Below are 72,089 nucleotides of genomic sequence, written 5' to 3' on the forward strand. Positions count from 1 at the left end.
AGGCTCATTTAAAATGGACTGTGGCAAAGTGGAAAACTGTTCTGTGGTCAGACGAATCAAAATTTGAAGTTATTTTTGGAAAACTGGGACGCCATGTCATCCGGATTAAAGAGGACAAGGACAACCCAAGTTGTTATTAGCGCTCGGTTCAGAAGCCTGCATCTCTGATGGTATGGGGTTGCATGAGTGCGTATGGCATGGGCAGCTTACACATCTGGAAAGGCACCATCAATGCTGAAAGGTATATCCAAGTTCTAGAACAACATATGCTCCCATACAGACGTCGTCTCTTTCAGGGAAGACCTTGCATTTTCCAACATGAAAATGCCAGACCACATACTGCATAATTTACAACATCATGGCTGCGTAGAAGAAGGATCCGGCTACTGAAATGGCCAGCCTGCAGTCCAGATCTTTCACCCATAGAAAACATTTGCTGCATCATAAAGAGGAAGTTGTGACAAAGAAGACCTAAGGCAGTTGAGCAACTAGAAGCCTGTATTAGACAAGAATGGGACAACATTCCTATTCCTAAACTTGAGCAGCTTGTCTCCTCAGTCCCCAGACATTTGCAGACTGTTATAAAAAGAAGAGGGGATTCCACACAGTGGTAAACATGGCCTTGTCACAACTTTTTTGAAATGTGTTGATGCCATGAAATTTAAAATCAACTAATTTTTCCCTTAAAATGATACATTTTCTCAGTTTAAACATTTGATATGTCATCTATGTTTTTATTTACAGTTTGTACAGTGTCCCAACTTTTTTGGAATCGGGTTTGTACAAGAAAAGATAACTGTCTTTACACCTTTCATTTTTAAGATTAAAATGAATGCTTGAAATGGATTCATTATTATTATTATATTAATGGATTCATTATTATTCTTAAAGGGGTCATCGGATGCCCATTTTCCACAAGTTCATATAATTCTTTAGGGTCTTAATGAAAAGTCTCTAATATACTTTCGGACTGTTTCAGCTCGGTGAGGGCGGGTCTAAGTTAAGACGCTTATGTCAATCAAATGTATCACAACGACAAGAAGCTAAGAATGAACTGATTTTAAAAAGGGGATATTACTTTTAAAGATTTAAAAAAATACCACTGGGTGGATTTTTATCATTGTAGCGTGGTCGTGTACACAAACTACCAACACACATTAATGTTCAAACAACTTGGAAAAGTTAGTTTTGCACCGATGACCCCTTTAATGAAAAGCACACAACAATAAAACAGTACAATGAAAAACTAGCTTATAAAACGTTCATCAACAAAAACGAGGTATGGCTTGCACCACATGAAGTATTATTTAGAAAGTTCAGCAAACACTGTGGAATCAAATAAAAAAGGCCTTGTAGCGTGACATAATGTGAATGCAAAGACAACAGGCTTTTCAAAATGAAAAAAAAAGAATAAAGTTACCACTAAACTAGCTGTCAGTGACAGTGCTTACATGTTTTTTGCTAAAGAAAACCAACATGTTCACCATGTCTGGTTTAAGAAGAGGGTTTTTACTTTACTTTTACGTTTCGCTTGAAAACCAAATCCTCTGTCTGCTATCATTTTCTCATCATTTTTGCTGCACGCTCCTTCGCACTTTTATAGACCCTAACCATTCACACTGAAAAAGCCCCTCTTACTTTCCCTCTCTCTTCACGTGATCAGTGAAATCTGACTCCTGCCGCACTGTGTTGTAGCTCTGCAGTGCACGCTGGATGGAGCAGAGCAGACGCCTTTAGTTTACAGTTGTAGTGTTTAATGTTCAACTGAACTAATTGGTCTTTATTTCTATAAAAAGCAAAATGACAGTGAGGGCAGTACCTCTGTGGGCCAAACAACTAAGAACGAGGGTTTAAACCAGGGGTGTCAAACTCAGTTTAGTTGTAGAATTTAGTTCCATCCATGCTTCAAACACACATACCTGTAGTTTTCAAATAGACCTGAAGGACTTGATTAGCTGAATCAGGTGTGTTTAATAAGGGTTGAAGCTAAACTCTGCAAGGGCTGTGACCCTCCAGGAACTGAGTTTGACACCTGTGGTTTATTTATTTTGAAGTTGCGATGAACAGTTTAGCATATTTAGAAAGACAATGATTTATTCTCCTGTGTTGGCATAGGTTTATAAATGATTTACCTTATAAATCTGAGAATGGTGCACATTGTTCCCAGATGATCATTACAAGCAACTCAGACTCACAGCATATGCAAAGATTGAATTTGAGATGGTCTGTGCATGTAAATGATAACTGTTTGTGTGAAGCAGCATGAGATGCACGTAGCCTACACACATAAATAAAGTGCATATTAAACCCGTAGCGCATCAGCACTATGCTTTATTATGATTTTTAAATATTTCGTGCAGCCTTAGAAAACAATATGTTGGTATATAGTTGTTTTATTGGGCACAAATTATATTATTCTGTGATTTTAAATCAGTATATGTAGTGTATTCAAACTTTATTTAAGCAACAATGGCATAGTTTTAATTGAAAGAGCTTGGTATGTAGCTGTTTTTTTTTATTAGATTGATTTATTTTGGAAATAAAAAAAAAAACTACTACTTACTACTCATGTAGTAGTGCTCATTTACTACTCGTTTATGAAAAAAAAAATGAGGTCTAGAAACTATAACTATTGTCTTTATTTTTTCCACTGTCAAAATCTTTTTTAAACACAAACAGATAAAAATAGATTACATAGTCTGGGTTCCATTAGCTGATAATAACGGGGTTTTAACTGGTATTATCAGCTAACTTTTTTCCCCAAAGTTCAACAGACAATGTCAGGTTATATTACCAAAAGATGACAATTCTATTTTTTGTGTATTTTATACAGGTGAAATCCCTAGTTATGTTTGTTGATAAACTGACATTCTAATGGCTAAAGACAGGCCTAATATCATTAAATGTTTTTTTTTTTTTTTCTATGATCATTGAAAATGTTTCTAATAGCAATAATTAAATCATATAAAATCTAAATAAACACAATAAATTGGCATTAATCTTATATCCACAGTCAAATGAAACTAAACACGACGGATACAAAGAGTCAAACAGATAACTCTGTCAGAGTGACGCATATTTTAATAATTATCTATTTACAGTGCAACTTCTCTCTCTCGCTCTCTCTCTCTCTCTCTCTCTCTCTCTCTCTCTCTCTCTCTCTCTCTCTCTCTCTCTCTCTCTCTCTATATGGCTATATATATATACAGAGAAAACCATATGGCTACTCTTGTATTCATTCAGGCATTTAAGTTTTACACTGTAATGTAATGCAAGTCACCATGCATTCATGAATCATGATGAGAGCTTTAATTATTATAATGTATTTTATAATTCACATTCAACTTCACGATACTCACCCAGGATCAAAAGTCACAGCAGGTCCATCAATCAGATAAGCGGGCAGATACATAGAGTTGTTACTTTTCATAGACGCACAGCTAAATCCTGGAGATGCTGCTTTCTGAGTGTAAACAGGAGCCTCCTCGTCTCTTTCCTCATACACGCTCATTTCACAGGGTGTTCTTCCACCTAGATGAAAGACACGATTTCAAGCCTGTGTGTGCAAAAACAACATAGACTTAATTTTGACACATTTAAATTTCAGTACTGGTGAGCAGAAGTGATGAGGCACAGTGACCAAAGTGGCCAGGCAACTCAAGCCACTTTTGGCGCAGTTAGACTGTAATTTTATATGGTGTCAAACTTACAGCCAAAAATTAGTGGTGTAAATCCGATGTTTCATTACAATATGATCTAATGTAAATTGTCTGGGTCAGTGATATGATATTTGCAGATATCTCGAAACACGCAGCAATGATAATAATAAATATTTCAAGTGATAATTATTTAAATGTTTATAGAGAATACAAACTGCCAGTTAATTTCTGTTAACAGAGTCATCAGCAATTTCAGGAGAGCAGCGCCAGGACCCCTAGTGAAAAAACCAGCTAAAACCAGCCTAGGCTGGTTGGCTGGTATTAGCTGGTCAACCAGCCTGGTTTTAGCTGGTCATAGCTGGGAGGCAGGCTGGTTTTAGAGGGGTCTTGGCCATTTTTCCAGCCTGGCCAGCCTGGTCAGGCTGGTCTTAGCTGGTCAGGCTGGGAAACCACCAGCTAAAACCAGCCTGACCAGCCTGGCCAGGCTGGGAGACCAGCTAAAACCAGCCATTTCCAGCTTAAACCAGCTAAGACCAGCCAACCAGCCTAGGCTGGTTTTAGCTGGTTTTTTCAGCAGGGACGGAAGACAGAGATACAGACAACAGAAGCATGACGGAGAATACATCGAGCCTGATATATTTGTACCATGATGTGTTGAACACATTTATTAATTGTGTATCTGTAAAAATGACTGAATCTGTTTCTTTTGCGTTTTATTATTAAAGCTTGATTTTTAATTTTTTTTTTTTTTTTTTTTTTTTTTTTTTTGCTCGGTGGTCAGTTCAATGAAGAATATGTTGTCAGTTCATTCTCTTTAACCTTTATTAGTACAAAGTGTGTTAACAATGTGCCACATCAATGACATTTCACGGAACGTCCTAACTTTTCTGGGTTGTATAAAGGTTATATCACAAACAAACAAACTTCCGCCCTGCGATGGTGGATTCACAATGTGGGTTTGCAGTTTGCAAAGTATCAGAGCTGACAAATGTCTTTGGCAAAGTGTGTTTTACCCCTTAACCCTAAATTTCAAAGTCTCTATGGTCATTATTTATGTTAATTTTTGCCTATGGCGGCCGGTGTGTCGGTTTGCCTATTGCGGCAGGACAATGAATTTGTCCTGCCGCTTCTCATCCTCATAATAGTAGTGCCATCAGAGCAGCGAACAACTTTGACGTGTCTACGTTCAACACCCAATACTGCTGATAGCCTATTACAGCAATAAAACGTTTTAACAAACTTACCGTGGCAAGTGAAGACATTTGTTCCATTTCGAATCCTCCGAAATGGCGTCTCTGAGACGATCACTTTTGGTTTCACTTTATGAGACACATAGCATAGGTGAAAACAGCCCTCCCCAGACTGAACGTGATGACGTTGGGCTACGTGCTAAACTCTTTTGTTCTGCACAATTAACCATTACACAGACAGTTGTATAATTAAATTGTAAGTGTAGACATCACAAGAAAATACAGTAATATTATATCGGGTTTGTATCACGATAAATTAAGCTCTCTTTGACAAGAACAATAAGTTCTCTTACGAGAGGGAACGAGTACTGCGTAAGAAGTATCTTACGCTAGGGGAAAATCCTTTTCTGCGAGATATTGAAGCCAAAAATTATCCTTAATTTTGAAATAATGTAAAGCGCGTTGCAGCAGCATACAGACATAGGCGAAACAGCTTGCGCGCCTATTGGCTGCTCTGCGGCAACTGCAGCAGCCTATTAGAGCGAGGCCTGACGCGACGCCAGATCCAATGGGGGCATTTCGCGCCCTTTGCGTCGCTTCGCGCCCTTTTCGTAGCTTCCCGCCTAAAAGGGCGTGGTCTAGACCTATAAATATCGCTCATAGGCAGCTATTATCTGATTTTTCATCCTTCAAGCGAAGCACACGCATCGCTGGAGCCGGATAAGAAGCCGCCGTTTGACTGCAAGCATCTCAGCGGGACGAGCCACTGAAGCTGCTGGCCACGCCGCCTTCCGTGCCTACCTGCTGCGCTTTCCGGCGCCTATATCCTTTATAATCTACAGTGTGTTTCGCCGCTGCGATACACACTGTTTCTCTAAAAAGAGCAAAGCGTCTTTTTAAAGATGCCTCCATACGGCTCGTGCAGATGCCAATGGTGACTCTGAGGACTTGCCTTGCCTTCTTCACTGAGACTGCTCCCCCGCCCGCCGCGGTGTAGCGCCGTAAAAAGCGCCGTGCCCAGCGGGCCCCGGACACTTCCCCCAGCCGACAAAGCTCGCCGGTTCGCCCGCCTGCTTCATCGACCTCGTCAGCCTCTGTTCCGGACGTAAAGCGGCCGCTGTCTGCCACCGCTTCCATCGACGCCGCTGACGAGGGGGGCCATGAAGGAGGAAGAGGATTTCCGTTTCCCGCCAAAGCGGGAACGCGCATGCTGCTCAGAAGAGGCGATAGCAGCCCACTTATGTCTGCCCTCCGCTGGACGGCGTGCTAAGTCGGCCCTCCCCTCTAAAGCTTGCCGTCAGACGTCAAACCTGCTTCGCCGCGCTTTCGCCGCCGCCTAGCCGCGTCAGCGCTGCGTAACATGGTCTCTCACCGTTGCTGAGAGGCACCCGTGGTTAACGCTTTCTGACGTTTTTCTCGTCCAGGATTGAGTTGAAACCTGAGCCTCCGAAATCGTCCTAGCACAACTGGGAAAACGACGGTGTACGAGTCCCGCTGTTGCCGGACCCCCACCAAAGTTATTCGCTCGTCCAGTTCCAGGAAATGTGACTGTTCCAGTGTTTTCTGCAGCCAACAAACCGGCTCCGTCGCCCGTTTGCCTGCACACAAAAGTCGTTCCCACGGCTACACAGATAAACCCCCAATAAAGTGTATTGTCTGGTGTCCCGGCCACGGCCGATGGTGTTTCACGTGTAAGAATGCCCACTAGCAGTGCTCATCTCTACACACAAGCACAGCGCACATAAAATCGACACAGATCGATTGCGCTTCACAACCGGCCACGGCCGATGGTGTTTCACGTGTAAGAATGCCCACTAGCAGTGCTCATCTCTACACACAAGCACAGCGCACATAAAATCGACTCAGATCGATTGCGCTTCACACGTGGTAAATATGCCCGCTTCACAGTGGCCACAGACACCACATTATGCACGTCAAACGGTTTCTGTGAAAACGAAACCAAAAGTGCATTCGCTCTACGCAGGCGAACGTTGTTTGGAGTGTGTTAAATGTGCCCGCTGCCCCACAGCCACATCCACACACAGACATAATAGTTCCCGCTATCAGCGTGCCCCATGCCTCAAATATCACGAGCACGTTTTGCATGAAATCAGCGTGCATTCGCTCCATGCAAGCGAACGATGTTTGGAGTGTGTTAAATGTGACTGTTCCAGTGTTTGCTGCAGCCAACAAGCCGGTTCTGTCGCCCGCTTGCCTGCACACAAAGGTTGTTTTCACGGCTACCCAGATAAATCCCCAATAGAGTGTATTTTCTGGAGTCCCGGCCACGGCCGATGGTGTTTCACGTGTAGACAAAATGCCCACTCCTCCAGTGCCCATTTCTACACACAAGCACAACCTGTCATACACCCTGCGCGCATAAAATCGGCTCAGATCGATTGCGCTTCACATGTGGTAAACGTGTCCACTTAACAGTGCCCACAGACATCACATTATGCACGTCAAAAGGTTTCTGTACAAACGAAACTAACGTGTATGCAGGCGAACGGTGTTTGCAGTGTGTTAAATGTGCCTGTTGCCACACAACCACATACACACACAGACATAATAGTTCCCGCTATCAGCGTGCCCCACGCCCCGAATGTCACGAGCACGTCTCTGGTGCCACAGCATACCGAAACCACTCCGTTAATGAAAGAACGGAGCGCGCTTCGTATTCAGCCTCTAGCTATTCATGCAAACGCATTGGAAAAGCTTCCAGGGGTCTCGAAATGGGTGCTGGACATTATAAAAGGAGGCTATTCGCTACAGTTTCACCGACGCCCGCGCCGCTATACAGCGCGCGTCGAGACCACAATGCAGACAGAAGCAGCACACCTGCTTCGAGCCGAAGTGGCGAAACTATTGAGCAAAGAGGTCATAGAGCCCCTTTCTCAAGCTCAAAGGGAAGGGGGGCTGTACAGCAGATATTTCCTGGTACCGAAAAAAGACGGGGGTCACAGACCCATATTAGATCTAAGGCAACTGAACAAAGCGCTGGTGAAGCGTCGGTTCAGGATGCTCACGACCAGAAAAATCCTCGCGCAAGTTCGCCAAGGAGACTGGTTCGTGTCAGTGGATCTGAAAGACGCGTATTTTCAAATACAGATAGCGTCACGTCACAGGCGATTTTTGAGATTCGCCTTCGAGGGCCAGGCATATCAGTACACAGTCCTGCCGTTCGGTTTGTCCCAGGCACCCCGTACATTACGAAGTGCATGGACGCAGCGCTCGTTCCTCTCAGACTGAAAGGCGTGCGCATACTGAACTATTTGGACGATTGGCTGATTCTAGCGCAGTCTCGCTCAGTGCTTGTACAGCATACGACCATGTTACTCGATCACCTCGAGAATTTGGGTCTCAGAGTCAATTGGGCGAAGAGCTCACTGTCCCCCAGTCAGAAAACTTCCTTCCTGGGCACAGAATTGGACTCGCTGTCAATGATAGCGCGGCTGTCACCACAGCGCGCAGCAGACATTCAGCGCACAGCGGGCTCGTTCCGCTGCGGCGCGTCTGTCCCGCTCAAAAAAAAAAAAAAAAAAAAAATCAGAAAATGCTGGGTCTCATGGCCTCAGCGTCATCAGTTCTGCAGCTGGGTCTGCTATGTATGCGCCCACTGCAGCTCTGGCTGAAAGCGCGCGTCCCGCGTCAAGCGTGGGCGCCCGGTCGGCTTCGTATCACGGTCAATCAGTAATGTGTCACAGCCCTGAATCCGTGGAGAGCAATCGACTGGTACCAGTTAGGTGTAAGCCTGGGGACTTCCTCGAGAATAAAAGTGGTGTCTACGGACGCGTCCACCTCGGGATGGGGGGCTCTGCTCGAGGGCAGACCGTTTTTTGGCCAGTGGTCAGAACGGGAAAAGCTCCTGCATATCAACTGCCTCGAAATGTTGGCAGTACAGAACGCGCTGATGCGCTTCTGTCCCCAAATAAAAGGAAACCATGTATTAGTCCGCTCGGACAACATGTCAGTGGTTTCCTATATAAATCGCCAGGGCGGTCTCAGGTCCAAAAACCTATACAGACTTGCAGAACGCCTCCTGGTATGGGCTCAGCGCAACCTGCGCTCGCTGAAAGCAGCGCATGTGCCGGGGCTTCTAAACATAAGGCCAGACAGACTGTCCAGGAACAATGTTCCAGCAGGCGAATGGTCTCTACACCCACAGACAGTACAACTACTGTGGAAGAAATTCGGCAGAGCGGAAGTAGACCTGTTTGCGTCTCCGAACAACGCTCACTGTCTGGAATTTTACCCAAAAAGCAGAGACGCGCTGGCCCACGAATGGCCCCGCCGTCATCTCTATGCTTTTCCCCCCGTCTCTCTCCTACCTCAGGTGATAGAGGGGGTCAGGGAAAAAGGATGTTCAATACTGCTGATAGCGCCGTTTTGGGAAAACCAGCCCTGGTTCCCAGCGCTGATGCAGCTGACGAGCACTGTCCCGTGGCCGATACCAGTGAGGAGAGTCCTTCTCTCTCAGGCCAGCGGCTCGATTTGGCATCCTCACCCAGAGCTGTGGTCCCTTCATGTCTGGGCCACCAGCGAATATATGATGAACTCCCTAAAGGAGTATTAAACACGATCACGCAGGCTAGAGCCCCGTCTACGAGACGGCTCTATTCCTCAAAATGGTCAGTGTTTTCGGGCTGGTGCGCAGCTCGCGGCTCGTCACCCACTAACTGTGGTGTGATGGAGGTGCTTTCCTTTCTACAAGAGCTGCTGGACAAGGGCAGAACCCCGTCCACGCTCAAAGTCTATGTGGCGACCATAACAGCGTTCTCGAGCACAACGCTAGGTCAGTCAATAGGAAGGAACGATTTAGTTATTCGCTTCCTGAAGGGAGCTAGAAGACTAAATCCCCCCATACCTCCCACAGTCCCCGTATGGGACCTTTCTGTGGTACTAGAGGCCATGAAAGGTGGACCATTCGAGCCTCTGCAGACGATTGATTTGAAATACCTGTCTCTTAAGACCGTGTTTCTGCTGGCTCTCGCTTCAGTGAAGCGCATAGGGGATTTGCACGCACTCTCTGTGAGCGCGACGTGCATGGAATTTGGACCTAATGACTCTAAAGTCATACTCAAACACAAACATGGTTACGTTCCAAAATCACTCAACACACCGTTTAGGGCACAGGTCATCGCGCTGTCAGCCCTACCGGTCAATGATGAGGAAACGGACGCGAGCCTCCTATGCCCAGTCAGGGCATTACGAGCTTACGTGTCTCGCTCGTCTGCTTTTAGGCAGACAGAACAGCTTTTTGTTTCGTTTTACGGGCGTCCCAAGGGACTGGCCGCGTCGAAACAGAGCTTATCCAGATGGATAGTTGATGCTATTGCGTTGGCATATGCTTCCAAGGGCATGCAGTGTCAGGTGTCAGAGCACATTCCACGAGGGGCGTGGCCTCATCGTGGGCGTGGTCGAGTGGGATTGCCTTGCAAGATATTTGTACGGCGGCGGGCTGGGCCTCTCCGTCTACATTTATAAGGTTTTACAACCTGGAGGTTCCCGCCTTACAGGCCAGATTGCTGTCAGTCTAGATGTTCAGTGTTGTCTGACCTGATGTTATCAGCTCGGAATGCTGCGTCTACTGAGCACAGCTCTAGGGTAGACAGTGAAAGTGATAGCACAAGATGTGTCTGAGCAAACTGTGTGATGACCCTTATTCTTACGTCAGCTCAGGCCGTAACCCCGCCCTGTATGTACGTTTACTTAGCGTCTGAGTGACGCTGCACTATGTGGAAGAGTGCGGCGTTGCCCCTCCCTCTTCCCCGGACTCCCTGTGAGTTCTATAGGTGATTATGAACTGTATGAACCCCGGGCTTTCGCCCTTGGGTCTTTGGTGTCAGATCTCAGCATGCACGGCGTTTTACACTGGGTCCCCTAGCGTAAGATACTTCTTACGCAGTACTCGTTCCCTCTCGTAAGAGAACGTACTCGGTTACTAACGTAACCTCGGTTCTCTCTAGAGAGGGAACGAGTACTGCGTATCTTGCCGTGCATGCGCACGCTCTGGTTGCTTTGATGATGAAAAACCAGATAATAGCTGCCTATGAGCGATATTTATAGGTCTAGACCACGCCCTTTTAGGCGGGAAGCTACGAAAAGGGCGCGAAGCGACGCAAAGGGCGCGAAATGCCCCCATTGGATCTGGCGTCGCGTCAGGCCTCGCTCTAATAGGCTGCTGCAGTTGCCGCAGAGCAGCCAATAGGCGCGCAAGCTGTTTCGCCTATGTCTGTATGCTGCTGCAACGCGCTTTACATTATTTCAAAATTAAGGATAATTTTTGGCTTCAATATCTCGCAGAAAAGGATTTTCCCCTAGCGTAAGATACTTCTTACGCAGTACTCGTTCCCTCTCTAGAGAGAACCGAGGTTACGTTAGTAACCGAGTACGTTTTCTTTTAACTTCGGCAGGGTACAACAGTTCGTAAAAAAAAACAGAAATATATAAACATTGTCATAAACAACAAATTGAACAGAAAAGAAACACAATAAGATGCAAAAAAAAAAAAAAAAAAAAAAAAAAAAAAGTTCTCCTTTAATACCCCGAAAATTTATTGACTGACTCATACATACTATACTTTAATTTGAAATTTATTGGAGTTAATTTTAAGGCTCAATTTACCTGAACATAAATAAATAAATAAATGAATAAAATATTATTGTCTGACTGGCAACATTTAGCTTTGCGAAGTCACATGACTGCACAGTATGATTAATCTACAGTCTAAATTACATGATTACATGGTGTATCATCTTGCTATATGTATTTTATATACTTTTTTTAACAGGATCAAATCTGTTATTCCTCTAACTTTTGTGACGCTTATCCTGATTTATTTATTGCAGCAGAATCACACATGCTCCATTAAAGTATGAGTCACACTTTTCACAATTTCCATCTTTCCAAAGACTTTTCAGAGCATTTCTATTTTTGTTCTTTTTTACAACATTCAACTTCACTCATTTCACAACTTTCACATTATAACTTATACATGTGGCGATATTCACATTGCTGCAAAATATGGTTGTCTGTTCTTTTATAAAGAGACAAATACATTAATGTTCACAAGCTGTTCAGTACAAGTGACAAAAGCATTCAGTAACCAAACTCTGTTTGTCCACACTGAATATCGGAATATTTTAGATCTAGTCACTGTCTTTCACTAGCGTCTCCCATCAGTTTATCTGTGCTTGGGTAAAACTGTAAAAAAGCATTCAGAGACCATGACCATTAATTGAGGTTTGACAGATGAACTTGCTCCTCCTCATCATGTGAACTTGTTTTTGTGGGTTCATGCTCATATAGGAGTGTAGGGTAATGATCTTTGTTTGATAAGTGAGCTAAGCAAGCTGTGAAGCACACAGAGATAGATGTACAAATGTGGAACTGTAAAAGAAAGGGCAGACGTCTGTATAGCATGCAGCAACAAACAGGCAATGGGATACAAGTTCTTTTTTTTTTAAACAGGAAGGAAGATTTAATTACTTGCAGGGCATTCTAGACTAAACCATTCATTGTATAAAAATATGATAACCTGAAACACATGCAATTATGTGATCAAGCGAAAACAATAGCGCATGTACCAATAAAATGAAAAAATAAATAAATATTTAAATAAATAAATAAGAATATAATTTAAGTAATTAAAAGACAATTGGTGATGTTTTTTATTTGCAACAAAAATATAGTGCAATATATCTTAAAATATTAGGATTATAAGAGAGAATAAAAAATATTTATTTTTGTTTATTGTCACCTGCCTATTAATGCTTCACACTTCAGTCCAGTTGGTGGCGGTACTGCACCAGAAGTTAGCTGCAGGCTGCCATAACAAAATAAATTATTTAAAAAAAAAACGGAAAAGAAGGAGGAGGAGGAATGGGAAGACAAAGAAGAAGAAACAATGAGTGAATTTATTCATTTATTTATTTATTGGTAGTTATGGTATACACCACTGTTCAAAAGTGCATTTTGCACAAAAGTTTTTTCCCCCTCAAATGAAATGGATTCTTTTATTCGGCATTAGTGCATTAAATCGATCAAAGGTGACAGTCAATACTTTTACAAAAAAGTTATATTTCCAATAAACGATGTTCTTGTGAATTTTCTGTTCATCAAAGAATACTGAAATATATAAGACTGGATTAGTGATACATTACATTTTAAAATATAGTACAATATAAACAAGTATTTTAAATAGTAATATTTTACTATATTAGTCATATCACTGTTTTTTTTTTTTTTTTTTCAAAAATGCAGTCTTGGTGAGCATAATTTTTTTTTTTTTTCAAAAACATTAGAAATATAAACAAAATATTTCTTTCATTTCACATTGATTTTGAGTTTTTTTTGTGACAATGTTGCAATAATTTGGCTTGACTTTAGCTACATACAGTATTTATGTATTATAAATAAATCCATGTTTTTATGTATGTAAAGAGAACACAGAGATAGCTTTTCATTTACACAGATATAAAACGCAGTAAAGCGCAGGAGCAGCAGGTGCATCCTGTGTGTGGAAGAAAATCTCCACGGCTCACTGCAGCTCTACAAGAGAAACTTCAGCACCTCATGAACTTCAGAACCTCTTTAGGAGTTTTACCTGTAACCTGCACAGAGCTGAAACATTTATACACACCGAATCAAATAAACTCTAGTCAAACTAGAAATATGGCCTAAAACTCACATTAGCATTTGCAGAGGAGATTATGTTCATCTCAGAATATAATCTTGCATGTGCTGCATGTTCAAACCACAAAGGGGTTTGTTTACAAGAAATAAAGATTCACAACTGAAACCACAGAAACTGTTTTAAGCTTTATCAAACATTTCATCCTTAGAAATATTGCTTGCATCTGTCTGCTAAGAATAAGGCACTGAAAGATGTTCTTGACAAAAATGATCTTCAGCTTGATCTCAAATCAGTGCTATAATGAGCGCTTTTGTTTAATACATCTTTACGTGTCGTGTTTCTATTGTGGCCTATTTAGACGTTTTTACTCTTTTACTATGAGTTACTAACATATTGTACGCTGAGGTAAACCAGTGTGTCATGATCTGGGCTGTGGGGCTCCCCTCAGCCACCTGAGGTCGCTGTTTTCCCTTCCCTGCACACACATCCCTAATTGTACACTCCTGTCTAGTCGTTATCACTGATTACACGCACACCTGTTCACAATCACATCTGGTCTATAAGAACACTCATTTCCCACTACTCATCCTGGCTGCATTGTCTTTTGTCTTGCATGTTATTTTGTGTGTTCTTGATCTTGGCCCTTGACCGTGTTTCCTGTTTTAGTTTATTTAGTATTCAGTTTATGTCGTGTTGTGCCGTGTTGGCCTTTTTGTTTGTTTAGTTTGTTTTCATTTCATTAAAAATACTCGCCTGCATTTGGACCCAGATCTCTTCCATCTTCTATCGTGACAGAATGCAGCCAGCATCGATGGGTCCAGCGGGGAGTAATTTTTTTTTTTCTTTCTGAGGAGGCGGCGTCTTTTGAGGCAGCGTCGGCCGCTCGGTTCGAGGAGGTTATCTGCCGCCAACTGGCCGAGATGGAGGCCTGTAGGGCCGAGTCGGCGCGACGGCGTTCCCGCTTTGCGGTGGGGGTGGAGTGGCTCTTCCGTGGGAAGGCGGAAGTGTCCGTGGTCTCTGTTCCTGACGCGCAGGTGACCACGCTCTCTGTTTCGGACGCGGCGGTGACCGCTCTCTCTGCTCCTGACGCGGCGGTGACCGCACTCTCTGTTCCGGGACGCGGCGGTGACCGCTCTCTCTGCTCCTGACGCGGCGGTGACCGCTCTCTCTGCTCCGGACGCGGCGGTGACCGCTCTCTCTGCTCCGGACGCGGCGGTGACCGCTCTCTCTGCTCCTGACGCGGCGTTGACCGCTCTCTCTTTTCCGGATGCGGCGGTGACCGCTCTCTCTGTTCCGGACGCGGCGGTGACCGCTCTCTCTGTTCCGGACGCGGCGGTGACCGCTCTCTCTGTTCCGGACGCGGCGGTGACCGCTCTCTCTGTTCCGGACGCGGCGGTGACCGCTCTCTCTGTTCCGGACGCGGCGGTGACCGATCTCTCTGTTCCGGACGCGGCGGTGACCGCTCTCTCTGCTCCGGACGCGGCGGTGACCGCTCTCTCTGCTCCTGACGCGGCGGTGACCGCACTCTCTGTTCCGGACGCGGCGGTGACCGCTCTCTCTGCTCCTGACGCGGCGGTGACCGCTCTCTCTGCTCCTGACGCGGCGGTGACCGCTCTCTCTGCTCCGGACGCGGCGGTGACCGCTCTCTCTGCTCCGGACGCGGCGGTGACCGCTCTCTCTGCTCCGGACGCGGCGGTGACCGCTCTATCTGCTCCGGACGCGGCGGTGACCGCTCTCTCTCCTCCGGACGCGGCGTTGACCGCTCTCTCTGCTCCTGACGCGGCGTTGACCGCTCTCTCTGCTCCGGACGCGGCGGTGACCGCTCTCTCTCCTCCGGACGCGGCGTTGACCGCTCTCTCTGCTCCTGACGCGGCGTTGACCGCTCTCTCTGCTCCGGACGCGGCGGTGACCGCTCTCTCTGCTCCGGACGCGGCGGTGACCGCTCTCTCTGCTCCGGACGCGGCGGTGACCGCTCTCTCTGCTCCGGACGCGGCGTTGACCGCTCTCTCTGCTCCTGACGCGGCGTTGACCGCTCTCTCTCCTCCGGACGCGGCGTTGACCGCTCTCTCTGTTCCGGACGCGGCGGTGACCGCTCTCTCTGCTCCGGACGCGGCGGTGACCGCTCTCTCTGCTCCGGACGCGGCGGTGACCGCTCTCTCTGCTCCGGACGCGGCGTTGACCGCTCTCTCTGTTCTGGACGCGGTGGTGACCGCTCTATCTGCTCCGGACGCTGTGGGGCTCCCCTCAGCCACCTGAGGTCGCTGTTTTCCCTTCCCTGCACACACATCCCTAATTGTACACTCCTGTCTAGTCGTTATCACTGATTACACGCACACCTGTTCACAATCACATCTGGTCTATAAGAACACTCATTTCCCACTACTCATCCTGGCTGCATTGTCTTTTGTCTTGCATGTTATTTTGTGTGTTCTTGATCTTGGCCCTTGACCGTGTTTCCTGTTTTAGTTTATTTAGTATTCAGTTTATGTCGTGTTGTGCCGTGTTGGCCTTTTTGTTTGTTTAGTTTGTTTTCATTTCATTAAAAATACTCACCTGCATTTGGACCCAGATCTCTTCCATCTTCTATCGTGACACAGTGCCTCTACTGCTGTAATGGAAATACAACTAGGTTTTTTGAAGCATTTTAAACCTAATCTATTGGAGCAAAATGTCGGTTTTCAGCAGTTTTAAACCATCCTTTATGCAAAAAGGAAATACTTGTGTGTCTTTCTAACATCAACAGATGACTATACAACTGTAACATGAAACAACATGTGGATCTGGAAAGGTCGATTTGACCAAAATCAGGTTCTCCCAGGCACTTAAGCAACCTGAGTGATGACGCACTGTCGAGTCCACAAGATGGAGGGAAGGCCATAAATATGTCAACTGGAATGCAGTTTTTCTGCTCTAATTACCCTGAACATTTACATATACAGCAGCACTTTGCATTGGCAGTTCATGCTTCAGTGCTTTGAAAGAGTTTATAGGTCTGAGTTTAACACAGAACACAATTGCCATCATCAGTGTCACAGAACAACAATGACTTCCATCGCCATTTTTATCTTGATGCTTGCAGTATTTTATCAGGGTTCGTATAATTAGCCTAGATCTTTATTGCATAAACTAACTTGTGTCATACTTGATATTTCATGGCATATGTGACTCTTTTAGAGTGCCGAGGACAGGTCATCATCACTCACACACCTTTAATAACAGCAGCCCAACCAGGACAAGAAGTACGATTAAACTGCAAAGCCAACAGGCCGGTGCATCTTAATGACCACATGGCTTGGTACTTCAGGGAACCTGGAGGAGCTACTAAGCTACTCATATACCGTGCCACAAATCGATTCACTGGAACTCCATCTAGATTCACAGGAAGTGGGCATGGAGCTGACTTCACGCTGACCATCAGTGGAGTCCGGCCTGAAGATGCAGGACATTATTTCTGTCAGAGTGACCACACTGGTGCAATATTCACACAGTGATAAAGAGCCGTACAAAAACCTCTGTCACACTACACTGATACAGCTTTGATTTGAATACTGAAAGCCATTTGAACACTGAAACTGTTTTTTTTTTTTTTTGTTAACAACAGCAACGCTGATTACTCAATTTGTAATCGACTGCAGGTGTTGTCATGCTTCACTGAGAGAAGCTTATTTGAGTATCTGACATGAAATACTTTAAGGAAGTTAATGTTTCGCACAAGGTCACAGAACTCATTCTAGAACATTTTTAAGCATTTCAAATTCTTTTGTAACTATTGAATTATAATTCATTTAGACTTCAAGACCACCCTGTGTTATTTGAGAGGCCACCTGATATTAGTAGAATATTTATTGTAATATTTGTACTTTAAACATTTATTTGTTAAAGCAGAACTAAGAAGAGAATCAAAGATATCAAGGCTTTTATTTCAGACAAAAGAGAAAAATCATTGCATGCTCTTGAATTAAATCAGAGAAGCAGAAGTGAGACATGAGCAGGAAGGCAGCAGCAGATCTACTGTGAGCACTGATCTCTGGTCAGTTGTTGAGTGACGGCAGGCTGGCCGCTGCGTGTGGCCTCACAGCTCACTGAGACGCTCTCCATCCACTGCTGCTCAGAGAGAGTCAGGCTGCTGCTCCAGCTGTACAGACCGTCCTTCTGCAGGAGCCCAGCGCTGCTGTCCTGAGATTCACTGCTGCTGCTGCTGTCGTCCACCTTCCAGCTCAGACTCCAGTCTGACGGGAAACCCTCCACACACACAAGTGTCGCTGTGCTCTTAGATGAAATGTCTGTGCTGGACGGGGGCAGGATGCTCACTTTAGGAGGAGTGACACCTGAGAAGAGATCAGAGCAGCAGGACAACTCACTTAAGAGACATCTGAACACATTTTATTACAGATGAATGTGACAGACAACATTCCTACCATCTGTTTAAGTAAAGTAGTATATGATGAAAGTTTTTCAAGACTGACTGGCAGGCACTCTGTGAACCCCACGGTCAGGACATTGATGGGATCACAGAGTGCATTACTGGATACATAAACTTTTGTGTGGACACTATTGTACCAGCTAGGACAGTAAATTGTTACCCTAATAACAAGCCATGGGTGACTAAGGACATTAAAGCCATTCTAAATAGGAAAAAGAAGGCATTCAGAGAGGGTAACAAGGAGGAGGTGCATGTTATACAGAAGGACCTGAGAATAAAAATAAGGGAAGCTAAGGACAGGTACAGAAGGAAGCTGGAGTGGAAATTTCAGCAGAATAACATGAGAGAGGTGTGGAGTGGTATGAGGACTATCACTGGTTACAGGTCAAGCAGCAGCGGTGGAGTAAATACCAGCGTGGAACGGGCCAATGAGCTGAACCAGTTTTTTAATAGATTTGATACAGTTACCCCGATTCTCCCTGGTAGTGACTCAGCAGCTGAGCAACAACGACTAGCCACTTCACCTGCCCTCTCTTCCCTCACAGCTCACATGGATGGCCCTGCTTGTACTTCATCCTCTGACCCCTCGGCTGATAGTCATCACCTGAGAAGTACTGGTTCTCAACCTCCAGTGATTATATTTACTATTGAGCAGGTGAGAAGACAGCTGCAGAGACTTCACATAGGCAAAGCTGCAGGCCCTGATGGTGTTAGTCCCAGGGTCCTGAAAGTCTGTGCCCCCCAGCTGAGTGGAGTACTTCATCATGTCTTCAACATGAGCCTGAGTCTTCAGAGAGTCCCCGTCATGTGGAAGACATCGTGCCTCGTTCCTGTTCCAAAGATACCACGTCCCAGCTACTTGAAGGATTATAGGCCCGTGGCTTTGACGTCACACATTATGAAGACTCTGGAAAGACTCATTCTGGAACAGCTCCGGCCCATGGTCAAACCACTTCTGGATCCCCTCCAGTTCGCCTACCAACCCCGTTTAGGAGTGGAGGACGCTGTCATCTTCTTGCTGAACAGAGTCTACACCCATCTGGACAAGCCGGTAAGCACTGTGAGAATCATGTTTTTTGATTTTTCAAGTGCTTTTGGGACCATCAGGCCGGCCTTGTTGGCAGAGAAGCTGACAGCGATGCAGGTGGACGCCCCATTGGTGTCCTGGATGGTGGACTACCTGACTGGCAGACCACAGTATGTATGCCTACAGAGCTGTATGTCAGGCAGACTGATCAGTAACACTGGGGCGCCACAGGGGACCGTCCTCTCTCCCTTCCTCTTCTCTCTCTACACCACACATTTTAACTACCGCACAGAGTCCTGCCACCTCCAGAAATTTTCTGATGACTCTGCAGTGGTTGGATGTATTACTGGTGGCGATGAGAGGGAGTACAGGGCTGTGGTGGATAACTTTGTCACTTGGAGCGAGAGCAACCACTTACTGCTTAATGTGACAAAGACAAAGGAACTGGTGGTGGATCTGAGGAGGACAAAGGCTTTAGTGACCCCTATAAGCATCAAAGGGGTCAGAGTGGAGGTGGTGGAGGAGTACAAATATCTAGGAGTGTACTTGGACCACAAACTGGATTGGTGCAAGAACGTGGACACTGTGTACCGGAAGGGTCAGAGTCGCCTCTACTTTTTGAGGCAGCTGAGGTCCTTCAACATCTGCAGGACGATGCTGAGTCTGTGGTGGCCAGCGCCTTCATGTATGCTGTTGTCTGCTGGGGCAGCAGTCTGAGAGTGAGGGATATCAACAGACTTAATAGAATCATTAGGAAGGCCAGCCATGTCGTGGGAGAGGAATTAGACTCTCTGACAGTGGTGTCTGAGAGGAGGATGTTGTCCAAAATAAAGACTATACTGGACTTTCCCTCTCACCCACTCCACACTGTGCTGACCAGCTATAGGAGCTCGTTCAGCAACAGATTCCGACTCCTACGATGCACCACTGAGAGTCACAGGAAGTCATTCCTGCCTGTCTCGATTAAACTACTGAACTCTGAATTATAATAATCACTTTGTTACTGCATATTCACTTTGGTACATTGATGTCATTCTCTTTACTATGTAAAGGTTTTTATACAAATAGAAAATATGTTTTCTTTTAGATACTCTTTAGATATAACTCAGGGATTTAAATGCAACCTTGGTATTTGATATTTATTATAATTTTAATTTTATTGAGACTTTTTATCGTCTGTAACGAAACAAGAATTTCCCCTTGGGGATTAATAAAGGAATTTCTGATTCTGATTCTGATTAAATGTAATCATATTTACAGATGTTTTATAACAAGTTAGTAACTATAAGCTTTTGCACTGCTTAGATGTTTTCACCTAGTTGGGTAACAAGTGAACTCAATATTACCACATCAACATACATCCAGAAAAGACTCAATAATTAAGGTAGGTGTTATTAAAAATGTTCTCAAACTTTGTGAAAAAGAAGTACACTTATTTGACTACACATCAAAGCTGAAATACACAGAAGTTTCAATAGAAATTGCAATACACTTCAGACTTTAGTATATTATTTTGTAGTTTATTTTTCCATAATAAGTGCTATAGATCTATATGCTGAACTGTACTCCTTCCAGCAAGGAGTAAAATATATTTCATAAATGTCAAGTTGGCAAATTTAAATAATAGATTTGTATGCAAAACCATTCAATATATTAGTATTTTTGCCTTTGATATTGTTGCTATATCTCACATATTATGACAAAATTATCTAATAGCATGTCAGTTGTAAAGATGTTTATAATAAGCAAATTTTATAGTAACTTTTTGTTAAAAGTTTGTAATTTGACTCTCAAATATAAACTTTTACTTAGAAATATTTAGCATATCAATTAGAAAATGTTTTCCCCAATACAAATTAAAACATTCAAATTATAATGTCATACATTTTAGTAAAACAACTGCTTTACCTCTACTTGCTATTGTGATCAAATCTATTTCAATAATAAAACTTGTGAATTGCTTTATTAAAAAAAGGAAAATTACAATCTAAACTCCAGCTGATTCACTGATGATAAACTACTAAATGTTCGTGAAATATCATCAGAATATCCTAGTAAACTCTTGAGAAATATCAGCTGATATCTGAGTCTTTGTATTTGTGGAAAAGGCACATTTAATAACACTTTAAAATTAATTTAGTTTAAAATTCAATATCTGACACATATGGGACACATTTTCACCTGAAAGGAAGTAGTTTTGAATAAGTGCACCACCCCTCTGTTTAAAACTGACTGTCATTGATCAGGACTGAAAACAGCAGCTCTGGTCTGTTCTCACTCAATCTTAGCAAAGATGACTGCAAACACTCTGATGATCTGCTCTCTACTGCTTTCTATTGCTGGTAAGATTAAAGCTAAATATTTAATGATTAATGAATGCTTTTTATCATTTTTCTAATGTGTCATCTGTTTGACTGTAACAATGATGGCAGGTTGTTTTGCTGAGATCATTCTGACTCAGAGTCCATCAGTGGATTCGGTGTCTGTGGGAAGCAGCGTCACTCAGGTCCAGCAGTACTTGTTTTACACAGAGTTTAGCCTGGTATCATCAGAAACCCGGACAAACACCCAAACTCCTGTTCTCCAGTGTTGGTAGCAAAGTGTCTGGAGTTTCTGAGAGATTCACTGATGGGAGATCAGGAACAAACTCCATGCTCAAAATCAGAAATGTCCAGATAGAAGATGCAGGAGATTGTTACTGTCAACAGCATTATGAAACACCACGAACACAGTGATACAGAGTTGTACAAAAACCCCTCCAGTGAAAGAGGAACTACTGATTTAGACAAACACTGCACACATATTACACTGTGACTGGACTCTGTTTTTTAAAAATCTAAATAGTTCATATCCCATTGCAAAGAACCTAATCTACTGCATTTCACTGATAGTTAAGGTTTAGATTTGGCTATGTGATACTGATCATACACCAAAACTAACAAGTACTGCTCTTAGAAAACATCTGACCAACTCAAAACAAGCATTCAGACTTTAAAGACAACAGAAGTACAGTAATTATGAAATGACATATACATTTCCAAACCTGTATGAGATTCTTTCTACTGTTGAGCACAAAAGAAGATACTTTGAAGAATGAACAAAACAGTTTCTGGTCTCTTCTGACTTCATTTCATACTATGGAAGTCAGTTGTTCTTCAAAATATCCTTTTGTGTTTAGCAGAAGAAAAGAGACTCATACAGGTTTGCCTGCATCTGTTCAAATATTATATATTTTTTTCTTTGTAAACTTTTATTGCAATCCAGTTGTGTGACTCCTTCCTGTGGCCACCTTGTGACGTCTCATCAGTACATGCTCTCTTAAGTTTTAGCAAATTTTAGTATGTGCCTGTATTTATTGATTTATTTATTTGTGAACTTTATTTTATTTCAGTTTTAGTTTAATTATTTTAATACTTTTTAAATGTTTATGTTGTTTTAAGTTGAGTATTTTTATGTAATATTTATATTTTAAGTTTTGTATTTGTTTTTAAATCTGATTTTTATAGTTACTTTAATCCAGCTTTGTTTCAAATACTGAAAACCATTTGAAAACTGAAAATTACTAGTTCCGGTTTTGTCAACATTAGCAACACTGATGCAAATGCTGTTTGGAGATGACTCAATTTGTAATCGACTGCAGGTGTTGTCATGCTTCACTGAGAGAAGCTAATTTGAGTATCTGACATGAAATACTTTAAGGAAGTTGATGTTTCTTACAAGGTGACATTCTCTCAACTCGTTCTAAAACATTTTTTTTTTCAGCATTTCAAATGTGTTTGACCACCCCATGTTATTTGAGAGGCCACATGATATTAGTAGAATATTTAATGGAATATATGTTCTTTAAACATTTATTTGTCAAAGCAGAACCAAGAAGAAAATAGCTTTCAAGGCTTTTATTTCAGATAAAATAGAAAAATCATTGCATGCACTTGTTTGAATTAAATCAGAGAAGCAGAAGTGAGACATGAGCAGGAAGGCAGCAGCAGATCTACTGTGAGCACTGATCTCTGGTCAGTTGTTGAGTGACGGCAGGCTGGCCGCTGCGTGTGGCCTCACAGCTCACTGAGACGCTCTCCATCCACTGCTGCTCAGAGAGAGTCAGGCTGCTGCTCCAGCTGTACAGACCGTCCTTCTGCAGGAGCCCAGCGCTGCTGTCCTGAGACTCACTGCTGCTGCTGCTGTCGTCCACCTTCAAGCTCAGGCTCCAGTCTGATGGGAAACCCTCGCTGGCCACACACACCAGTGTCGCTGTGCTCTTTGATGAAATCTCTACGCTGGACGGGGGCAGGATGCTCACTTTAGGAGGAGTGACACCTGAGAAACGAGCAGAACAGTGGGGCAACAGAGAACTCTCTTAACAGACACTTGAACACATTTTATTACAGATGAATGTAACACACAACATTACTACTATCTTTTTAGATAAAGCAATATATGATGAAAATCAAATGACTAATTAAATGTAATCATATTGACGGATGTTTAATAACAATTTTGGGAAGCCGAAAAGTTAGTAACTATACGCTTTTGCACTGTATATATTTTTTAAATATTTTTTAACCTAGTTGGGTAACAAGTAAACACTTAAAAATGTTAAAAGGATATTAAGAACAACAACTATACTTGCAGATAATGTTATATTAATTAAATAAAAGACTACTTTAAGTGTACTTAAAGAGGGAGTACATTTTCATGACTGTTTTTTAACAATATCACATTAAATGTTTTACTTGAAATACAATCTAAATCATTACATTTTAATAATCTGTTGTACTTCAGAGAAGTACATTTCTTTTGATGTATTGACATTAACATATTAAAGCACATAGATATTTGATAATCATTTTAACTATAGTGCGTTATTTGATGAATTTAAAGTTTTAAACTTACTAAATCGCAATGCATTTCATCATTACAAATGTGAAATTGCATCTATATTAAAATACATACGTTTCAATAGAAATTACAGTATATTTCAGTTTACTATAATATAATTGTGAAATTACATATACAGATGTACTTTTGTTATACCTAAGTGGGTCAGCAGTCTACTTTTCAACTAACTGCATTTAATATACATTTAAACCTTAGGAGATTTTTTAATAGCATGCAATTAAATGTGCAAAAACATTACAGTCACTTCACACTCTAGTATATTATTTTAAATTGCATTATTTCCATAATAAGTACTATAACTCTATATGCTGAACTGTATTCCTTCCAGCAAGAAGTAAAATGCATTTCATAAATGGTCAAGTTGGCAAGTTTAAATGATAAAATATCTTCTGGCCGAAATAACAGTTTGATATATTAGTATGTCGCCTTTGATATTGTTGCTATAACCCACATGTTATATCAAAAAGATCTAATAGCATTGCAGTAGTAAATACTTATATAGTAATAACTTTTATAGTAACTTTCAAGTTTGTAGTTTGATTCTTAAATATAAACCTATACTGATTAAAAAAAAATCCCCAATACAAATTAAAAGATTCAAATTATAATGTCATAAATTTTAGTAATATGACTCTAATGTATTGTTTTAAAATAATTTGAACATTTACTTACTGCCAACATCCAGTCTGGTGCCGCCGCCGAAAGTCCATCACAGTGATACAAACTAATAGAGCAGCTGTACAAAAACCTCTTATTCAGTGAAAGAGGAACTTAGACGCACACTGCACACATATTACACATTAAAACTCTGAACAGCTCATTAGTATCTGGATGTTGATATTCAACAGTGTTTTTTTTTATTATTATTATTTTTTTTTTTTTACAGAATTAAATTTTGCAGTGGGGGAGCCTCATGAATCCTTTGTTAGGATGTAAGCAGTAATGTACTACACACTGTGAATGGGACTCAATAAATACATGGACATAAAATACTGATTCATGATGTCTAGCATCCAGCTGAAGAAAGTTACAACGTCGTTACACTACCTTAAAAAGTCAAAAAATACATTTCTTAAATAAATAGATTTAGAACAAGCAAGAGGCCTGATCTAGTGTCTGCTTATCCCATTTCACTAATAGTTATAATTTAGATTTGGCTTTGGGATACTGATCATAGACCAGCACTAACAAGTGTAGCTTTAGCTGGAGTTTAAAATGAAACCAGGCACAAATTAAAATATTTTTGATGAATTCCGAGAGCTTTCTGATGTTCAAGGCCCAAAAGGTAGTAAGGACATTGTTAAAATAGTCAGTGATTCAAACATAATTTTATGAAGCTACGAGAATAATTTTTGTTGCATGAAAAAAAACAAAAAACAAAAACAAAAACAAAAAAAAACAGCAAGATGCCTGATCTAGTTTAGATGACTACTTTAGATGAGCTCACAATAATCATTAACTGACAACTACTAAATAATTTACTACCTGAATTAATAATGAATTATATAGGAAAACTTTGTAATAAAACATTTATTAACAAACTAATACTATATGTCTGAATATGTATAAATGCTTTTAAATAGTTTATTAATCATTTACTTACACTGTCTAAATGATCTTATGAACCACTGACAATGCCTAAATAAGTGGTCTGAGAAATGATGGATTGATCCTTAATTAATTATGAAAATACAAACATTCAAACATCAAACACATAATCGATATGCTCATAAATCAAGAACCGAGCAAGGTAACATTTAATTTCAAGATCCAATTCTCACTATTAACTATTAGAATGTCTACATTAGCTGTTTATTAGTAGATATAAAGCACATATTAATGCCTTTTTCTTCATGATCATATTTTAGATCTCTTAATCCTACCCAATACCTGAACTTAACAACTAATTAACTAATTAACTAATTATTAATAAGCAGCAAATAAAGAGTGTGTTCAGGAAAAGCTCTTAGTTAATAGTGAACATGCGTTCCATACTTTAAAGTGTTACCCAAAGCATTTATAGTTGTATGTATAAACTGGTAACTACTGTCTATTATGCAGGGACAATGCTTTATAAATGATGAATTCATTATTTACTAATGCTTAACTAATTGTTTATAGTGTGCAGTTATCTAAAGTTTCACCAGAAAAAAAAAAAAAAAAGTTTTTGAGACTTTAGCCATGTTTAGCATGAGAATCCAACTCTTTAACAGTGTAAATAACTCAGAATGCATGAAGTAGCATTAGACGCCCTCCTTTAAGAGCCACAAAACAACCACAGCCTCCCTTTCAAAATGTTCAATCTTTATAACAATTTTATTGACACCAATTTTATTACTAATACAACTTTAATGCATAGCTTCAGATCACCATATTATCACCACATTCATATTTTTCTGATTTAGAGTTTTATTATAAATTATTGATATAAGTATGTTATTGATTCACTTTGCCTTTATATGAATAATTGTATTGTTTAGTCTCTGTACAGCTGTATAGTAATTAATTTGCTGTAATTATTGATTAAAAGCCTTCATTGATTTTAAAGGTAAACTGACAACATACAACTGAATCATTTATGACTAAGATTAGATATGATTCATAACTCTTAACCAGAGACTAGCGTAAAATTTCATGCTCAAAGCCTTCCCCAGCATTACACACGCTTTGCCTATGCTTGTGCTCTCTTTATTTCAGTTATTTTGCATTTAATGTAAATAAACGTGCAAACAATATACTTGCTCTTGCGAATGTATTTTGGTGTTAATTGCTTTTACTTGGACCAATTGTGTGAGCTGTCTCTGTAATACCACATGGTTTATACACATGTTGCTGCTGATTGGGCTGACATTTTTGAAACACCCACCAAACAAGAGAAAACGTTTCTTAAACCCCGTTGCACACCATTTCCAGGAAACATGTCGTTCAACCTGGAAACCATAGCAAAAGGTTGCACACCGGTTTGAGCTTGAATGTGCCCTTGTTCACAAACAACAAGGGCACTTGTCAGCTTCTGCAGAAAAAGGTGAAACCACAATGCCTTGAAAGTGGACAATACAGGCTAATGTTGCTTTCGTCAATGAAAATCATGACTAAATATTTTTGTCAACGAACCTTTATCACATGACGAAAACGACATGAGACAAAACGTAAATGCTGGTCATGTGACAATGACTATAATTAAATGTATAATGCAATATTGTTGACAAATAAAAACGGGACTAGATGTGGTTTACAAAATAAAAACTGCTAAAATGTCTTAATTTTCGTTGACGAAAACGAGACAAAACAAAATGTTATAACGTTATTTCATTTTGTTTAGTCGCGTTATTATTATTTTGCAGTATTTCTGTTTCCTTGTGTTTCACTTCAGGGGCTGGATCATAGACTGTAAGAAAAGATGGACGACGCATCTCCGCTTCATTTCACTATAGAAAAGTGAAGCCATTGCGTCTAAATATGGCCGCTGCCATATTGGGGGAAATGACGTAATGAGCCAGAGTCTGCGCAGTAGAGATTTGTTTGGAGCCAGAGTCTGCACAGTAGTGTTGTGAGGCGGAGCCGCGATATCAAAGTCCCGCCCAAACTCCCGAAGACCCAATTGCAAGATCACAATCATGACACCACACCCCATTTTTATAGCATTAAATAACTACCTAAAAGCGAACTTATTAGAAAAACGAACAATTGAACATGAATAAGCAGTATATGAACTACCTCACACGATGGAAACCATCTTTGGAAAAAAAATTATTTGAAGTGTAATTCGATTATTTAGTTTGGCTCACTTCTCATTAGATTACATGGAGAGGGCGGGGTTTATGACTTATACTGCAGCCAGCCACTGGGGGACGATCAAAAACTTTTGGCTTCACTTTTCGGGACTCTGGATCAGGTCGCACTACGCTGATGCAGGGACGTCACTTCCTCAAGCACCACTCGCGGCATTATTTAGAAGACAGCAACAAACAAAGTTAAGTCTGACACAGAGAAAGGGACCGTTGCAACCTGGAGTCTCCAGAAGTGAAATGTGTCAGGTTCTCAGAGAGTTTTCTTGGGCAAAATATCCTAAAAAATGACCCTCACTTAATAAGAATAACATGCTAAAGTATTGTGAAATACATGTAGACTGTTTTTTTTTTTTTATAGGCTTTATAGACAGGTGAGTTGAGAGTAACTCTTGAAGGACCAGCATCACATTCTCTTGTAGCACTCTTTCGAGAGTTTATCCTCCAGAATCTGACAGTAAGTTTTGGGACTTTAGTTTTGATCTATTTCCAATCCTAAACAGTCTGTCCTACAGAGATGTACTAAAATGAACTCCCAGAACTTACTACCAGATTCTGGAAGATAAATTCCTGAAAGAGTTGTATAAGAGGGTCCTTCAAGAGTCACTCTTCTCTGTCTATAAAGCCTTTAAAAAACAGTCTTCACGTATTTTACAATACATTAAATGAGGGTCATTTTTTAGGATTTTTTTACCTAAGCAAACTCTGAGAACCTGACACATTGCACTTAGGTTGCAGTTGTGGAAAATGGTGGCACTGGAGACTAAATGGTTTATGATGGTTTTTACACCTAATTCTTAACCTTAATTCTTAATTATTTTGCAGTTAACGTTTGTATTTTGTCCTCCGCCTGTTTTTCTGACTGTGCTGACCCAACGAGCATTTAGCTGTCAAATGGTCATGCCTTAACTTTGCAAATTCCAGTAGCGCATTAGTATCCTTCTTATAGGCATTTAACAGTTTTTGACTCTTTAATCTGAGTTAAATCTCTTTTTTGGCTCATTTTATCTGTAAAAGAAAACATGCCTAATAATTCTGCACACCTGAATATAAGGAGGTTTTTCACTTCCAGCCTTAATGGACAATTATATATCACATGATTAAATGATTAAATACAAAATTAATAGTAGTTATTAGGATTGATGTGGTTTGGGACTGGTAAAATATGCTTAGAAAACAAATATGACCAAAATTTCAACTTGATTAATAATTATGCACACAGTGTATGTCAGTTTTAATAGTTAAATACTGTTTACTATTAAAACAATATACCACAGAAAACAATGCATTCTGAGTAATATTTGTTGCTTTCAAGAAAGTAGCCTGCAGGTATATGCTGTGAATAAACAGTGCTCAAAGTCAACACTGAGAGACTGTGTCCTAAATGACACCCTATATCCTCATTCACTATTCCCTACATTAGTTTACTAATATAGTCCACATGACAGAGTGAATTAAAACAAGTTAATTAATTCATAAACTGATGAACACTGGCTGTTAACAAGCAGAATCACTAAAGGACAGAGGAACAAGGGCTGTGTTCTAGTTAATTTGTTATGCCCTTCACTCACTAACTTCCCTCCATCTCATTTACTTGGATGTACATCATTGATGTGCATTGCATGATTGGCCACTATTGGCAGAATCTTTGCATTGGGTTGAATTGGACATCCTAAGCCAGGGTGGCGAACATCGGTCCTAGAGGGCTGCAGTTATGCTTCAACCCGAATCAAATACACCTGAACAAGCGAATCAATCTGTGAAGAAACCAGGTGTGTCCAAAAATAAAGAGATTAATTAACAACAACAACAAAAAAAGCTCATAAAAATGGTTTAAATATTGAATACTTTCAAAAAACCTCCTCAAAATTCACAATAATAATCAAAAAATACTATTGAACAAAAATATATTGGACTGGTTTTCCTAAAAAAATAAGTCACTTTTGACTGAAGATACCAGGTGTGTCCAAAAATAAAGGGATTAATTAACAACAACAACAACAACAACAACAACAAAATAGCTCATAAAAGTCCTGCTGTGATCCTGAACTCTCCTCCATGATCCACACTAGAAAACACACACAGAGACATTCATCTCATAATAATAATCAATAATAATAATAATAATAATAATAATAATAATAATTTAATAGTTGCCTAGCAACCACACAGAACACACTAGCAAGTATACATTATATATCCCTGGTGAAAAAAACAGCTAAAACCAGCCTAGGCTGATTGGCTGGTTTTAGCTGGTCATAGCTGGAAGGCAGGCTGGTTTTAGAGGGGTTTTGGCCACTTTTCCAGCCTGGCCAGGCTGGTCAGGCTGGGAAACCACCAGCTAAAACCAGCCTGACCAGCCTGGCCAGGCTGGGAGACCAGCTTAAACCAGCTAAGACCAGCCAACCAGCCTAGGCTGGTATTAGCTGTTTTTTTCAGCAGGGATATGATTAACAAGTTACTAGCATGTTCTAGTATGACTAGCATGTAACTAGCATGTTGTTAGCATTATCAGAAAGTTGTTAGCATGTTGCTAGCATGACTAGCATGTCACTAGCATGTTGCTAGCATGACTAGCTTGCAAATACTGTAAACGACAATGTAGGATTTCAGCGCGAATCAGACAATTTAAGAGAGTCGATTAGAAGTTAGAACACTTCTACAGACGTACATTCCACAAGAGGCCCGTCATAAATCTGACGTTTGATAGCCTGGCGCCAGAACGCCAGCCTGAAGCAGACCTAACTAACCAAGAACTTGCAACATTAACACAAAAGGACACTTTCCAAGGAAGGAGATTGTCAAATTTGGAGCAAGTAACCAAGATTAATTGTCAAAGAGATGCACATCTTGAACATCACATGATTAAAGTCATTAGCGATATGGTTGGTTTTCCCCCACACACAGGACACAACGGAAATTCCTTCCCTAACCTTTTGACTCCCAGCCAGAGAACAGACCCTCACAGAACACACCCTTACGTCCACAGAAGGGCACAGAAAACTGTCTATTGATGTACATATGCGCCTAAAATGTGCTAAAGAACTAAGGAGCAACTCCTCATTTCTATGTATAACTTCCTATCATATATGTAACCCACACATTTGTCTATTATGTTTTAATCACTCATTGTGTATGTCCCTTTTGATAACTATTGAATAGTTTAATGGTTTATATTGATGTTTGATATGTCTGAGTTTGAAATAAGACTCTTGAAATGTTTCTATAAGTCAATTCTTTGTAAAATGTATTTTAGTAATGTTATCGAAATCATGTCCAAATTTAACTTTGCCAAGAGCTGGAAAGTTGGGACCCAAGGGACTGATAAGATAACATTGTGATTTATGGTTGGTAGGAGGAACCAGCAGTCCACCGGACTTCGGACATTGTTCTAATTGGTCAAGACACCATTTGGGGATGTGTCCAAAAGCTGAGTTTAAATACCCAGGACACCCTAAAATCTCTCTTATCTCTTGCAACTTTTCTTACTCCTTACAACACTCTTCACGTGCTTCGCGCCGCCACGTCTCGACGCCGCCTGGCCTGAATGCCAGCCTCCTCATCTAAAGGAAACATGAGGAGATCACCACACTTCTATCTTTTTCTTTAATCTTTTTTTTTTCTTTCCGTTGAGAGTTTCGTTTCTAGTTAAGTTTGTGCAAGCCGCGACCGACCTAAACGTCTTCGCTGACCTCAACTTCAACAGCACGCAACTCTCATATCCAGCCAACGCCCAAGCATACAAAGGACCACAGAACCAACCAATCAGCAACCTCGGGAAAGCCCCTTTCTGAAGCGACGCAACTAAAGGAATTCCCAAAGGCAACGCGCAAGTAACTTCCAGGTTCTAACTGAACTGGTGCATTTGATAAAGTTTAATAACCTCTTTGAGAGACTCAATACGAGGGTTAATTAAGTGATTGATGGTTGTTCAGGTCTAAGCAATTGCACATATTGCTATAACGTCTCGGTTACGTATTGTAACCCTCGTTCCCTGAAGGAGGGAACGGAGACGTCTCGTCGAGACCGACGAATTGGGATATCGCCTGGATAGACCAATATACTTCGTGTGTATACAAACGAGCCAATGAATATTGGCATGCATGATTGCAGCCAGCTGCGGCTGATCACAGCGTGAGCATATAATACGCAGCAGGTGCATGCATCATCAAGGTTTCGCTGAGGAGCTGGGACAGGCCCGGCCGTACAGCGGTGGTACAGGAGCCTCGGCGACGGGACGAGACGTCTCCGTTCCCTCCTTCAGGGAACGAGGGTTACAATACGTAACCGAGACGTTCCCTATCAGTCGGTCCGTTCGACGTCTCGTCGAGACCGACGAATTGGGATCCCTAACAAAGCGCCGTGGCTGCTGTCCCTTCCAGTGTCCTGAGCGGGCCCCCCTGGGACCCGTTACTGGCTTTGGCCAGGGGCTCGCATCAAGGAGAGTCAGTCACTGTATAACTCAGCACCATCTATTTCAGTGAAACTGAAGCACTGGGAATATGCGGAGCTCACGTCCTTCCGATGGGAGGTTCGGAGCAATACACATATAACTCAATTCCGGTTTATATGGAAGATTGGAGGTGATTGAACCCTCGTATACTGGTAGAAGTACTACTGGGGAAACACACAGCCTCTAGGGCGCAATGTGGAATTGTAAGAGATGCAATTGAGTCTCTACGTAGAGCCTAGCCCTCTATCGGTTCTGAAGGATTCATCGAGTGAGGGCCTGACGCCTGACGTTCCGCTACGTCGGCTGTCAAGCTAGCGGAGGAGCTCGACAGAGCTACTCTTAGGTTACTCTGGAGCAGTATAGCAAGCCGACCCGAGGCCTCTCTGTGCCTACCCGTTTGAGGTAAGAACACAGGAGGAAACTGTGTCTACACGAAGGCTATAGAACCTTGTGAACGTGTTAGGGGTCGCCCAGCCCGCCGCTCTACAAATGTCATTTAGCGAGGCGCCACGAGCCAATGCCCAGGAGGATGCGACACTCCTAGTCGAGTGCGCTCTCAGCCTGAGGGGGCAGGGCACACCCTGAACCTGATAGGCCAGGGTAATGGCATCCACTATCCAGTGGGCCATCCTCTGCTTGGAGACGGCATTCCCCTTCTGCCTGCCTCCATGACACACAAAGAGCTGGTCTGAGGTCCTGAAGCTTTGTGTCCGGTCAACGTAGCATCTAAGTGCTCGGACGGGGCAAAGCAAAGCTAGGGCTGGGTCTGCCTCCTCCGAGGGCAGCGCTTGCAGGCTCACCACTTGGTCCCTGAAGGGAGTCGTGGGAACCTTGGGCACATAACCTGGCCGGGGCCTCAGTGTTACCTGGGAATCCGCCGGGCCAAACTCTAGGCACGAATCGTTGACCGAAAATGCATGCAGGTCTCCTACCCTCTTGATGGAAGCCAATGCAAGCAGGAGCAGAGTTTTCATTGAGAGAAACTTCAGCTCAACTGACTGCAAAGGCTCAAAGGGAGCCTGCGGCAGTGCTGTGAGCACTAGCGACAGGTCCCAAGAGGGCACGGAAGGGGGCCTAGTGGGATTCAACCTCCTGGCTCCCCTAAGAAACCTGGTGACCAGGTCGTGCTTCCCTACCGACCTTCCTTCTATGAGGTCGTGGTTGGCAGCTATAGCAGCCACATAGACTTTAAGGGTTGAGGGGGACAGCCTACGCTCCAACCCTTGCTGCAAAAAGGAGAGCACGGTTCTGATCGGGCATCTTCGGGGGTCCTCTCCCCGGGAGGAACACCAATCAACGAACAGGTTCCATTTAAGGGCGTAGGCATGTCTAGTAGACTGCGCTCGCGCCGAAGTAATAGTGTCAACTACCCCTTGGGGTAGGTCACTTAGAACCTCCGCGTCCCGTCCAGGGACCAGACATGTAATTTCCAGAGGTCTGGACGCAGGTGCCATAAGGTGCCCCGTCTCTGAGTCAGAAGATCCTTCCTCAGAGGAATTTGCCAGGGAGGGGCTGTCGCGAGGAGCATGAGTTCGGGGAACCAGGTCCGAGTGGGCCAGTAAGGGGCTACCAGAAGGACCTGCTCCTCGTCCTCCCTGATCTTGCACAATGTCTGTGCGAGAAGGCTCACTGGGGGAAACGCATATTTGCGGAGGCCCCGCGGCCAGCTGCATGCCAGTGCATCCGTGCCGAGTGTGCCCTCGGTCAGGGAGAAAAAGAGCTGGCAGTGGGCTGTCTCCGGGGAGGCGAACAGATCTACTTGAGCCTCGCCGAAGCGTCTCCAAATCAGCTGAACCGACTGGGGGTGGAGTCTCCACTCTCCGGGAAGCGCAGCTCGTGAGAGCTCGTCGGCCGCACGGTTGAGCAACCCGGGAATGTGAATGGCACGAAGCGACCTCAGATGCTTCTGACTCCACAAGAGGAGATGACGGGCGAGTTGCGACATGCGACGGGAGCGTAGACCGCCTTGCCGGTTGATGTACGCAACGGTCGCAATATTGTCTGTACGGACCAGCACGTGTTTGCCACGTAGGTGCCCCTTGAGGCGGAGCAGGGCGAGACGTACTGCAAGCAACTCGAGGCAGTTGATGTGCCAAGTCAGCTGGGGGCCCGTCCAAACCCCTGAAACTGCCTGTCCGTCGTACGTGGCTCCCCACCCGGTGGCGGAGGCATCCGTGTGAACCACAGCATGCCTGGAGACCTGTTCCATGGGTACTCCAGCCCGTAGGAATGAGAGGTCTGACCACGGGGTGAAAGTCTGGCGGCAAGCTGGAGTTATCTGAACCCGGTGAGAGCCGCGAAGCCACGCTCTCCTCGGGACTCGGCCATGGAGCCAGTGTTGAAGCGGTCTCATATGGAGCAGCCCGAGCGGTGTCACCGCCGAAGCTGCTGCCATATGCCCCAGGAGCCTCTGAAATTGTTTCAGTGGGACCGCTGTCCTGCTCTTGAATGTGTCTAGGCAGTTCAACACCGACTGAGCACGTTCCTGCGTGAGGCGTGCTGTCTGGCTGACCGAGTCCAGTTCCATACCGAGAAAAGAGATTCTCTGTGTTGGAGAGAGTTTGCTCTTTTCCCAGTTGACCCGAAGACCCAACTGGCTGAGGTGTGCGAGCACCAGGTCCCTGTGTTCGCATAACTGAGCCCGAGACTGTGCTAGGATGAGCCAGTCGTCGAGGTAGTTGAGAATGCGAATGCCCTGTTCTCTGAGGGGAACAAGGGCCGCCTCCGCGACCTTCGTGAAGACACGGGGGGAGAGGGACAGCCCGAAGGGCAGGACCTTGTACTGATATGCCCTGCCTTCGAACGCGAACCGCAGAAAGGGTCTGTGGCGCGGAAGGATTGAGACATGAAAGTACGCGTCCTTCAGGTCGATCGCTGCAAACCAATCTTGGGGACGGACACATCTGAAAATGTGTTTCTGAGTGAGCATTTTGAACGGTAGCCTGTGAAGGGCCCTGTTCAAGACGCGCAGATCCAAGATCGGTCGAAGCCCGCCGCTTTTCTTGGGTACTATGAAGTACGGGCTGTAAAAGCCTGTCCTCATATCGGCTGGAGGGACCGGCTGTATCGCTTCCTTCGCCAGCAAGGAAGCGATCTCTGCACGCAAGATGGGAGCATCTGCGGCCCTGACAGAGGTGAAGTGAATCCCTCTGAATTTGGGAGGGCGCCGGGCGAACTGAATTGCATAGCCGGAAGTGATGGTCCGAAGGAGCCAGCAAGATGGGCTGGGAAGCTCTTTCCAGGCTCCCAGAAAAAGAACAAGCGGCACAAGGGGGACCATCGGCGTACCCGCGGGGGAGCAGCGATGAGGGGGGCAGGGCCCCTGCCTCACAGTCTCGTTGCCGGACCGGGGCGGGGTCAGAGCGTCTGTATGTTGAGTGTGTGAGACGCTTACCTGCGTATGAGCCGATGGTGCGTGAGTAGTCCGTCTCACCGTACTCTCGAACCGCCCATCGTCGCTCGCTGGCGAGGGGGGAGGACGGGTGAGGCGCAGGGATGACCTGCGCACTCCCCGTAGTCCCACATGGGGACCCAGAGATAGAGAAATTTGCTCTTTTGTCGAGGCGGGGAAAAAACAAACAAAAGATTATCCGCCCGGCCCTCCTCCGGGGGAGGGAGTGGTGCGGTCACCATCTCCCGAAGAGCAGCATCCTCCATCTCTGGGTCGCCCGTCTCAGGGTCTCTTGCTCTTACGCTTCCCACTGGTCTTTGTGGGGGCCTGGACGGGCTGGGCGGCTGCCCGGCGACCGGCTCCACGGCGCCGTTGTGAAGGCTGCTGCGGTGGCTGCTGTGGAGCGGAGGCGGAAGCCGGGGGCCGCCCTCGGCGACGAGCAGACTGGGGTGCCGCCGGCGGACGGGTGGAGGCAGCAGCTGTACGCCGGGGCAGGATGTGACTGATGGCCTCAGTCTGCTTCTTGGCCGCGGAAAACTGCTGGGCGAAGTTCTCCACAGCGTCGCCGAAGAGGCCGGTCTGGGACACCGGAGCGTCGAGGAACCTGGTCTTATCGCAGTCCCTCATATCAGCCAGACACAGCCAGAGATGGCGTTCCTGGACCACCATGGTGGACATGGCACGACCCAGAGACCGCGCGGTCACCTTCGTCGCACGTAGCGCGAGGTCCGTGGCGATACGAAGTTCACGGAGAACTTCTGGGTCGTGACCACCCTCGTACAGGTCTTTCAGTGCCTGGGCCTGATGCACCTGTAGCAACGCCATAGCGTGAAGGGCGGAACCAGCGGAGCCGCAGGCCGCATAGGCACTGCCGATCAGAGCCGACGAGTGCCTACAGGCCCGGGACGGGAGCGACGGATTGTTGCCCCGCCAGGTGGAAGCGGCGCCCGGACACAGTTGCATCGCAACCGCACGCTCCACCGGCGGGACGGCCGTGTATCCCCGCGCTGGTCCGCCATCAAGGGTGGTTAGGGAGGAAGTCCCACTCGAGCGGTTTGGGGCAGTGAAAGGTGCCGTCCACGTTCGGGTGAGTTCTTCATGCACCTCCGGGAAGAATGGCACCGGGGTGGGGCGCTGAGAACCAGCGCGGGCCACCCCGAGATACCAGTCATCCAGCCGGGAGGGGTCGGGACGTGATGGAGGGTTCCATTCAAGCCCTACCCTCTCGGCGGCCCGGGCAAGCATAGCCATCATCTCCGGGTCAGTATCGGGCACCGCTGACCGCCCAGTGGACGACAGTGTGCCTTCCTCCTCCTCAGAGAGGTCTGGCTCTCCCCCCGATGCTGCAACCGACATCTGTTCGTCGGGGGGGGCCCCAAAAGTAACGGGCGGTACCCCTAAGGGAGGTCCAACCCGCTCCCCTGAGAGCCCCGGTGGCGACGGAGTGTCGGTGGAAGGAGGAGCCCCCGCCGATGGAATGGGCGGGGAGTTCCTCACCGTCACCGTCAGACCGGGCAGCCCTCTGCTTCCAGCGACAACGCCCCCCCGGCGTTTGCCTGGAGGAACGTTCGTTCTGGGCAGAGGGACTGGAACCCCGCCCCTTTGCAGGAAACGGAGTCTGGTCCGCAGCTCCGTGATGGTCATCCCCCCACAATGGGGACATGACTCATCCACGAACGCTGCCTCAGCGTGTTGTAAGCCCAGACACGTGAGGCAGTGTGCGTGGCCATCACCCGGCGCCAGGAAACGGCCGCACCCAGAAACGCACGGGGAGAAAGGCATGACGCCGCGTCTTTAAAAAGACGCTCAACCCGTGGAGCTCTTTTTAGAAATTCACTCTTTTCAAAAATTGCTCTTTTAGGAATTTGCTCTTTTAATGCTGAGGCGCACAGGGGAGATGGCCGCAGCAACACAGAAGGTAGATGGTGAAGACCAGCTGTGTGCTTCCACTCGACACGGAAGACCACGCCGCTGAAGCGCCGTGCCGCCAACACAAAAGAGACGAAAAGGAGGTGAGTGTTGCTTCTTGGCTCGTTCCACAATAATGGTCCAGCTCCGAAGCGAAAGCTTGATGATGCATGCACCTGCTGCGTATTATATGCTCACGCTGTGATCAGCCGCAGCTGGCTGCAATCATGCATGCCAATATTCTTTGGCTCGTTTGTATACACACGAAGTATATTGGTCTATCCAGGCGATATCCCAATTCGTCGGTCTCGACGAGACGTCGAACGGACCGACTGATAGGGAACTTGGGACTTCATATTTTCATTCCTTTAAACTCATTCTTTCCTCACTTTCTCTTTCTGCAACCTGTGTGAATGCGTGTGTTTATGTTAGTTTAGTTTGTATGTGTTAGGTTTATCCATTAAAATCATATTTTTATTAGAAAAGATAAGTATCTTGTGTTTTGTGCTTACAAGTTATTGCCTTAAACTGCTGATTTTGCTGCTGTGCTAATATATAGTGTTTTCACTATATTCTGGATAGTAATATCCATTGCAGAGTTCCTGTCAAACGGCTTGTGAAAGAATCGCGGGTCGACTCTGGAACAGCCGTAAAACAGCGATTCTGTTCAAATTCCCTATTGAATCATATTCGATTCCCTTTGAGCTAAATTATAAATTATATGTGTAATTAATCCCTATTTACATCTTACATAAATTGGTGGAGAACGCGAGACAGTTTAATCTAAGTTGTAAGCACAAACGAGTTATTTAATATTTTCTATTTCTGTGGATGAGAGCGTCTGAGTCTAGACTGTACGTGTGTGTGTGTGTGTGTGTGTGTGTGTGTGTGTGTGTGTGTGTGTGTGTGTGTGTGTGTGACGTAAGCAGCGCGCCCGCTTGAATGAACGCTGGAATGAATGAACGCTTGAGCGAATGCAGAGGACGGTAACTCGAGAACGTCTCTCTACTTTTTAAACTGTAGTAAGTGAGTTTAAAGTTAAGGTCTGAGATCGTACAATAAGGTCGAAATTGAGCGTGTCCCTCATTTTCTGTAATACCTTATCTATAGTTGAATTAATGTCATTGCGTGTTCCAGTGCCATTCAAATGCTATACTCCCGGCAGGGAATCTCAGTCACTGTTAGCTGAACGGAGCTAAACTGCAGTATAAAAGGGAAAATAAATCGACGAATAAAGGATAGTTTGAGCGTGTCCCTCAATCTATTTAAAGGCCTTATTATTCATAGTTTAATTGTCAATGCGTGTTCCATTGTCAAAGCAACTATGTAATTTGACTCCCCTGGTTAAACATTAGAAATAATGCTTGCCTGTTTGTGTCTGCTCACTAAGTGAAACAGTGCGATTTAAACGGGAGTGTTTTAAATCTTGATCAAGTAAAGTTTAACTCTAAACAACAGCGAATAAAATCTGTTGTGTCTACGTGCTCAGAGAAACTGGCACGGAGATTTAATTACGATCCGCCGAGATCAGTTATTATTTTTGTTTCCTCATTTGCAGCGCCAAGCTGCCACTTAAATAAAGTTTAAATCCAACTCTGAACGAACTAAGAGTTTAAAGCGCCACATCGCAAAACCAACTAGAAGTGGTGTTGTTATGTGTACAGTGTTGATATGCGCTGCCATTTCATGTAACATGCTTAACTGAACTTGCAATGTAATGCTCCATGTGCTTAGCCCACTATTGTTTGTTTTGGTTGCCGTAGCTACGATGGTGACTCGGAAGTCTTAACCTACTTCCGGAGCAACTCGGAACTGCGCACGCGCAGCACATTGACGTCATACTATAAACAAACTCTACGGTGTTGCTAAGCTAACGAAACTGTTGCTTTTACATTGAAGTCTATGCTAAAGATTAGCCTCAAAGGTTAGCAGTTAGCATTAACATCCAGTGGTTGAATACAGTGTGTGTGGGCAAAGCTAAAGTGATTTAACCCTTTAAACCTCTGAACTAATACACCTGTTGGTCTATTTTTCTGTCCTATTTCTCAATTTTCTAACTTTACCACTTTATATGCATTTTACTAGAAAGGGGAATATTACTTCACAATTATTAATTGTGACAAATTCAAATTTAATTCAAACATTAAATTTATTTGGACTCATTGGAATTTCCTCATCTGGTCATTTCATATGATCATTATTTCTAGTACTCTCTCTTTTAGGTCAATAATTTTAGGCACTAATAAGCCTTGAACTTTGAAAGTTAAGGTTAAATTATTTGTACCTAATTGATTTGTTACCCCTATCAACAGATTCTATTCAGAATCACACTTACTCATTTCTTTAATTGCGTTTTTACCCCTATTGCTTCCTTTCTTGGTTATACAATTAACCTCCATTTTTATTTTATTTTATTTGTTTATTTATTTTGTGTTTTTCCTCATGCACTTAATTTCATTTTGATTATTTTGCCATTTATTACTTTTAATTTCATTCTACTTTACCTTTCTCCTTTACCTCCTTGTATCCTAGCTTGGGAACGACACACCTGAGCTTTAATAGGAGACATTGTTATCCCTCGCTACGAGTTCAAATAAATTAGAAAGACAACTCTCTTTCACTCAAATTTTATCGGTGTTTCATTAGTTGTGCAGCAACTATAAACAACACGCTACTCGTAGTCGGGTATAACAGCCACGCAGCCTGTGAGTGGACCCAATCCATTCAATTTGCTAAGTCTCCTTCTCTTCCTTTCTACCCAAGTCTCTCCTTCTTTCTTTCTTCTTTACTCCTCACATTTGCAGGGACCTGTAAGAACCATCAATCGATTCTAAGTGAATGAAATGCAAAATCTTGTCAAAGAACAGTAATCATCCTTATGAATTTGATTGTAATCAAACCCTCCTTCGTTCTTCCTAACCTCCCTGAATTTGAAAACGCATTCCAAATTTTTGCATCTCATCCCATACTGAGATCAATTTTTAGAGTTAAGTGTTGAACACCAGTCGCTTTCGAACCCTCCTTGGTAAGCGGTCCAACTGTAAGGTGTTCGGTGTCAATCCTGTCAGACTAAGAAAAGAGATACCAGCATTATTATTATATTCTCACGTCTCGAACAGAGATATAATAATATTGTTTACCTTTTTACAAATCCAAGTAAAATTCCTCCCATTGGAAAAGGGAATTGTTTTATTTCACTGACTTGTTTTCACCTTTTTCTCTTTTTTCCTCTTCCTCATTAGAGTGACGAAGTCTTCACATCACTAGTCTACCTAGACACCCTGAGACCAACACTATCATCACCACATTTCATTAGGGGTTCACAATCACTGACACAACACTTAGTTGTCCCACCACACATAGGCTTCTACCTCACACAGATCTGTGTCAGTCTCCCTTCTCCTCAGCATGCAAACATGCCACAGACTGCAGACCCACTTGCCCATGGGGAAGATGTGAACACTTGGCTGAGAGGCATGACGGACAGCCTCACCCCCAAGACCTTTGAACTGTTATTATTCTTAATGAGAAGGTTCCTGACACAAGATTCAAGCCAGAACAACAACCACGAGGAGCTAGTCAAAATCACCAGCTCCCTAAGCGATGCCCTCACAACCCAGCTGAAACTGAGCGACAAGCACATCACCCATCTTCAAGAGGAGCTGTCACGTGCTCAACGCCGCATAGACAAGCTGGAAGTGAAAGTTCAAGATCAACTCAAAGCACCCAACGAGAGGGAGCAGGAAACAGCGGAACAAGTTAAAAGGCTCCAAGCAGCCCTGGCAACAGCTCAACTTGACCAGCAACAAGCAAAGGCTGCCCAGAGAGACCTGGTAAACAGACTCCAGTATGCCAAACAGCTACTAGAGAAAGCCAAGAACGACATCAGCGACAAGAATGCTGAAATCAGTGCTTTAGAAAACCACCTTGAAAGGTACAGCACTGACATAGACAATCTGACCCAACATCTAGACAATGCCAACAATGAGCTCTACGTGGTCAGAAAAGAGTTAAAATATGCTTATGAGCTGGAACAAGAGCCAAGAAGAGCGAAGCATATCTCAGCCTCACCACTGCTGAGCAGAGCTAAGTCTCACATCCAAGAACTGACATCCAACGAAGGAAGTGAAGCGCCACCTCCCGAAACATCACTAGCCTTCGCCACACAGCTCTTTCCTGCCACTGAAAGCAGAAACCCCATCCAAGCAGACCTTGGAACTGCACCTGGGTTGACCATCAAAGACCTCAACAAGCTGTCTAAAAGCATCAGCCAGTTTGACCCGAACTCCAAAGAGGGCCACGACATCCAGGCCCACCTGCAAGATATTAATTTTCATTTAGAAATGAGACCCCATGTGACTGACAGAGACAGGTTGTACCTCTTAAGAGCAACGTCAAGTGTCGAGATACGAAACTTCATAGATTGACAACTCAGTCACACAAAGTCAAACTACCAGCTACTTTGTGAGGTCCTGATCAAAGAGTTTACAGACCCTGAGTCTGAATATGGACTGTTAACCGCCTTGGAGACCAAACAAGGTCGACAAGAGACGCCACAAGCCTACTATAACCGGCTCCGAAAAGCCTACTTCGGTGCACACAACAAACCTGACCTTGAAGAAGAGGTGAGCTTCAAAAGCCTTTTTCTGAAAAATCTGCACCCTGGAGTCAGTCGTCACCTCGGCGTCATGGCCTGTCCGCGCTCCATGACCATCCAACAGTTGCGCGATCTAACACAGAAGGCCTACACCAAGCAAAAGTTGACCTCAAAGAAAGGTAACAAAACCTCCACACTCTTGAACTCTGTAACCGAAGACTCAAGCCTTGCACTGGACGACACCCAGTGGCATCACAACACCCGAGTCTTCCATCAAGAGCAAAGAGAACGTGAGCCCCATGTCCGCAACAGCTATCAGCCCAACTGCTGGGAAAAGCCATGGGACCAGCCACACTTCTCAAGAAGCCCAAAAGAAAGGATCAGCTGGAAACCTAACTGGACGTGCAAAGCCAAACGACCGGCTTGTCCAACAACAACTAGAGTGGGTAAGCAAAGACAGAACCCACATCAGCACCACTTAGACACCCACAGTGCTAAGTCTACACAAGAACAAGACTGTTCACCCTCAGAAGACATGGAACAAGTCATGAAACAACTGAAAGAGTTCCTTGAAAACCAGCTAGACACAAATGACTAGAAACAGAAGTCATGCTCGCTGTGACCAGCGACAGAACGGAAGGCCGACGATCACCTGGTACACCACCGCATAAGAGATGACAAGCACCTGTTCAACAACCACCCAGAACAAACAAGTCTCTCACGGCCAACCGCTGATAAAACTCTGAGGTACCAAAGAACATCACCTCAGTCACCCATCACTTACAAAGAAACTGTCAAATGAACTTCGACTCTACGAACCACATTCATGTCTGTGCAACAGCAACCACTAAAGCACAGTAGGTCAGAAAGTCTGCCACAACCAGAAGGCATCACAAGTGAAATGCAACATAGGAGACAAAGTTTTGCACCCCAGCTTCACACAGCCATGCCAAACTACCTCCGACTGTCTGCTAAAGAGCTTCCTGCCTAGCTGGACCGACCCCCATCTGAACACACCCTCATCCAAGCCAAGGATGCAGAGAGCATCTTCACCGACCTACAAGAAAAGGGGGAACCAAAACAGACTGAAACAGATCTGACCATACATACACTACACAATTAACATTCACAACCCAGAGGTAACCACACCTACTGATAACACCTTTGACAACCATATTCTTCCCACGAGTAGAATACTCAAATCTCAGCTTAACATAGTTTACATCCACCAGGAAGGAACATGCAACTATCCTCACCCCAGGTAGAACACCTGACACTATGTTAAGGTACATGACACATCAGCTGCACCTGCCATCCTAGCTCAATAGTACTCGCAACCCTGACTAGTAAAACCCGCAGCTAATTTTCTTTGTATTTTTTTTTTTTCCTCTTGCCTATCGCTTTCCTTCCCCTCTTGCTTTAGCAGGTGAAACTCCTAGCCACCCTACAAGGGTCAAAGGTCTGATATTAGGATTGACTTGCCACACCTAATATCCGCAAACCATTCTGAACTGAATGGGAGCCAGAGAGCTCCATGCAAGATAGGTCAAATCATTTTACCACAGATGTCACCAGAACGTCTCTAAATTTAAAACCTTAAATAAACAAACAAATTTAATCACAAAATTTGATCAAAGCATCATTATACGAAAACAAATTTGAACAACAATATCTAGGTGAATTCGACCATTTTCCAGGTACTACATGTACCCTAATAACGTAATGCCATGCACCGGTACAGTAACTGCCCTGGAAGTGTTGTCTTGTTGTTTGCTGTGTTTCTGTCTGCTTCTTCTGCCTGTGTTTCTCCAGCGCTCGTCGATGTCTTCTGCCAACAACACATCACCGATCGAAAGGGGGATGTGTAGGATTTCAGCGCGAATCAGACAATTTAAGAGAGTCGATTAGAAGTTAGAACACTTCTACAGACGTACATTCCACAAGAGGCCCGTCATAAATCTGACGTTTGATAGCCTGGCGCCAGAACGCCAGCCTGAAGCAGACCTAACTAACCAAGAACTTGCAACATTAACACAAAAGGACACTTTCCAAGGAAGGAGATTGTCAAATTTGGAGCAAGTAACCAAGATTAATTGTCAAAGAGATGCACATCTTGAACATCACATGATTAAAGTCATTAGCGATATGGTTGGTTTTCCCCCACACACAGGACACAACGGAAATTCCTTCCCTAACCTTTTGACTCCCAGCCAGAGAACAGACCCTCACAGAACACACCCTTACGTCCACAGAAGGGCACAGAAAACTGTCTATTGATGTACATATGCGCCTAAAATGTGCTAAAGAACTAAGGAGCAACTCCTCATTTCTATGTATAACTTCCTATCATATATGTAACCCACACATTTGTCTATTATGTTTTAATCACTCATTGTGTATGTCCCTTTTGATAACTATTGAATAGTTTAATGGTTTATATTGATGTTTGATATGTCTGAGTTTGAAATAAGACTCTTGAAATGTTTCTATAAGTCAATTCTTTGTAAAATGTATTTTAGTAATGTTATCGAAATCATGTCCAAATTTAACTTTGCCAAGAGCTGGAAAGTTGGGACCCAAGGGACTGATAAGATAACATTGTGATTTATGGTTGGTAGGAGGAACCAGCAGTCCACCGGACTTCGGACATTGTTCTAATTGGTCAAGACACCATTTGGGGATGTGTCCAAAAGCTGAGTTTAAATACCCAGGACACCCTAAAATCTCTCTTATCTCTTGCAACTTTTCTTACTCCTTACAACGCTCTTCACGTGCTTCGCGCCGCCGCGTCTCGACGCCGCCTGGCCTGAATGCCAGCCTCCTCATCTAAAGGAAACATGAGGAGATCACCACACTTCTATCTTTTTCTTTAATCTTTTTTTTTTCTTTCCGTTGAGAGTTTCGTTTCTAGTTAAGTTTGTGCAAGCCGCGACCGACCTAAACGTCTTCGCTGACCTCAACTTCAACAGCACGCAACTCTCATATCCAGCCAACGCCCAAGCACACAAAGGACCACAGAACCAACCAATCAGCAACCTCGGGAAAGCCCCTTTCTGAAGCGACGCAACTAAAGGAATTCCCAAAGGCAACGCGCAAGTAACTTCCAGGTTCTAACTGAACTGGTGCATTTGATAAAGTTTAATAACCTCTTTGAGAGACTCAATACGAGGGTTAATTAAGTGATTGATGGTTGTTCAGGTCTAAGCAATTGCACATATTGCTATAACTTGGGACTTCATATTTTCATTCCTTTAAACTCATTCTTTCCTCACTTTCTCTTTCTGCAACCTGTGTGAATGCGTGTGTTTATGTTAGTTTAGTTTGTATGTGTTAGGTTTATCCATTAAAATCATATTTTTATTAGAAAAGATAAGTATCTTGTGTTTTGTGCTTACAAGTTATTGCCTTAAACTGCTGATTTTGCTGCTGTGCTAATATATAGTGTTTTCACTATATTCTGGATAGTAATATCCATTGCAGAGTTCCTGTCAAACGGCTTGTGAAAGAATCGCGGGTCGACTCTGGAACAGCCGTAAAACAGCGATTCTGTTCAAATTCCCTATTGAATCATATTCGATTCCCTTTGAGCTAAATTATAAATTATATGTGTAATTAATCCCTATTTACATCTTACAACAATTATGCCAATAAAGTTTTGATTGTACTCTAGTAGCATGTAATATGCTAGTTACATGCTAGTCATGCTAGAACATGTTAGTAACTTGTTAATCATGCTAAAAACATGCTAGGGACTTGCTAGTCATGCTAGAACATGCTAATAACTTAATTATGTTAGAAACATGCTAGTGACTTGCTAGTCATGAAAAAAACATGCTAGTTACATGCTAGTCATGCTAGAACATGCTAATAACTTGTTAATTATATTGGAAACATGCTAGTGACTTGCTAGTCATGATTAAAAACATGCTAGTTACATGCTTGTCGTGCTAGAACGTGTTAGTAACTTGTTAGTCATGCTATAACATGCTAGTAACTTGCTAGTCATGTTAAAAACATGCTAATGACTTGCTAGTCATGATAAAAAACTAGAGATGCACCGATTGATCGGCTAGTGATCGGGAATCGGCCGATTTCTGGCATGATCGGCCCGGATCGGTGACCGGCCGGTCAATTTCTCCTCTTGCTGATTCCTAGCCGATCCCTTTATTGCCAGCGGTGCATGCAATTACGTCACAGCCACGCGCGCGCACACATGTCTTTGGTGTGAGTGAAGATGACACAAAGATTGCAGTTTGTAACATTTATAAGGCCAAAATACAACGTGAGGGAACAACCACGAACCACGCGTTTGTTTAGCTTTGCTGGACATGTGGTGGATCGTGCCCCCGCTCTGTGTATTTTGCATGTCTCTGTTAGTTAACACACATGATTCAGATAACCCACTCGTTAGAAGTAAGTTCTGTGACTGAACTGTGTTCTGATTGACAGTCCCTGCACAGTGTTATTTGCTCCCTCCTCCAGGGAAAATCCGTTGACGTTTACTACACTTTCATTCATTCACATATTTGCGCTGCGCCATCGCATGCAGCGTCTTCACACGCTAATAGTTCGAAGCGAGCGTATATGTTCCATTTGAAGGTAATTAAAGCGTGCACGACGTGACTTTAATTTGTATTTATGCACAGATGCATTTATGTCACACTTCTCTAGTAAGTTTCATCTGTGTGAAGACGCTGTATGCGGTGGCGTAGCGCAAATATGTGAATGAATGTTACGAAGTGTAGTACCGTTGGATTAACTGCTGACAAGACAGAAATGCTTCTCTTTATCAAGGAAAATTTGCCATTAATGCTCAAGTAATAGCATTTAGTACTAACTTGTTAGTTCTACCTGTTTGAAGACACAGTGCACTTTTTGTTATTAAAGTTATTGTTGTGAGATGATCCTGTAATTAATGTTTTAAAAAAATCCATGTAAAATTAATTGAAGAAAAGTAGATTTTTGTATGCCTGCTTTGTTACTTATATTTTATTTCTAATGTTTTCAAGGCTCAGAGCACTTTATTTCGTTAAAGTTATTTTAATATGAGAAGATGCTGCAATGTTTATACATTTCTTTTATTATAAAATAAAAATGTACATAGAGGAAAAGATTTTTGCTAGTATAACTATACTATGTTAGTTACAGGAACTAATTTTATACCTTTTTTAAGTCACAAAGCACTTTAATTTGTTGTTAAAGTTATTTTGTTGTAAGAAGATAATGTTTAAAAAAAATATTTTATTATAAAATAAATTTAATTAAAGAAAATATTTCTGTATAGGCCTATGCTTTCATTACAGCTCTTAAAAAAATAAAATCGGAAATCGGCAAAAATCGGAATCGGTATCGGCCAAGAAAATTGCAATCTGTGCATCTCTATAAAAAACATGCTAGTTACATGCTAGTCATGCTAGTGACATGCAAGTCATGCTAATAACATGCTAGCCATACTAACAACATTAACGATATGTTGGCATGTTAGCATCATGCTAGTTACATGCTAGTATCATGCTAGTGACATGCTAGTCATGCTAACAACTTGCTAATCATGCCTAACAACATACTAATGACATGCTAGTCATGCTAGAATCATGCTAGTAATTTATTAATCATGCTAGAATCATGCTAGTAACTTGCTAGTCATGCTAGAATCATGTTAGTGAAATGCTAGTCATGCTAATAACATGCTAGTGACAGGCTAGTCATGCTAATAACATGCTAGTGACATGCTAGCCATACTAACAACATGCTAGCAACATCTAATCATGCTAGAATCACGCTAGTAACATACTAATCATGCTAGAATCATGTTAGTAACTTGCTAGTCATGCTAGAATCATGCTAGTGACTTACTAGTCATGGTAACATCATGCTAGTGAAATGCTAGTCATGCTAATAACATGTTAGTGACATGCTAGTCATGCTAATAACATGTTAGTGACATCCTAGCCATACTGACAACATGTTAACGGCATGCTAGTCATGTTAGCATCATGCTAGTGACATGCTAACAACATGCTAGCATCATTCTAGTGACATGCTAGCATAATACTTGTGACGTGCTAGCATAATGCTATTGACATGCTAGTCATGCTAGCAACATGCCAGTGACACATTTGTCATGCTAGCAACATGCTAGTCATGCTAGAATCATGCTAGTAACTTACTAATCAGCTAGTTGTTTACACGATTTGCACCGCGCATGTGCAGAAACGCAGGTTTTGCTTTACAAATTTAATAATAAATTTAATACAAGCTTTAAAACATGTGTTAATGGCTGTGTTATCGATTTTTACATTTACTTTATTTTTGGTAACACTTTAAATTAAGGTACACATATTCACTATTAACTAATTGCTTATTAACATGATTATTACTAGCATATTGACTGCTTATTAGTACTTATAAAGCACATATTAATGCCTTACTCTGCACGACCTTATTCTACGCCTAACAGACCATTAACTATGAGTTTTTCTTCAATTAACTCATAGTTACTGCTTATTGGGAGTAAGTAAGGCAGTTGTTGTATGAGAATTATGATCTTAATACGCTTTGCTTATTATGGGCTTATTAAGCTGGTAGTAGCAGAAGAATAGTCATTCTCTCTTAATAACACTTAATAAATATGGTCTATTCTTATGTAACAACACACATAACTACAAGTGTTAATAGTGTCCAATTAACTCTAAATTAAGTCTTTTTAATTCTGAATATGTTACCCATTCTAAAGTGAGGTCTTGCTCATTACTAATTCACTAGTAGTTGGAGACTTATTAACCCTTACCCATTCCCTGTTCTAAAGCTGCCTGCTCTTCACAATTAACAAATCCATTACAACACACAACTACTATAACTGATGAACCTTAGTCTTAAGGTTGCATCTAAAAAAAGGTCTCTGGTTACGTATGTAATCTAGGCATTAATATGTGCTTTATAAGTATTAATAAGCAGTCAATATGCTAGTAATAATCATGTTAATAAGCAATTAGTTAATAGTGAATATGTGTACCTTAATTTAAAGTGTTACCAATAAGGGTATATAAAATTAATTTTCCAAAAAAAAGTTAAATTTTAAGCAGCAAGTGTGACCCGAAAAATAAAGAGGCTCAGTTTAATTAATTTTAATGGAAAAATAGCTCATTAAACTTGAATAAAAATTTAATACTACCATAAAATATCCTCAAAATGTTAAATAATAATCAAAATATATTATTAATCAAAAATATATTACATTTATTTTCCTAAAAAAAAGGTTAGATTTCAAGCAGCAAGTGTGACCTGAAAAATAAAGAGGCTCAGTTTAATTAATTTTAATGGAAAATAGCTCTTATTTTTTCATAAAAATTTAATACTATCATAAAATATCCTCAAAATGCTAAATAATAATCAAAATATATTATTAAACAATAATATATAAAATTAATTTTCAAAAAAAAAAAAAAAAAAAAAAATTGATTTCAAGCAGCAAGTGTGACCCGAAAAAATTAAGAGGCTCAGTTTAATTAATTTTAATGGAAAAATAGCTCATTAAACTTGAATAAAAATTTAATACTATCATAAAATATCCTCAAAATGCTAAATAATAATCAAAATATATTATTAAATAATAATATATAAAATTTATTTTCCCAAAAAAAAGTTAGATTTCAAGCAGCAAGTGAGACCCGAAAAATTAAGAGGCTCAATTTAATTAATTTTAATGGAAAAATAGCTCATTAAACCTGAATAAAAATTTAATACTATCATAAAATATCCTCAAAATGCTAAATAATAATCAAAATATATTATTAAACAATAATATATAAAATTAATTTTCCCCCCAAAAAGTTAGATTTCAAGCAGCAAGTGTGACCCGAAAAAATTAAGAGGCTCAGTTTAGTTAATTTTAATGGAAAAATAGCTCATTAAACTTGAATAAAAATGTAATACTATCATAAAATATCCTCAAAATGCTAAATAATAATCAAAATATATTATTAAACAATAATATATAAAATTAATTTTCAAAAAAAAAAAAAAAATTGATTTCAAGCAGCAAGTGTGACCCGAGAAAATTAAGAGGCTCAGTTTAATTAATTTTAATGGAAAAATAGCTCATTAAACTTGAATAAAAATTTAATACTATCATAAAATATCCTCAAAATGCTAAATAATAATCAAAATATATTATTAAACAATAATATATAAAATTAATTTTCAAAAAAAAAAAATTTGATTTCAAGCAGCAGGTGTGACCCGAAAAAATTAAGAGGCTCAGTTTAATTAATTTTAATGGAAAAATAGCTCATTAAACTTGAATAAAAATTTAATACTATCATAAAATATCCTCAAAATGTTAAATAATAATCAAAATATATTATTAAACAATAATATATAAAATTAATTTTCCAAAAAAAAAAAAAAAAAAAAAAAAGTTAGATTTCAAGCAGCAAGTGTGACCCGAAAAAATTAAGAGCCTCAATTTAATTAATTTTAATGGAAAAATAGCTCATTAAACTTGAATAAAAATTTAATACTATCATCAAATATCCTCAAAATGCTAAATAATAATCAAAATATATTATTAAACAATAATATATAAAATTAATTTTCAAAAAAAAAAAAATAATAATAATAATTGATTTCAAGCAGCAAGTGTGACCCGAAAAAATTAAGAGCCTCAATTTAATTAATTTTAATGGAAAAATAGCTCATTAAACCTGAATAAAAATTTAATACTATCATAAAATATCCTCAAAATGCTAAATAATAATCAAAATATATTATTAAACAATAATATATAAAATTAATTTTCAAAAAAAAAAAAAAAATTAATTTCAAGCAGCAGGTGTGACCCGAAAAATTAAGAGGCTCAATTTAATTAATTTTAATGGAAAAATAGCTCATTAAACCTGAATAAAAATTTAATACTATCATAAAATATCCTCAAAATGCTAAATAATAATCAAAATATATTATTAAACAATAATATATAAAATTAATTTTCAAAAAAAAAAAAAAAAAAAAAAAATTGATTTCAAGCAGCAAGTGTGACCTGAAAAAATTAAGAGCCTCAATTTAATTAATTTTAATGGAAAAATAGCTCATTAAACCTGAATAAAAATTTAATACTATCATAAAATATCCTCAAAATGCTAAATAATAATCAAAATATATTATTAAACAATAATATATAAAAGTAATTTTCCCCCAAAAAAGTTAGATTTCAAGCAGCAAGTGTGACCCGAAAAAATTAAGAGGCTCAGTTTAGTTAATTTTAATGGAAAAATAGCTCATTAAACTTGAATAAAAATTTAATACTATCATTGTCACAGTTCTGTCAGTTCATGTCTGTTCTATTGGTTTCTCCCATTGTCTCCCCCTGTCATTTTGTTATCATTTGGTTTAGCCCTTCGTCAGTGTGATTCCCTGCACCTGTCCTTGTACAATTAGTCACCTGTGTTTAATGATTAGTCACCCTTTATAAGTTTGTCTTTCAGTTCAGTTGATGTCGGTCTTTATTTGATGTTATTGTTACATGTGTGTGGATTATCCTGCCTGTTCCTGTCTGTTCCTTGAAGAAGATATTAAATATAGTGTTAATTGTTGATCTCGACTTCGTCTCGTTCATCCAGCACGTCTGTCACGTAACAATCATAAAATATCCTCAAAATACGGAAGTCCTAAGAGGCCATGCATTGTTATTTTTTTTTCTTCTCGTTTTGTCGTGATCACGAGTTATTTTTCTCGTTATCACGACATAACAAAAGTTGTTTTGTCGTTATCATGACTTATTTTTCTCGTTATCACGACATAACAAAAGTTGTTTTCTCGTTATCACGAATTAATTTTCTCGTGATCTCGACATAACAAAAGTTGTTTTCTGGTTATCATGATTTAATTTTCCTCCTGATCTCGACTAAAATTCCGTTTCTCACGACTATCGCGAGAAAATCTCGTGGCTTGGGAATGCTTCGCACTGGCGGCTGAAATCTCCATCATAACGTTATTGCCTGCCGCAAATATGGATTTTATCTCTGCACTGAGAGAGAGGGGTGTCCCCGAGGAGAACCTGACAAAAATGGAGGAAGATAAGGTATGTCACTTGTTAAGATTCTAGATTAACACGATGTCTGCTATTCCTGTTTTGTGGTCAAACTAATAATGCATGTTTCATAGCCACTGTTTTAATAATGAGTAAATCCGTACTAGCTGGAGGAACATAGCGCAACCAGTGATATAATACGGATTGTTTCAAACCACCTTTAATGGGATAAACAGAAAATGAATGATACTATGATGCAAGCAGAATTCGATCCCTCTTTAAAGAAGCTTTACAAAAATGATATGATTCATTTTACAGGTGCCATATGCTACCGATGCAATCTTGTTTCTAAATGACAGAATTCAGCTATGTCTATTAAAGTGTGACATTCAAATCTGCGTTCGCGCTGCCTAGAGAGAACAGTTTAATGTTTATTAGACATCTTTACACACGCTTTTGTGTCGCTGTTTCTGTTACAAACATCCAAATAATCACAAAAGTACTGGAATAAAAGTGTATAGTTCGGACATAAACACTATTGTCTACAGCTACACCATAACGCCGGCAGGTGGCGACAAGTGACTGATGAAAAAGAGATTCGTTCAAAAATCGTTGATTCATTCTGGAATTACACAAGTCTATGGAGCTCACATTATCACAAATCTTTTTGAATTTGAATTGTACAAATTTGAATTATTGACAAGTGTCATTTAACAAAACTGAATAAGCATATAACAATCAATTTTTGTTATACTTGAATATTGAACATTTGAAATTGAACACAACTGAATTTTCAAATCGCAAATTTTCTAATAGATGTATTTTCAAACAGCAGATTTTTGTTCTGATTTCTAAGACTTCAAATATTCAGTTTTTAAAAATACAACTTTAAGTTTTCAAGATGAAAAAATATTCGGAACATCAAATTAAGTGTTCAAAATTCAAAGCGCAGAAAATGTCCCCAGTTTAGGCCCCGGAAGGGGAAAGGTTTTAAAATGTGTTTAAAATGTGTTTAAAAATTATCTAAATTCTGTAATGATAGATAGATAGATATGAATGACAGAGTGTGGTATATTGTGGCTCAAATAAGGACACATACAACTACAAGGCATGCTAAAAATATTATGTTGATGTGTTTCAGATTGATCCTGCTGTTGCCAAACTACTGAATGAAGAGGAACTGTCTAAGTATATTCCTCGTTATGGCGATAGGGTCTTTGCAAAGAATTGGACGCCAATAAATGCAGAGGACTTTGAAAATGAAGACAGAAAACAGAAATTGATTAACCGATTGAGAGACAGAATGAAACTACCAGCAATTCAAAATCAGAAAAAAACATATGGAATTGGCAATAAGAATGCTGAAAGCAAGACAAGGAAAATTGAACTCGGCTGGATGAACTACCAAGATAGCAGCTACAAACAAGTTAGAAGACCCAAAGGAGGTGGAACACGAGAGATTGTTGTTAAAAAAGAAGACACTGTGTTAAATGTTCTGAATATCGGGAGAAAACTTTTTTTCCCTAATGGTCAATCAGCAAAAGGGAATGCTGATGATTTCAACTTCATGCTCTGTGTCACTGGCTCTGAAGGACCACTCAAAGAAGATCAGACAGTTGGCAGCTTGTATGAGGCAACGCATTACCGACTGCTTAGACTGTATGTGTGCACAAGACTTAAAGATGATGATTCTGATCAGAGTGATGAAACAGACACAAAACTGACTCTAAAGAAACCCCGGCTTACTTCCACACCAGATGTAACTCCATGTTGCTCAGGATGCAACAATCAGAACAGAAGTTTGCACTCCCTGCCTTTTACACCTGTCAGCTCAAGTGATGGTGTTCTCCAGTCTTCTGATGATGAAGTGGTGTTCCTGGGTAATGACATGAACACATCCTTTGACATGGTCTCTGACACACTTGTATACTCACCTTTGCATGTTGATTGTGGGGGGAATGAAACGTTTGTTGAAACAATACTGGAAACAGTTCCAATTGAGCCAGATACAGTTCCAGGTAGCTCATTCTATGAAATCACAGATGCTGTAGAAACAGTGCCAGAAGATCCACCTCTGGCAACAGACACCCAAGAGCCAACAAACAATGACTTGTTCTTTGAAAACCCAAGAAATGTGACTGAAAGTGAGACAATTGTAATTCGCAGAGTTCACTGTGTGAATGATATGATTCAGGCTTTCTCAGACAAAAACATTCTACATGCCAATGTAACAATTAAACGTTTACTGGAAAATGGCGAGGAGGAAGTTGGCATCGGCGAAGGAGTGTTCCAGGACTGTCTTACTGAATTCTGGGACACATTTTATGCAACAAGAACCTGTGGAACAACTTACAAGATCCCTACTCTGCATCACGGTTACCAACAAAGAGAGTGGGAAGCTGTTGCAAGGATTTTTGCCATTGGATGGGTGCGCTTTGATTATTTGCCAATTCAGCTGGCACCTCCTTTTCTAAAAGAAGCACTGTCCCTTCCTTCACCAGCCACCAGTCTAATGGAAGTGTTCTTCAATTACATTAGTCCAACAGAGAAGGATGTTTTAAGTGAAGCACTCCAAGACTTCCAAAGTGCTGACATGGATGAAGTCCTCAGTGTACTCAGCAGTCACAGCTGCACAGTGCTTCCAACTGAAAACAATCTACAGAAAATTCTAGAAGAAATTGCACACAAAGAGATGGTGCAACAACCAGCCTACATATTAAAATGCTGGCGACCCATTCTGCGATCTGTTGGGGAAAGCATGACAGCAGAAAGTCTGGAGAAGACAACTGAAAATCTCCAACCAAAGGCAAGAAATGTGGCAAAATCTCTCAAGTTCCCACTAACAATGTCACCATCTGAAACAACTGTTTCACATCATCTCTTACGATTTGTTAGGGAGAGAGACCAGAAAGAGCTTGGTCTTTTTCTCAGATACTGCACAGGGTCTGATTTATTTCTCTCCAAGACGATTCAAGTAACATTTGCAGAAATGAATGAGTTTTCAAGAAGGCCCATTGCCCACACTTGTTCACAACACCTAGAACTGGCAAGCAACTACAGCACCTATGCAGAATTTAGGGCAGAGTTTTGCTCTGTGTTGAACAGTGGAGTGTGGGTTATGGATATTGCATAGACATCTGAGTGTCAAAACTGAAGTGCCTAAACAACACAAAAAAAAGATGACTGTTATATTACATTGAAAGTACTGAAGTAATTGTCATGTATAAATGTTATGCAGTTCATGAAGTTAAAATAGCACTTATGTTAAGAACTATTGTGAATGGAATTGTATGGTTGTCAATGGGTTTTCAAGTTTTACACTATTTCTAATAGAGTCTTAGCTGATTTAAGGATAGCACCTGTCAGGTTATATCTAAACTTTTTTTCCATACATCCAACAGTTAATCTAAATCTATGGTTAAAGCAAAAAAAAAAAAAGAAAAAAAAAAGATTGTTAAGGTAATAGTATCGTTGTCTATATCTTTTCCAATTTTACTATTTCCAATTGCAGTTTAGCAGACTGATTTTAGGACAGTTTTATGTTTACCAATCAGGTATTTCTTCCATGTTCACACCTCTTTCCATTTTTACACACAGCAGTTGATCGAAGTAATCAGTTGTTGCAGTACAAGCAATACATTTGCACTTGAATAGTTTTATTTGCACTGAGTCATATATTTTTGTAAACAATAGTGTACTAAATTATCATTATAAATTTGTCATGTTACACATTATGTCCAGTTTGTAAAGTTGAAAAAGGGAATAATTGTAAAGAATTGTGACTGGAATAGTACTGTTAATGGTTTTTTCAGTTTCACAATTTCTAATAGAAGTTTAGTGGGTTTGGATGGGACAGTGTTATGTTATCCCATCAGTTATTTCTTCCATGCCTTTGCCTTTTTCAGTTTATATTATACATCCAGTGGTTAACTTACATAATCTGTTAAAGCAGTACATTTGCACTTAAAATGCTTTATGTGCATCAAACTGTTTATTTTTGTATTTGACCACTCTGTTCCGTACTGTTGCTTTCGTATTAAAACAAAGTTCTTTGACGGTCCGTGTAACGGTTTGCAGTTCTTTGTTCAATTAGCACCATCAAAATTAAACATAAAAATTGGCTTCAAACTTTTTCTTTTTTTTCCAAATACCTCACAAACAGACATTTGTCTCTCGGTTTAATTTTCTGTTCTACAAGTTTAGGTTGTAGCATCCGAATAAGATTTTTGAACACAAAACATGACTCATTTGTAACGAACGCTCAGGCAGGTTGGGATTCAGCTTTATTAAGATAAGGAATGGTCAAACAGGCTGGGGTCAAACAACGGCAAACAGGACAGTAAAGGGAGATCGTAAACGAGGGACAGGCAGGAATGTCAGGGCAGGCGGCAGGCAGCAGAGAATCAAAACAGAGTAAACAGTCCAAGTCGATCCGATCCCGCTGGTGATGATCGGATGGAGCCACAGAGGCACGATTTGTGACATCATTATTCTGATTTTACCGCCGGGGGAGGAGACTGGGTGGCTGGATTAGCCGACAGCCAGAGCGCTGCCGCTTTATGTATTTGAATGAGGTTAACTGATTTGACCATGCAATAATTTAATGGATACCTTTGCCAATATCTCCTTACTCTACTACGCACACAGTATACACATATTTTGCTCAAAAATATACGTAAGGTTTTAGTAATGTTCCAAAGGTTGTAGCATATGCTATTTCTAGTTACAAGACTTAACTACAGGTAAAATTATGCCAATATCTCCCTTGCATGAACAATGGACAGATTGTTTTTAGAAAGAAGTACAATAATTCAGCAAACAGTTTTTATGTTTCAACGGTTGTAGGATGTTCCTAGTGGCCAGAAGATTTGCCAATAGCTCATTTACTTTGTGAACGGTACACAAATAATTTTTTAGAAAACATATAGTTTACCAAAGTGTTTTTTTTTTCATGTTCCAAAGGTAGTATATTCCTATTTACATTACTGACCTACTACAGGTGAGATTTTGCCAATACCTCCCTTCATATGTGTGAATTACACAATTACCATTGGAACATAATAAAATCTTTTTGGTAAATAACAGTAATTATTTTTGAAAATATACTACATATGGGAGATATTGGCAAAGTCTCACCTGTAGTAGCCTAAGTCTGCTGGTAACTTACTACAACCTTTGGAACATGTAAAAAAAACTTTTGGTAAATTACTGTACTTTAAAAAAAAATGTATACTGTACATACAGTAAAGGAGGTTTTGGCAAAATTTCACTATTAGTATACAAGTTTTGTAACCAGGAATGTACTACAACATTTGGAACATTAAAAAAACTTCTGGTGCATTACAATATTTTTTTAAATGAAAATGTGTATACTGTGTGCATACAGTAAAGGGGATATTAGCAAAATCTCACCTGTAGTAAGTCAGTCTGGAGTCAGACACCTACAGTTTTTTTGAACAGCCTTCTACTTACAGTAGATTTTATGAACATATTGTGTAGTGTACATATATGAAGGAAGGTATTGGCAAAACCGCACCTGTAGTAAATCATAAGTATTACAAGCTTTATGGTTTAACAATGTACTTTTTCAATGGTGAAAGTCATTTTAATTAAAATACATTGGACGTTTTAACACAGTCGGTGGAATTGTCAGATGGTCCCTTACACCCTTACAAATCAAGCGCTGCGATAAGGCATCAAAGCTTTCTCCACTTTAAGTTTGCTGTTACAATACAAGTTTTGAATACAGTTTTGAAATATTTTGTCATGTCTATATAATTGTTAAAACTAATCGTGATAGTGATATCTTTGAGCTGTGGCAAATGAAAGCAAAACGGCGAATATCGAAACTAAAACTAACTAATCCGTGGTTGTTAACACGCAATCACAGTTACTGGGTTCTGATTTAGACAAGCAGCAGCGCTCTGGCTCTAGGCTAATCCAGCCATCCCGTCTCCTCCCCCGGCGGTAATGGTACGGACCAACTGCGAGCGCAAAACACACAAAAATGGAAAATCAGAATAAGTCGTCATGTTTTATGTTTGTTTTAAAAATCCTTATACAGATGCCACAACCTAAACTTGTAAAAGAGAAAATTAAACAGAGAGACAATTATCCATTTTGAGATATTTGAAAAAACAAAACAAAAAATGAAAGTTTGAAGCCAAATTTTGTTTAATTTTGATAGTGCAAACTGAACAAAAAACTTCAAACCGTTACAGGGACCTTGGACTCATCCTTTGCTTATTTTTCCATTGTTACATTGTTTAATAAACACCTAGTTAAAAAACAAAAACATATATACACATATGCAACCTCCAACCTAGAAAAATAAAACATTTAAAAAAACATCTTAAAATAGCATTTTTAAGATTATGGCACGTCATCTATAAACCTAAAAGTTCCCTAACCAGAGGTCGAAGGTTTTTGTAGAGTCTCAATGCCTCTGTGGCTGCTGCACTTGGTTGTAGATTATTCTCCTCCATAACAAGAACACAGAGTTCATAGAGGTCACGATCACAGGGTATGTCTGATTTCCACAGGCAGACATTTTCATGGATAATCACATCCAATTTTTCAGCATCTGCAGGATTCAAGTAGTCTTTTGTTTGATAAAGTTCTGGTAAGTTGTACATGAGGAAGGGTTTTCCATGTTGTAAGTCATGACCATTGCTACGTCGGATTCGGTGGTTATTCCACATGTTTACAACAGTGTCCAGTTCCTCCTAAAAACAAAGCATATTCGGCATTAATAAAGGAGTATAAAGCAGTGAATTGAAAAGCAGTAAATTGGAATTGTGTACTGAAGTATAAGTAAAATGTTAATAACTATTAAAAGCATTATTATCTAACATATTAAAAAATGCAATAAAAAATTGAAAGAATAAACAAGTAAATAAAATAATTGTAAAATAATAAATAGTAGATAAAACTACTGGAAAACTATTTATGTACTTACAGCTATATATAAAAAAAAAGGCAAAACAGCTACACTATGATACAGCCTGAGTGTTGTTTTCTTGAGTGTAAGTTGTTTGGGATATTTTTTGTAATATACATTTTTTTGTAGGCTAATATACAACATTTCCCAGTAGATTTATTTATGACATTGCTGCCACACATTTTTTTTTCACTCAATTCTGTCGTAATAACATGTTATGTCGTTTTATTAACATCTCTTCTCGTGGTTAAACGACATATTATGTAATAAAACAATACGTTTTCCCGTTATAATAGGCTACATGTCGGCTGAATGTTTACATTATGTGAGCAAAATGTCCGCGCTTCTGTCACCACAGTCCTGACAAACGAGGATCTGCATGCTGCTAAAGTTAAAGAAATACACTTTACGTGTATTTTAATATAATTATTTTAATTGTAGCGGCATGTTTATTACGATTAATAATAGGATTAATAATAATTCCAATCTGTCTACAATATAATAACTGCACTCAGATCCAGACTCATTTAAGTTGATCAGATGGTACTTTAGTCTGATTGTATATTAGCCTAATTATATATTATTTATTAGGCCTACATATTATTAAATGATACCTTTAGCTGAATCACACTGAGCGTGCATCGCGTTGTTCTTCTGGGTTGATTTCCAGGCTTTAGGAATAGGCTGTGCTGCGCCTGGGTGTAAGCACAATAGTAGGCTAAATGAGCTCAGGGCTGGGTTCTCCGAAACCACCTTAACGCTACGTCGTTCTTAAGTTGTACATTATTGTAAACCATCAATTTTCAGTAAAAGGCAGTTCATCAATGAATTCAGTGATATCATCATCCAGTTCAGTTCAAATAGTATACGATATCGCTGGAAAGTGTCCCCAACTAAGCAAGCCAGAGGCGACAGCGGCAAGGAACCAAAACTCCACAGGTGACAGAAATGGAGAAAAAAACCTTGGGAGAAACCAGGCTCAGTCGGGGGACCAGTTCTCCTCTGGCCAGTGTATGGAAGTGTTTTCATTAATGAAGTTTCCATGGTTGTTAGCTTTTTTTTAATTACTATCTCGAGGCACATCAGCGGGCGAACCATTTGACAGAAAAGGCTATGAGTCTATATTAAGAAAGATGAGTTTACAGAAACTGTATAGCTATGGCAGCGAGACAGTGAGTACTTGTTTTAAATCAAAGACGGCGCCGTGCGCGAAGAGTAATAGTGTGTAATGCATACGCCAAAGTCCAATTTTGCGTGCATATGATACGCCAATCCTTCCCATTAACTTCAATGGAGAGAGGATGCATACAAATACCACGCATCATCTTTTATATCATCTATATAAAAGATGATGCGTGGTATTTATACGCATCCTTTCTCCATTGAAGTTAATTGGAAGGATTGGCGTATCATATGCACGCAAAATTGGACTTTGGCTTATGCATTACACGCTATTGCAAAGTCGTGTTATTCGTACGCAAAATGATGAGAATAAGTTGAAACACATACACATGTATTTCTGCATGTACATATTTCAATGAGCCCCGATAAATGCAGTTTGTACTATTTATAAAACGCTTCTCATTGTTTTCCCAATACTTTACCTATACCGCTGTGAAGGAAAGAGCGCACAATCGATCACCGAGGCATCGATATCAACCTATTCAGCACCTCCACCATGGACAGCACCTGCTAAGGTCGCACTTAAGAAGGTTTACCTTAAGCAATATCCTAAGGTATAGTTTGGAGAACACACGTAGGAAAGGTATACCTGTAGTTAAGGTGTACCTTTTGAGTCTTCGTAGCACGCTAAGAGACAACGTTATCGGAGAACGCAGCCCAGACCTATTATCACAATGTGCGCCGCCGACATGAGAAGTGCAGTGTTGCGCTTTATATGACATGTAAATTTGCAAGAAATAGCCTATGCAACAGCCACACATTATTAAGAAACTTTATTGTGACTAATTTGCAGAGCGGTACATCAGATTAACTCATTCTGCAAGATGGGACAGACTGACAGGATAGTTTTAAAGTGGCTTTTCAGGGCCGCCCACGCACAAATAACAAAGCATAAGCTCATCATCTAATTGTTTTTGTTATTTATATTTTATTTCTTTCTATTCGTATTTCGATTTGCTGTTAAATCAAATTTAAGTCATTAAAATACAGAAATTTTCCAAGCCCATGAGTCAAAATCGGTAGAAATCGCGGACCGGGGGCAGAGTAAACATGACAAAAACACGCCACTCAGTATTTGGGATAAATGTTATGGAAATAAGATAATTTAATAGCAGGCTAAACAACATGCAGTTACCTGAATTATGGAGAGAAAGCAGAACTGTATAAGACCTTTGTCGGTTGCATCGCCTGTGAAATCACCAGTTGATTGCAGGTCTTTGAACATATCCATCCAGTAATCTGCATTTTGTCGTCTGTAAATACCCCACCAACTTTCTATTCTCTGGTTTGCTTGGCTTGTTCCTTGAAAGACACATGGTGAATGCAGAGTTCCCGCCGAGTCTTCACGAAGAAACTCTTGTAACCTGTTCACATGGACATTTTCGGTACCAAAATCGGATCGGATTATTTGAGGGCAACCCCTTCTTTCAGCAACAGCGCGGAAATAATACCCAGCAATTACTCTGGGATTGTTATTTGTGAAGTAGGCTTGCATCCAGATGATGTGGCGTGAAAAACCATCAATGCAGCCGTTAACTGCTATGCCATACGGCTTTAGTTTGTCGTAAGAGTCCATGTGCCATAGATAGTTAGGGCCTGGCACTCTATAATGTCTCCTCCGCAACCTTCTCCCTCTTCTTTCCTCCACACCTAATGGATCCAGACTTATCTGTACCTCTCTAACTATTGATCTGGTCAGCCGCAAACCATTTAAACGGCATCTTTCATGCATCATTCGGTAGCCATGCAGACGTCCCGGTCCATCAATTTGACTGGCAATGAAATTGACCACACGTTCAGGGTCGCTATAGTGTCTTCGACGATAAAGTTGAAGACCCGACAGCCGCCTCCTTAAGTGTCGAACACTAATGTGAAAGTTGTCAATTACCGATAGACACAGAGCTATTTCAGGTTGAGTGAGTCCTTGATCAAAGTAAAAGCGAATACGATCATCCATTATGCTGTGATGATGCTGCGCATCTGTTCTTATGCCGAATAGCCTATTAAGTCGTGATAACGAGAAAACAACTTTTGTTTTCTCGAAATCACGACAAAATTAATTCGTGATAACGAGAAAACAACTTTTGTTATGTCGTGATAACGAGAAAAATAAGTCATGATCACGACAAAACAACTTTTGTTATGTCGTGATAACGAGAAAAATAACTCGTGATAACGAGAAAACAACTCTGTTATGTCGTGATAACGAGAAAAATAACTCGTGATAACGAGAAAAATAACTCGTGATAACGAGAAAACAACTCTGTTATGTCGTGATAACGAGAAAAATAACTCGTGATCACGACAAAACGAGAAGAAAAAAATAACACTGCATGGCCTCTTAGGACTTCCGTAAAATGCTAAATAATAATCAAAATATATTATTAAACAATAATATATTAAATTAATTTTCCCCCAAAAAAGTTAGATTTCAAGCAGCAAGTGTGACCCGAAAAAATTAAGAGGCTCAGTTTAATTAATTTTAATGGAAAAATAGCTCATTAAACTTGAAGAAAAATTTAATACTATCATAAAATATCCTCAAAATGCTAAACAATAATAAAAATATATTATTAAACAATAATATATAAAATTAATTTTCCAAAAAAAAAAAAAAAAAAAATTTGATTTCAAGCAGCAAGTGTGACCCGAAAAAATTAAGAGGCTCAGTTTAATTAATTTTAATGGAAAAATAGCTCATTAAACTTGAATAAAAAATTTTATACTATCATAAAATATCCTCAAAATGTTAAATAATAATCAAAATATATTATTAAACAATAATATATAAAATTAATTTTCCAAAAAAAAAAAAAAAAAAAGTTAGATTTCAAGCAGCAAGTGTGACCCGAAAAATTAAGAGGCTCAATTTAATTAATTTTAATGGAAAAATAGCTCATTAAACCTGAATAAAAATTTTATACTATCATAAAATATCCTCAAAATGCTAAATAATAATAAAAATATATTATTAAACAATAATATATAAAATTAATTTTCAAAAAAAATTAAATAAAAAAATTTGATTTCAAGCAGCAAGTGTGACCCGAAAAAATTAAGAGGCTCAGTTTAATTAATTTTAATGGAAAAATAGCTCATTAAACTTGAATAAAAAATTTAATACTATCATAAAATATCCTCAAAATGTTAAATAATAATCAAAATATATTATTAAACAATAATATATAAAATTAATTTTCAAAAAAAAAAAAAAAATTGATTTCAAGCAGCAAGTGTGACCCGAAAAAATTAAGAGGCTCAGTTTAATTAATTTTAATGGAAAAATAGCTCATTAAACTTGAATAAATTTAATACTATCATAAAATATCCTCAAAATGTTAAATAATAATCAAAATATATTATTAATCAAAAATATATCACATTAATTTTCCTAAAAAAAAGGTTAGATTTCAAGCAGCAAGTGTGACCCGAAAAATAAAGAGGCTCAGTTTAATTAATTTTAATGGAAAAATAGCTCATTAAACTTGAATAAATTTAATAATATCATAAAATATCCTCAAAATGTTAAATAATAATCAAAATATATTATTAATAAAAAATATATCACATTAATTTTCCTAAAAAAAAGGTTAGATTTCAAGCAGGAAGTGTGACCCGAAAAATAAAGAGGCTCAGTTTAATTAATTTTAATGGAAAATAGCTCTTAATTTTTTCATAAAAATTTAATAATATCATAAAATATCCTTAAAATGCTAAATAATAATCAAAATATATTATTAAATAATAATATATAAAATTAATTTTCCAAAAAAAAAGTTAGATTTCAAGCAGCAAGTGTGACCCGAAAAATTAAGAGGCTCAATTTAATTAATTTTAATGGAAAAATAGCTCATTAAACCTGAATAAAAATTTAATACTATCATAAAATATCCTCAAAATGCTAAATAATAATCAAAATATATTATTAAACAATAATATATAAAATTAATTTTCCCCCAAAAAAGTTAGATTTCAAGCAGCAAGTGTGACCCGAAAAAATTAAGAGGCTCAGTTTAGTTAATTTTAATGGAAAAATAGCTCATTAAACTTGAATAAAAAATTTAATACTATCATAAAATATCCTCAAAATGTTAAATAATAATCAAAATATATTATTAATCAAAAATATATCACATTAATTTTCCTAAAAAAAGGTTAGATTTCAAGCAGCAAGTGTGACCCGAAAAATAAAGAGGCTCAGTTTAATTAATTTTAATGGAAAAATAGCTCTTACATTTTTCATAAAACTGAAATACTATCATAAAATATCCTCAAAATGCTAAATAATAAGCAAAATATATTATTAAACAATAATATATAAAATTAATTTTCCCCCAAAAAAGTTAGATTTCAAGCAGCAAGTGTGACCCGAAAAAATTAAGAGGCTCAGTTTAGTTAATTTTAATGGAAAAATAGCTCATTAAACTTGAAGAAAAATTTAATACTATCATAAAATATCCTCAAAATGCTAAATAATAATCAAAATATATTATTAAACAATAATATATAAAATTAATTTTCAAAAAAAATAAAATAAAAAAATTTGATTTCAAGCAGCAAGTGTGACCCGAAAAATTAAGAGGCTCAGTTTAATTAATTTTAATGGAAAAATAGCTTATTAAACTTGAATAAAAAAATTTAATACTATCATAAAATATCCTCAAAATGTTAAATAATAATCAAAATATATTATTAAACAATAATATATAAAATTAATTTTCCAAAAAAAAAAAAAAAAAAAAAAAAAAAGTTAGATTTCAAGCAGCAAGTGTGACCCGAAAAATTAAGAGGCTCAATTTAATTAATTTTAATGGAAAAATAGCTCATTAAACCTGAATAAAAATTTTATACTATCATAAAATATCCTCAAAATGCTAAATAATAATCAAAATATATTATTAAACAATAATATATAAAATTAATTTTCCCCCAAAAAAGTTAGATTTCAAGCAGCAAGTGTGACCCGAAAAAATTAAGAGGCTCAGTTTAATTAATTTTAATGGAAAAATAGCTCATTAAACTTGAATAAATTTAATACTATCATAAAATATCCTCAAAATGCTAAATAATAATCAAAATATATTATTAAACAATAATATATAAAATTAATTTTCAAAAAAAAAAAAAAAAAAAAATTTGATTTCAAGCAGCAAGTGTGACCCGAAAAATTAAGAGGCTCAGTTTAATTAATTTTAATGGAAAAATAGCTCATTAAACTTGAATAAAAAAATTTAATACTATCATAAAATATCCTCAAAATGTTAAATAATAATCAAAATATATTATTAAACAATAATATATAAAATTAATTTTCCCCCAAAAAAGTTAGATTTCAAGCAGCAAGTGTGACCCGAAAAAATTAAGAGGCTCAGTTTAATTAATTTTAATGGAAAAATAGCTCATTAAACTTGAATAAATTTAATACTATCATAAAATATCCTCAAAATGTTAAATAATAATCAAAATATATTATTAATCAAAAATATATCACATAAATTTTCCTAAAAAAAAGGTTAGATTTCAAGCAGCAAGTGTGACCCGAAAAATAAAGAGGCTCAGTTTAATTAATTTTAATGGAAAAATAGCTCTTAAATTTTTCATAAAACTGAAATACTATTATAAAATATCCTCAAAATGTTAAATAATAATCAAAATATATTATTAAACAATAATATATAAAATTAATTTTCCAAAAAAAAAAAAGTTAGATTTCAAGCAGCAAGTGTGACCCGAAAAATAAAGAGGCTCAGTTTAATTAATTTTAATGGAAAATAGCTCTTAATTTTTTCATAAAAATTTAATAATATCATAAAATATCCTTAAAATGCTAAATAATAATCAAAATATATTATTAAATAATAATATATAAAATTTATTTTCCAAAAAAAAAGTTAGATTTCAAGCAGCAAGTGTGACCCGAAAAATTAAGAGGCTCAATTTAATTAATTTTAATGGAAAAATAGCTCATTAAACCTGAATAAAAATTTAATACTATCATAAAATATCCTCAAAATGCTAAATAATAATCAAAATATATTATTAAACAATAATATATAAAATTAATTTTCCCCCAAAAAAGGTTAGATTTCAAGCTGCAAGTGTGACCCGAAAAAATTAAGAAGCTCAGTTTAGTTAATTTTAATGGAAAAATAGCTCATTAAACCTGAATAAAAATTTAATACTATCATAAAATATCCTCAAAATGCTAAATAATAATAAAAATATATTATTAAACAATAATATATAAAATTAATTTTCAAAAAAAAAATAAAATAAAAAAATTTGATTTCAAGCAGCAAGTGTGACCCGAAAAAATTAAGAGGCTCAGTTTAATTAATTTTAATGGAAAAATAGCTCATTAAACTTGAATAAAAAATTTAATACTATCATAAAATATCCTCAAAATGTTAAATAATAATCAAAATATATTATTAAACAATAATATATAAAATTAATTTTCAAAAAAAAAAAAAAAAATTGATTTCAAGCAGCAAGTGTGACCCGAAAAAATTAAGAGGCTCAGTTTAATTAATTTTAATGGAAAAATAGCTCATTAAACTTGAATAAATTTAATACTATCATAAAATATCCTCAAAATGTTAAATAATAATCAAAATATATTATTAATCAAAAATATATCACATTAATTTTCCTAAAAAAAAAGGTTAGATTTCAAGCAGCAAGTGTGACCCGAAAAATAAAGAGGCTCAGTTTAATTAATTTTAATGGAAAAATAGCTCATTAAACTTGAATAAATTTAATAATATCATAAAATATCCTCAAAATGTTAAATAATAATCAAAATATATTATTAATAAAAAATATATCACATTCATTTTCCTAAAAAAAAGGTTAGATTTCAAGCAGCAAGTGTGACCCGAAAAATAAAGAGGCTCAGTTTAATTAATTTTAATGGAAAATAGCTCTTAATTTTTTCATAAAAATTTAATAATATCATAAAATATCCTTAAAATGCTAAATAATAATCAAAATATATTATTAAATAATAATATATAAAAGTAATTTTCCAAAAAAAAAGTTAGATTTCAAGCAGCAAGTGTGACCCGAAAAATTAAGAGGCTCAATTTAATTAATTTTAATGGAAAAATAGCTCATTAAACCTGAATAAAAATTTAATACTATCATAAAATATCCTCAAAATGCTAAATAATAATCAAAATATATTATTAAACAATAATATATAAAATTAATTTTCCCCCAAAAAAGTTAGATTTCAAGCAGCAAGTGTGACCCGAAAAAATTAAGAGGCTCAGTTTAGTTAATTTTAATGGAAAAATAGCTCATTAAACTTGAATAAAAAATTTAATACTATCATAAAATATCCTCAAAATGTTAAATAATAATCAAAATATATTATTAATCAAAAATATATCACATTAATTTTCCTAAAAAAAGGTTAGATTTCAAGCAGCAAGTGTGACCCGAAAAATAAAGAGGCTCAGTTTAATTAATTTTAATGGAAAAATAGCTCTTAATTTTTTCATAAAAATTGAATACTATCATAAAATATCCTCAAAATGTTAAATAATACTCAAAATATATTATTAAACAAAATATATAACATTGATTTTCTTGAAGGAAAATGTTAAATGTTTGGTCTTCTGTCAGTTTTGATTGAGAAAGTATCTGTGACTCAAAAATGAAGAGATTCAAAGGAAATGTTTTTAATGATTAATGTTCAGTTTCACAGACACTTGTTTCTAGCAGTGCTTTTGAATGTTGCTTTCAAACATCTCACAGTAATAATAATAATAATAATAATAATAATAATATCTCAACATTTCCACAAACACTAGTATTAGTGTGTATTAGTGTGTGATTTGTGTAATGTGTGTGTGTTACAGAGATGTGTGTTATTCAGTTGTGTTTAATGTCACACAGAGACACTGAAGAGTTGTAATCATCAAGTCTAAATCCAGCGTGTAGTGTTTGCGTGAATGTGTGTGTGAATGTGTGTAAGTGTGTGAGTTTGTGTTTGTCAGAGACGCTGTAGAAGGACAGAGTGCCGTTCGACTCGTTCAGATACACTCCTACTCTCTTACGGGAGCCTGAATCAGCAGATATATCAGTGCGCTTATTATTGTGACGGACAGTGAATCTGTGATTATAGCATTCAAGACTCCAGGAGTTCACATTACGTCCAAACCAACTGTCATCACCCCCTCCTTTCCTCTTGATTTCTTTATATGACACTGATATTTCAGCTCCATCTCCACTCCATTCAGTCTCCCAGTAACAGCGTCCAGTCAGACTCTCAACACACAGAACCTGAGACCAATCAAATCTGTCTGGATGATCAGGATATGACTGTGTCTGACCCACATTTGTCACCTTTCTGTTGTCGTCAGACAGAGTGAGGTATTCGTTTGCTGTGTTTGTATCCAGTGTGAGATCACAGGCATCTGAACACAAGACACACATTACAAGAGACACATTTACAACTAAACAACAAACAAGAAAACTGTGAGTCTGTTTGTGGACTTACATTTTTGAGGACCTGCTCTGATCCTGAACTCTCCTCCATGATCCACACTAGAAAACACACACAGAGACATTCATATCATAATCATAATAATAATAATAATAATAATAATAATAATAATAATAATAATAATAATAATGAAATAGCTGCCTAGCAACTACCCAGAACAACCTAGCAAGTATACATTATACATTAGCTAGTTGCTAGCGTGATTTTAGCACGATTAACAAGTTACTAGCATGTTGCTAGCAACAAGCCAACTTAATAATAATAGCCTAATTATAAGTGACTTATGTTTATATTTATTGTGTATCGCTTCTGTAGGCCCTATATTCTACTATTTGCTATATTTGGCAAACACTGTAAACGACAATGATGTCAATAAAGTTTTGACAGTTTTGATTGTATGCTAGTAACTTGTTAATCATGTTAAAAACATACTAGTGACATGCTAGTCATGATAACAACTTGCTAATCATGCCTAACAACATGCTAATGACATGCTATTCATGCTAGCAACATGCTAATCATGCTACAAACATGTTATTCATCTATCAATATCAATCTATCTATCTATCTTAATCATGTTAACAATATGCTAATCATGCTAGAATCATGCTAGTAACTTGTTAATCTTGCTAAAACATGCTAGTGACTTGCTAGTCATGATAACAACTTGCTAATCATGCCTAACAACATGCTAATGACATGCTATTCATGCTAGCAACATGCTAATCATGCTACAAACATGTTATTCATCTATCAATATCAATATATCTATCTATCTTAATCATGTTAACAATATGCTAATCATGCTAGAATCATGCTAGTAACTTGTTAATCTTGCTAAAACATGCTAGTGACTTGCTAGTCATGATAAAAAACATGCTAGTGACATGCTAGTCATGCTAGAACACGCTAATAACTTGTTAATCATGCTAAAACATGCTAGTGACTTGTTAGTCATGCTAACATCATGCTAGTGACATGCTAGTCATGCTAATAAAATGCTAGTGACATGTTAGTAATGCTAACAACATGCTAACGACATGCTAGCAACTTGCTAATCATGCCTAACAACATGCTAATGACATGCTAGTCATGTTAGCAACATGCCAGTGACACGTTTGTCATGCTAGCAACATCTATCAATATCTATCTATTAGGGGTGGAGCCGAACCCGAATACGGTATTCGGAAAGGCACAAATAGCGTGTTTTTAACGAATACTTATTTCGAACAAATACCTTAATAAATATGTGTATTCGGGAACAAGAAAAACTTTCTATCAAAAAAGCTGCGTTTCCTCAGGAGACCGCAGTCAGTGCATGCCCGCATGAGTGAGTGAGTGACATTCAGGAGTCGGGGGGTGGGGGTAAAAGAGGTGACTGACACAGGCTGCTCCACACAGCAACAGAGAAGACTCGGCTGGGTGAAAAAAGACTTCACTGCGTCACTATTTTTGATGAATATATTTCTGTACCTTAACTGGGTTTATAACTTTGGGAAGCAGAGTTTGATCGGGAGATTATTCTATTAGGGGCCGTTCAAATGCGCGCTAAAGAAGACTGCGACCTGAACAGCACCCGCATTAACTCTAGGCTACTGCATCAGCTCTAAGCAATGTTTTTTTTTTTTTTTAAATGTAACACAAGCGATCAAACCAATATACTAGAGCTGATTATTTGTTAAAGGATAGAGATTCAAACACACACGCAATGTCATTTCCAAATGACAATGATTCCCCATGTCTATTAAACCTTTGAAAAAGTCTTACCGGAACATTCAAGTCTGTATTTGCACTGCCGCTGACACAGAGAGAGCAGTCTTCATGTTTAGGTAAGAACAGATTCACAAACAGATCTTTTCAAATACCCAGTCATTCATATTATAGTCTGATTAAAATTCATAGTTTGGATATAAACACTGATGTCTGTGGTACAGATCAAAATAGAGCATGTCATCTTTTCAAAGTAATTGGCGCTTCAAATAACGTTTGTGTCGATTGCATTGTTTCGGCGCTTGGTGGAAACAACTAAATGTTAAAAAATGGATTTGTCATTGTTTAGAAAGATTGATTCAAAAACATAGATTCATTCAGTAATGTTTTTGTGAGCAAGTTATTTATTCATTCAAAGCACTTTTTCATAAATTTAATATAAAAAATTGGTGTATTAAATGTATTATATTTTAAATAAAAATATTATGTATTAACTAATTAATAATTCATTCAAATGAATTAAACACATTTAAATAGACTGCAGCAATTGATATTTTGCTTAGTTTAGAATTGCTAGGAAATTGTTATTTCTAAAAAAAACTAAAACTGAAACTATATAAAAACTAAATACAAACTAAACTAAGAAAAATTCTATTTCAAATTAATGAAACTAATAAAAACAAAACTCAATTTTATTTAAATTTGAAAACTATATTAAAATAAAACTAATTTAAAAAATCTAAACTAAATAGCAAGGTGACATTGATTTAATGTGGAAATTCCATCAGAATCATCCTTTTGGTTGAGGTTGAAAAATCAGTGCTAAATAATATTGGATCAATGACTACGTTTACATGCACACGAATAATGCGATTATTTGCAATAATCAGAGTAAGGACTTAATCGCATTATGATGTTTACATGTCAAGAGCAAAACTCTTCACTCCGGTTTACATGGAATTACCATTATTCCTATTAATTCCTATTGTCCGTCAATGAATTGCATTATGTTCAAGTCGCGCAATGTTGACAACATAAACTCCATTTCCTGAGCGTGTCCTCAGGCTTATTCATAAAAATAGACACAAACTTAATACAAGTGACCAGAGCCCTGCATTTGAACCCGAGCCGGACGGGCAGCAGTATTTTCAAGAGTTCCGCAAATCCATGATCAAGCACACATAAAATGCTAAAGATTGCCACAAAGCACCGGTAAAAGTAATTACCAATAATGTGTAGAGATGAAATAAGGAGATTTTTGAATTATTAATAAACTAGTGTTCGCAAGATAAAGTTTATTACACTCTTTAGAGAGAAATGTATCGTTACGGATTGCATAATAAAAGAGTTTTTGTTTTCGATTCAAATGATCTTGTTTTAAAGTAGTAATGCGCTCCGTGAGACTGGGTTGTGCGCTCAACATTAGCACAATTCATATGAATGCATACTTTACACTTAAACATTGAACGAAAACCACATCTCAATTTTGCTGATGTAATGGATTAAATGTAGGCTAATGCAGGAAACTGAGTTCACATGACGCGTGTGGCAGATTACTGTGACAGATATGTGCCAACAGCACGGGACAGGACTCTATCTCAGATGCTTGGGGGCAGCCCCTATTTTAGCCCCTGTGTAGCGCCGTCCCTGTCTGCAGGTGCGTGGCACTTCATTCGTGTAAGTCACGAGCACATGCGCACTCTGGTCAAAGCGCCAATACTGCGATTAAGGTGGTTACATGCCTG

At 39.4% G+C, this 72,089-nt stretch overlaps 3 gene segments (V, D, J or C); 1 reads left to right on the top strand and 2 right to left on the bottom strand.

The window, feature by feature from the left end:
- The first annotated feature begins 4,945 nt into the window (after nucleotides 1–4,945).
- Nucleotides 4,946–16,975, top strand: LOC141318417 (immunoglobulin kappa variable 3-11-like). The segment is given in 2 exon segments: nucleotides 4,946–5,000; nucleotides 16,659–16,975. Coding segments are annotated over 2 exon segments (372 nt in total).
- Nucleotides 16,976–17,492: 517 nt separating this feature from the next.
- Nucleotides 17,493–17,896, bottom strand: LOC141318433 (immunoglobulin kappa constant-like). The segment is given in 2 exon segments: nucleotides 17,493–17,812; nucleotides 17,875–17,896. Coding segments are annotated over 2 exon segments (342 nt in total).
- Nucleotides 17,897–22,815: 4,919 nt separating this feature from the next.
- On the bottom strand, nucleotides 22,816–51,954 carry LOC141318449 (Ig kappa-b4 chain C region-like). The segment is given in 2 exon segments: nucleotides 22,816–23,251; nucleotides 51,894–51,954. Coding segments are annotated over 2 exon segments (387 nt in total).
- Nucleotides 51,955–72,089: the final 20,135 nt, after the last annotated feature.

This window comes from Garra rufa, chromosome 1 (genome assembly GCF_049309525.1).
Source record: "Garra rufa chromosome 1, GarRuf1.0, whole genome shotgun sequence".
NCBI lineage: Eukaryota > Metazoa > Chordata > Actinopteri > Cypriniformes > Cyprinidae > Garra > Garra rufa.